Source organism: Chamaea fasciata, unplaced genomic scaffold (genome assembly GCF_029207755.1).
Source record: "Chamaea fasciata isolate MVZ Bird 193981 ecotype frontalis unplaced genomic scaffold, bChaFas1.0.hap1 SCAF_140, whole genome shotgun sequence".
In the NCBI taxonomy this organism is placed as follows: Eukaryota; Metazoa; Chordata; class Aves; order Passeriformes; family Sylviidae; genus Chamaea; species Chamaea fasciata.
The window spans coordinates 101,754-172,386 of NW_027094225.1; the positions used below are offsets into that span (position 1 = coordinate 101,754).

At 61.2% G+C, this 70,633-nt stretch overlaps 4 long non-coding RNA genes across 8 annotated transcripts; all 4 read right to left on the reverse strand.

Moving 5' to 3' along the window:
* Positions 1-18,894: 18,894 nt before the first annotated feature.
* Positions 18,895-20,106, reverse strand: LOC136304659 (uncharacterized). 2 transcript variants are annotated; one of them, XR_010724727.1, is made up of 3 exons: positions 19,810-20,106; positions 19,524-19,675; positions 18,895-18,953 (listed from the first exon to the last, which is right to left on the reverse strand). It is a non-coding gene; the product is annotated as an uncharacterized lncRNA (long non-coding RNA). The 2 variants fall into 2 exon arrangements; XR_010724726.1 differs by lacking the exon at positions 18,895-18,953 and adding an exon at positions 19,330-19,409.
* A 2,296-nt stretch (positions 20,107-22,402) lies between these two features.
* Positions 22,403-25,621, reverse strand: LOC136304656 (uncharacterized). Of its 2 annotated transcripts, XR_010724722.1 has the most exons (4): positions 25,454-25,616; positions 24,067-24,289; positions 23,840-23,905; positions 22,403-22,772 (listed from the first exon to the last, which is right to left on the reverse strand). It is a non-coding gene; the product is annotated as an uncharacterized lncRNA (long non-coding RNA). The 2 variants fall into 2 exon arrangements; XR_010724721.1 differs by lacking the exon at positions 22,403-22,772 and having other exon boundaries at positions 22,783-23,905; positions 25,454-25,621.
* Positions 25,622-54,699: 29,078 nt separating this feature from the next.
* LOC136304657 (uncharacterized) lies at positions 54,700-55,911 on the reverse strand. 2 transcript variants are annotated; one of them, XR_010724724.1, is made up of 3 exons: positions 55,615-55,911; positions 55,329-55,480; positions 54,700-54,758 (listed from the first exon to the last, which is right to left on the reverse strand). It is a non-coding gene; the product is annotated as an uncharacterized lncRNA (long non-coding RNA). The 2 variants fall into 2 exon arrangements; XR_010724723.1 differs by lacking the exon at positions 54,700-54,758 and adding an exon at positions 55,135-55,214.
* Positions 55,912-58,218: 2,307 nt separating this feature from the next.
* LOC136304652 (uncharacterized) lies at positions 58,219-61,614 on the reverse strand. 2 transcript variants are annotated; one of them, XR_010724719.1, is made up of 4 exons: positions 61,264-61,613; positions 59,878-60,100; positions 59,651-59,716; positions 58,219-58,583 (listed from the first exon to the last, which is right to left on the reverse strand). It is a non-coding gene; the product is annotated as an uncharacterized lncRNA (long non-coding RNA). The 2 variants fall into 2 exon arrangements; XR_010724718.1 differs by having other exon boundaries at positions 58,219-59,716; positions 61,264-61,614.
* Between the last annotated feature and the right edge of the window lie 9,019 nt (positions 61,615-70,633).

Consider the following 70,633-nt stretch of genomic DNA (forward strand, 5'->3'; position numbering starts at 1 on the left):
GCCAGGGCCCCACAGGGACAGCCAGGGCCCCCCAATGGACAGCAAGGGCACCTCCAGGGACACCTAAGGGACAGCCAGGGCACCCCAGGGACAACTACGGGACAGCCAGGGCACCCCTAGGGACACCTAAACAAAAGCCTGGGTACCCCAGGGACAGCCAGGGCACCCCAGGGACACCTAGGGGACAGCCAGGGCCCCCACAGGGACAGCCAGGGCCCCCCCAGGGACAGACAAGGTACCCCTAGGGACACATAAGGACAGCCAGGGCCCTGACAGGGACACCCAGGGCACCCCCAGGGACACCTAGGGGAAAGGCAGGGCACCCCCAGGGACACCAGGGCATCCCCAAGGACACCAAGGGGACAGCCAGGGCACCCCAGGGAAAGCCAGGGCACCCCAGGGACACCAAGGGGACAGCCAGGGCACCCCCAGGGACACCTAGGGGACAGCCAGGTCACCCGCAGGCACGCCTAGGGGACAGCCAGGGATCCCCAGGGACAGCCAGGGCACCACCAGGGACCGTTAGGGGACAGCCAGGGCACCCCAGGGACAGCCAGGGCACCCCCTGGGAAACCTAGGGGACAGTCAGGGCCTCCGCAGGGACACCCAGGGAGCCCCCAGGGACACCAAGGGGACAGCCACGGCGCCCCCAAGGACAACCAGCGCATTCCCAGGGACAGCTAGGGGACAGCCAGGGCACCCCCAGGGACACCTAAGAGACAGCCAGGGCAGCCCTGGGACACCTAGGGGACAGCCAGGGTACCCCAAGGGACACCTAAAGGACAGCCAGGGCACCCCAGGAACAGCCAGGGCACCCCCGGGGACACCCAGGGGACCCCAGGGACACCTAGGGGACAGCCAGGGCACCCACAGGGACACCCAGGGCACCCCCAGGGACACCTAGGGGACAGCCAGGGCACTCCCAAAGACACCTAGGGGACAGGCAGGGCACCCTTGGGACAGCCAGGGCTCCCCCAGGGACAACTAGGGGACAGCCAGGGACCCCCAGGGACACCTAGGGGACAGCCAGGGCACTCCCAGGGACACCTAGGGGACAGGCAGGGCACCCTAGGGACAGCCAGGGCTCCCCCAGGGACAACTAGAGGACAGCCAGGGAACCCCCAGGGACACCTAGGGGACAGTCAGGGCACTCCAGGGACACCTAGGGGACAGCCAGAGCACCCCAAGGAGAGCCAGGGCACCCCCAGGGACACCTCGGGGACAGGCAGGGCACCCCCAGGGACACCTAGGGGACAGCTAGGGCACCCCAGGGACACCCTGGGCACCCCCAGGGACACATAAGGGACAGCCAGGGCACCTCAAGGAGAGCCAGGGCACCCCCAGGGACATCTAAGGGACAGCCAGGGTACCCCAGGGACACCAAGGGGACAGCCAGGGCACCCGCAGGGACACCTAGGGGACAGCTAGGGCACCCCAGGGACAGCCAGGGCCCCCCCAGGGATAGCCAGGGCATCCCCGGGGACACCTAGGGGACAGCCAGGGCACCCCAGGGACACCCAGGGCACCCCCAGGGGCACCAAGAGGACAGCCAGGGCACCTCCAGGGACACCTATGGGACAGCCAGGGCACCCCCCGGGACACCAAGGGGACAGCCAGGGCACCTCCAGGGACACCTAGGGGACAGGCAGGTCACCTCCAGGGACACCAAGGGGACAGCCACGGCACCCCAGGGACGCCTAGGGGACAGCCAGGGCACCCCAGGGACACCCAGGGCACCCCCAGGGACAGCTAGGGGACAGCCAGGGCATCCCCAGGGACACCAGAGCACCCCCAGGGACACTTAGGGGACAGCCAGGGCCCTCCCAGGGACACCAGGGTACACCCAGGGCCCCCCCAGGGACAGACAAGGCACCCCTAGGGACACCTATGGGACAGCCAGGGACCCCCAGGGACAGCCAGGGCACCCCCAGGGACACCTAGGGGACAGCCAGGGCACCCCAGGGACGCCTTGGGGACAGCAAGGCACCCCAAGGACAACTAGGGGACAGCCAGGGCACCCCAGGGAAAGCCAGGGCACCCCAGGGACACCTAGGGGACAGCCAGGGCCCTCCCAGGGACACCAGGGTACACCCAGGGCCCCCCCAGGGACAGACAAGGCACCCCTTGGGACACCTATGGCACAGCCAGGGACCCCCAGGGACAGCCAGGGCACCCCCAGGGACACCTAGGGGACAGCCAGGGCACCCCAGGGACGCCTTGGGGACAGCAAGGCACCCCAAGGACACCTAGGGGACAGCCAGGGCACCCCAGGGAAAGCCAGGGCACCCCAGGGACACCTAGGGGACAGCCAGGGACCCCCAGGGACAGCCAGGGCACCCCCAGGGACTCCAGGGCATCCCCAGGGACACCTAGGGGACAGCCAGGGCACCCCAGGGACGCCTTGGGGACAGCAAGGCACCCCAAGGACACCTAGGGCACAGCCAGGGCACCCCAGGGAAAGCCAGGGCACCCCAGGGACACCTAGGGGACAGCCAGGGACCCCCAGGGACAGCCAGGGCACCCCCAGGGACTCCAGGGCATCCCCAGGGACACCTAGGGGACAGCCAGGGCACCCCCAGGTACAGCCAGGGGACAGCCAGGGCCCCCCCAGAGGTTGAAGGGGCCCCCCCGCTCCAAACCCAGCACGGATGCCTGCGTTGCGGCCCCCCAAAAACCCATGGTCGCCCCCCGAGCTGATATCGACCCCCCCACAGCATCATTGATCCCCACCCGAGTGTCACTGACCCCCCCAATGTCATTGATGCCCCCCCAATATTCCATTGATCCTTCCTCAGCGTCGCCGACCCCCCCCAAAATTCCATTGATCCCCTCCACTTGATCCCGCCCTTTTTCTCCCCTCACGTTTCCCGCCCTTTTTCTCCCCTCACGTTTCCCGCACTTTTTCGTGGGGAACGACCCCTGAGGGGTCCTGTGGAAGGATTCTGGAGGTCCGAGGGGTGAATTTGGGGTTTGGAGGGAGGTTTTGGGGGGTCCCAGGGATGGATTTGGGGGTTTTTGGGGGTCCAAGGGATGGATTTGGGGGTCCCGGGGTGGATCTGGGGTCCTGGGGAGGTTTTGGGGGGTCCCAGGGGTGGATTTGGGGTTCATGGGGAGGGGTTTTTGGGGGTTTTTTGGGGCCTCAGGGCTGAATTTGGGGTCCGGGGAGAGGTTTTGGGGGTTTTTTGGGGTCCCAGGGGTGAATTTGGGGTCCGGGGAGGGGTTTTTGGGGGTCCCTCACCTGCAGGGCGTCACGGGGAGGCCAGGGGGAGGGGGCAGCGGGGGGGGCCCAGCGCCCACCCCCCCTTGGGCTTCAGGAGGGCGTCGATGAGACCGAAACAGCTCGGGGGGGGGGGGGGGTCAAAAACGGGGGGGGGTCACGGGCTGGAACCCCCCAGTGCCCCCCAAACCACCCCCAGGGCCCCCCCGACCTCCAGGAGCCCGCAAAACCCTCCTCAGGTTCCTTTGATGCCTCAAATGGGCCGCCCAAACCTCCCGAAGATCCCCGAAAAACACCCACAGCAGCCCCTTGAGACTCCCCGCAGACCCCCCAAAACCCCCCAAACCCCTCCAGGACAACTCGGGACCCCCAGGACCCCCCAAAATCCGCCCCCCCCTCCCCCTGAGGCCTCATTTGACCCGCTCCACGTTGCGGACAGGCACCAGCTGATCAAGCCACAAGCACCAGCACCTGCGGGACTGGGATGGACTGGGAGCACTGGGAGGGTGATCAGAGGGAACTGGGATGGACGGGGAGTGGACTGGGACGAACTGGCAGGCGTGTGGGGGTCCATGGTTGGCACACGGTGCCTTACTGGTCTGTACTGGGATGGGTCTAATGGCCCCAGGGGAGGGGGTGTGGCCACACCGGTCCAGACTGGGAGGGGTGTCACCATGGCGCCGGAGGCAGAGTCGAGGATACGAGCGAGGCAGGGACACCTAGGGGACAGCCAGGGCACCCCCAGGGACACCTAATGGACAGCCAGGGCACCCCAGGGACAGCCAGGGCACCCCAGGGACACCTAGGGGACAGCCAGGGCACCCACAGGGACACCCAGGGCACCCCAGGGACACCTAGGGGACAGCCAGGGCCCCCCAGGGACACCTAGAAGACAGCCAGGGCCCCCACAGGGACAGCCAGGGCCCCCCAAGAGACAGACAAGGCACCCCCAGGGACACCTAGGGGACAGCCAGGGCCCCACAGGGACAGCCAGGGCCCCCCAATGGACAGCAAGGGAACCTCCAGGGACACCGAAGGGACAGCCAGGGCACCCCAGGGACAACTACGGGACAGCCAGGGCACCCCTAGGGACACCTAAAGGAAAGCCTGGGTACCCCAGGGACAGCCAGGGCACCCCCAGGGACACCTCGGGGACAGGCAGGGCACCCCCAGGGACACCTAGGGGACAGGCAGGGCACCCCAGGGACACCCTGGGCACCCCCAGGGACACATAAGGGACAGCCAGGGCACCCGAAGGAGAGCCAGGGCACCCCCAGGGACATCTAAGGGACAGCTAGGGTACCCGAGGGACACCAAGGGGACAGCCAGGGCACCTCCAGGGACACCTAGGGGACAGGCAGGTCACCCCCAGGGACACCAAGGGGACAGCCACGGCACCCCAGGGACACCTAGGGGACAGCCAGGGCACCCCAGGGACAGCCAGGGTACCCCCAGGGACCCCTAGGGGACAGCCTGGGCACCCCCAGGGACAGCCGGGGCACCCCTAGAGCACCTCAGGGACACCCAGGGCACCCCCAGGGACACGTAGGGGACAGCTAGGGCACACCAGGGACAGCCAGGGCACCCCCAGGGACACCTAGGGGACAGCCAGGGCACCCCGGGGAAACCCAGGGCACCCCCAGGGACAGCTAGGGGACAGCCAGGGCATCCCCAGGGACACCAGAGCACCCCCAGGGACACTTAGGGGACAGCCAGGGCCCCCCCAGGGACACCTAGGGGACAGCCAGGGACCCCCAGGGACAGCCAGGGCACCCCCAGGGACACCTAGGGGACAGCCAGGGCACCCCAGGGACGCCTTGGGGACAGCAAGGCACCCCAAGGACACCTAGGGGACAGCCAGGGCACCCCAGGGAAAGCCAGGGCACCCCAGGGACACCTAGGGGACAGCCAGGGACCCCCAGGGACAGCCAGGGCACCCCCAGGGACACCTAGGGGACAGCCAGGGCACCCCAGGGACGCCTTGGGGACAGCAAGGCACCCCAAGGACACCTAGGGGACAGCCAGGGCACCCCAGGGAAAGCCAGGGCACCCCAGGGACACCTAGGGGACAGCCAGGGACCCCCAGGGACAGCCAGGGCACCCCCAGGGACTCCAGGGCATCCCCAGGGACACCTAGGGGACAGGCAGGGCACCCCCAGGTACAGCCAGGGGACAGCCAGGGCCCCCCCAGAGGTTGAAGGGGCCCCCCCGCTCCAAACCCAGCACGGCTGCCTGCGTTGCGGCCCCCCAAAAACCCATGGCCACCCCCCGAGCTGATATCGACCCCCCCACAGCATCATTGATCCCCACCCGAGTGTCACTGACCCCCCCAATGTCATTGATGCCCCCCCAATATTCCATTGATCCTTCCTCAGCGTCGCTGACCCCCCCCAAAATTCCATTGATCCCCTCCACTTGATCCCGCCCTTTTTCTCCCCTCACGTTTCCCGCCCTTTTTCTCCCCTCACGTTTCCCGCACTTTTTCGTGGGGAACGACCCCTGAGGGGTCCTGTGGAAGGATTCTGGAGGTCCGAGGGGTGAATTTGGGGTTTGGAGGGAGGTTTTGGGGGGTCCCAGGGATGGATTTGGGGGTTTTTGGGGGTCCAAGGGATGGATTTGGGGGTCCCGGGGTGGATCTGGGGTCCTGGGGAGGTTTTGGGGGGTCCCAGGGGTGGATTTGGGGTTCATGGGGAGGGGTTTTTGGGGGTTTTTTTGGGGCCTCAGGGCTGAATTTGGGGTCCGGGGAGAGGTTTTGGGGGTTTTTTGGGGTCCCAGGGGTGAATTTGGGGTCCGGGGAGGGGTTTTTGGGGGTCCCTCACCTGCAGGGCGTCACGGGGAGGCCAGGGGGAGGGGGCAGCGGGGGGGGGCCCAGCGCCCACCCCCCCTTGGGCTTCAGGAGGGCGTCGATGAGACCGAAACAGCTCGGGGGGGGGGGGGGGTCAAAAACGGGGGGGGGGTCACGGGCTGGAACCCCCCAGTGCCCCCCAAACCACCCCCAGGGCCCCCCCGACCTCCAGGAGCCCGCAAAACCCTCCTCAGGTTCCTTTGATGCCTCAAATGGGCCGCCCAAACCTCCCGAAGATCCCCGAAAAACACCCACAGCAGCCCCTTGAGACTCCCCGCAGACCCCCCAAAACCCCCCAAACCCCTCCAGGACAACTCGGGACCCCCAGGACCCCCCAAAATCCGCCCCCCCCTCCCCCTGAGGCCTCATTTGACCCGCTCCACGTTGCGGACAGGCACCAGCTGATCAAGCCACAAGCACCAGCACCTGCGGGACTGGGATGGACTGGGAGCACTGGGAGGGTGATCAGAGGGAACTGGGATGGACGGGGAGTGGACTGGGACGAACTGGCAGGCGTGTGGGGGTCGATGGTGGGCACACGGTGCCTTACTGGTCTGTACTGGGATGGGTCTAATGGCCCCAGGGGAGGGGGTGTGGCCACACCGGTCCAGACTGGGAGGGGTGTCACCATGGCGCCGGAGGCGGAGTCGAGGATACGAGCGAGGCAGGGACACCTAGGGGACAGCCAGGGCACCCCCAGGGACACCTAATGGACAGCCAGGGCACCCCAGGGACAGCCAGGGCACCCCAGGGACACCTAGGGGACAGCCAGGGCACCCACAGGGACACCCAGGGCACCCCAGGGACACCTAGGGGACAGCCAGGGCCCCCCAGGGACACCTAGAAGACAGCCAGGGCCCCCACAGGGACAGCCAGGGCCCCCCAAGAGACAGACAAGGCACCCCCAGGGACACCTAGGGGACAGCCAGGGCCCCACAGGGACAGCCAGGGCCCCCCAATGGACAGCAAGGGAACCTCCAGGGACACCGAAGGGACAGCCAGGGCACCCCAGGGACAACTACGGGACAGCCAGGGCACCCCTAGGGACACCTAAAGGAAAGCCTGGGTACCCCAGGGACAGCCAGGGCACCCCCAGGGACACCTCGGGGACAGGCAGGGCACCCCCAGGGACACCTAGGGGACAGGCAGGGCACCCCAGGGACACCCTGGGCACCCCCAGGGACACATAAGGGACAGCCAGGGCACCCGAAGGAGAGCCAGGGCACCCCAGGGACATCTAAGGGACAGCCAGGGTACCCCAGGGACACCAAGGGGACAGCCAGGGCACCTCCAGGGACACCTAGGGGACAGGCAGGTCACCCCCAGGGACACCAAGGGGACAGCCACGGCACCCCAGGGACACCTAGGGGACAGCCAGGGCACCCCAGGGACAGCCAGGGTACCCCCAGGGACCCCTAGGGGACAGCCTGGGCACCCCCAGGGACAGCCGGGGCACCCCTAGAGCACCTCAGGGACACCCAGGGCACCCCCAGGGACACGTAGGGGACAGCTAGGGCACACCAGGGACAGCCAGGGCACCCCCAGGGACACCCAGGGCACCCCCAGGGACAGCTAGGGGACAGCCAGGGCATCCCCAGGGACACCAGAGCACCCCCAGGGACACTTAGGGGACAGCCAGGGCCCCCCCAGGGACAGACAAGGCACCCCTAGGGACACCTAGGGGACAGCCAGGGACCCCCAGGGACAGCCAGGGCACCCCCAGGGACACCTAGGGGACAGCCAGGGCACCCCAGGGACGCCTTGGGGACAGCAAGGCACCCCAAGGACACCTAGGGGACAGCCAGGGCACCCCAGGGAAAGCCAGGGCACCCCAGGGACACCTAGGGGACAGCCAGGGACCCCCAGGGACAGCCAGGGCACCCCCAGGGACTCCAGGGCATCCCCAGGGACACCTAGGGGACAGGCAGGGCACCCCCAGGTACAGCCAGGGGACAGCCAGGGCCCCCCCAGAGGTTGAAGGGGCCCCCCCCGCTCCAAACCCAGCACGGATGCCTGCGTTGCGGCCCCCCAAAAACCCATGGCCGCCCCTCGAGCTGATATCGACCCCCCCACAGCATCATTGATCCCCACCCGAGTGTCACTGACCCCCCCAATGTCATTGATGCCCCCCCAATATTCCATTGATCCTTCCTCAGCGTCGCTGACGCCCCCCAAAATTCCATTGATCCCCTCCACTTGATCCCGCCCTTTTTCTCCCCTCACGTTTCCCGCCCTTTTTCTCCCCTCACGTTTCCCGCACTTTTTCGTGGGGAACGACCCCTGAGGGGTCTTGTGGAAGGATTCTGGAGGTCCGAGGGGTGAATTTGGGGTTTGGAGGGAGGTTTTGGGGGGTCCCAGGGATGGATTTGGGGGTTTTTGGGGGTCCAAGGGATGGATTTGGGGGTCCCGGGGTGGATCTGGGGTCCTGGGGAGGTTTTGGGGGGTCCCAGGGGTGGATTTGGGGTTCATGGGGAGGGGTTTTTGGGGGTTTTTTGGGGCCTCAGGGCTGAATTTGGGGTCCGGGGAGAAGTTTTGGGGGTTTTTTTGGGGTCCCAGGGGTGAATTTGGGGTCCGGGGAGGGGTTTTTGGGGGTCCCTCACCTGCAGGGCGTCGCGGGGGTGGCAGGGGGAGGGGGCAGCGGGGGGGGCCCAGCGCCCACCCCCCCTTGGGCTTCAGGAGGGCGTCGATGAGACCGAAACAGCTCGGGGGGGGTGTCAAAAACGGGGGGGGTCACGGGCTGGAACCCCCCAGTGCCCCCCAAACCACCCCCAGGGCCCCCCCGACCTCCAGGAGCCCGCAAAACCCTCCTCAGGTTCCTTTGATGCCTCAAATGGGCCGCCCAAACCTCCCGAAGCCCCCCCAAAAACACCCACAGCAGCCCCTTGAGACTCCCCGCAGACCCCCCAAAACCCCCCAAACCCCTCCAGGACAACTCGGGACCCCCAGGACCCCCCAAAATCCGCCCACCCCTCCCCCTGAGGCCTCATTTGACCTGCTCCACGTTGCGGACAGGCACCAGCTGATCAAGCCACAAGCACCAGCACCTGCGGGACTGGGATGGACTGGGAGCACTGGGAGGGTGATCAGAGAGAACTGGGATGGACGGGGAGTGGACTGGGACGAACTGGCAGGCGTGTGGGGGTCGATGGTGGGCACACGGTGCCTTACTGGTCTGTACTGGGATGGGTCTAATGGCCCCAGGGGAGGGGGTGTGGCCACACCGGTCCAGACTGGGAGAGGTGTCACCATGGCGCCGGAGGCGGAGTCGAGGATACGAGCGAGGCAGGGACACCTAGGGGACAGCCAGGGCCCCCACAGGGACACTCAGGGCACCCCAGGGACACCTAGGGGACAGCCAGGGCACCCCAGGGACAGCCAGGGCACCCCAGGGACACCTAGGGGACAGCCAGGGCCCCCCAGGGACACCTAGAAGACAGCCAGGGCCCCCACAGGGACAGCCAGGGCCCCCCAATGGACAGCAAGGGCACCTCCAGGGACACCTAAGGGACAGCCAGGGCACCCCAGGGACAACTACGGGACAGCCAGGGCACCCCTAGGGACACCTAAACAAAAGCCTGGGTACCCCAGGGACAGCCAGGGCACCCCAGGGACACCTAGGGGACAGCCAGGGCCCCCACAGGGACAGCCAGGGCCCCCCCAGGGACACCTAATGGACAGCCAGGGCACCCCAGGGACAGCCAGGGCACCCCAGGGACACCTAGGGGACAGCCAGGGCACCCACAGGGACACCCAGGGCACCCCAGGGACACCTAGGGGACAGCCAGGGCCCCCCAGGGACACCTAGAAGACAGCCAGGGCCCCCACAGGGACAGCCAGGGCCCCCCAAGAGACAGACAAGGCACCCCCAGGGACACCTAGGGGACAGCCAGGGCCCCACAGGGACAGCCAGGGCCCCCCAATGGACAGCAAGGGAACCTCCAGGGACACCGAAGGGACAGCCAGGGCACCCCAGGGACAACTACGGGACAGCCAGGGCACCCCTAGGGACACCTAAAGGAAAGCCTGGGTACCCCAGGGACAGCCAGGGCACCCCCAGGGACACCTCGGGGACAGGCAGGGCACCCCCAGGGACACCTAGGGGACAGGCAGGGCACCCCAGGGACACCCTGGGCACCCCCAGGGACACATAAGGGACAGCCAGGGCACCCGAAGGAGAGCCAGGGCACCCCAGGGACATCTAAGGGACAGCCAGGGTACCCCAGGGACACCAAGGGGACAGCCAGGGCACCTCCAGGGACACCTAGGGGACAGGCAGGTCACCCCCAGGGACACCAAGGGGACAGCCACGGCACCCCAGGGACACCTAGGGGACAGCCAGGGCACCCCAGGGACAGCCAGGGTACCCCCAGGGACCCCTAGGGGACAGCCTGGGCACCCCCAGGGACAGCCGGGGCACCCCTAGAGCACCTCAGGGACACCCAGGGCACCCCCAGGGACACGTAGGGGACAGCTAGGGCACACCAGGGACAGCCAGGGCACCCCCAGGGACACCCAGGGCACCCCCAGGGACAGCTAGGGGACAGCCAGGGCATCCCCAGGGACACCAGAGCACCCCCAGGGACACTTAGGGGACAGCCAGGGCCCCCCCAGGGACAGACAAGGCACCCCTAGGGACACCTAGGGGACAGCCAGGGACCCCCAGGGACAGCCAGGGCACCCCCAGGGACACCTAGGGGACAGCCAGGGCACCCCAGGGACGCCTTGGGGACAGCAAGGCACCCCAAGGACACCTAGGGGACAGCCAGGGCACCCCAGGGAAAGCCAGGGCACCCCAGGGACACCTAGGGGACAGCCAGGGACCCCCAGGGACAGCCAGGGCACCCCCAGGGACTCCAGGGCATCCCCAGGGACACCTAGGGGACAGGCAGGGCACCCCCAGGTACAGCCAGGGGACAGCCAGGGCCCCCCCAGAGGTTGAAGGGGCCCCCCCGCTCCAAACCCAGCACGGATGCCTGCGTTGCGGCCCCCCAAAAACCCATGGCCGCCCCTCGAGCTGATATCGACCCCCCCACAGCATCATTGATCCCCACCCGAGTGTCACTGACCCCCCCAATGTCATTGATGCCCCCCCAATATTCCATTGATCCTTCCTCAGCGTCGCTGACGCCCCCCAAAATTCCATTGATCCCCTCCACTTGATCCCGCCCTTTTTCTCCCCTCACGTTTCCCGCCCTTTTTCTCCCCTCACGTTTCCCGCACTTTTTCGTGGGGAACGACCCCTGAGGGGTCTTGTGGAAGGATTCTGGAGGTCCGAGGGGTGAATTTGGGGTTTGGAGGGAGGTTTTGGGGGGTCCCAGGGATGGATTTGGGGGTTTTTGGGGGTCCAAGGGATGGATTTGGGGGTCCCGGGGTGGATCTGGGGTCCTGGGGAGGTTTTGGGGGGTCCCAGGGGTGGATTTGGGGTTCATGGGGAGGGGTTTTTGGGGGTTTTTTGGGGCCTCAGGGCTGAATTTGGGGTCCGGGGAGAAGTTTTGGGGGTTTTTTGGGGTCCCAGGGGTGAATTTGGGGTCCGGGGAGGGGTTTTTGGGGGTCCCTCACCTGCAGGGCGTCGCGGGGGTGGCAGGGGGAGGGGGCAGCGGGGGGGGCCCAGCGCCCACCCCCCCTTGGGCTTCAGGAGGGCGTCGATGAGACCGAAACAGCTCGGGGGGGGTGTCAAAAACGGGGGGGGTCACGGGCTGGAACCCCCCAGTGCCCCCCAAACCACCCCCAGGGCCCCCCCGACCTCCAGGAGCCCGCAAAACCCTCCTCAGGTTCCTTTGATGCCTCAAATGGGCCGCCCAAACCTCCCGAAGCCCCCCCAAAAACACCCACAGCAGCCCCTTGAGACTCCCCGCAGACCCCCCAAAACCCCCCAAACCCCTCCAGGACAACTCGGGACCCCCAGGACCCCCCAAAATCCGCCCACCCCTCCCCCTGAGGCCTCATTTGACCTGCTCCACGTTGCGGACAGGCACCAGCTGATCAAGCCACAAGCACCAGCACCTGCGGGACTGGGATGGACTGGGAGCACTGGGAGGGTGATCAGAGAGAACTGGGATGGACGGGGAGTGGACTGGGACGAACTGGCAGGCGTGTGGGGGTCGATGGTGGGCACACGGTGCCTTACTGGTCTGTACTGGGATGGGTCTAATGGCCCCAGGGGAGGGGGTGTGGCCACACCGGTCCAGACTGGGAGGGGTGTCACCATGGCGCCGGAGGCGGAGTCGAGGATACGAGCGAGGCAGGGACACCTAGGGGACAGCCAGGGCCCCCACAGGGACACTCAGGGCACCCCAGGGACACCTAGGGGACAGCCAGGGCACCCCAGGGACAGCCAGGGCACCCCAGGGACACCTAGGGGACAGCCAGGGCCCCCCAGGGACACCTAGAAGACAGCCAGGGCCCCCACAGGGACAGCCAGGGCCCCCCAATGGACAGCAAGGGCACCTCCAGGGACACCTAAGGGACAGCCAGGGCACCCCAGGGACAACTACGGGACAGCCAGGGCACCCCTAGGGACACCTAAACAAAAGCCTGGGTACCCCAGGGACAGCCAGGGCACCCCAGGGACACCTAGGGGACAGCCAGGGCCCCCACAGGGACAGCCAGGGCCCCCCCAGGGACAGACAAGGTACCCCTAGGGACACATAAGGACAGCCAGGGCCCTGACAGGGACACCCAGGGCACCCCCAGGGACACCTAGGGGACAGGCAGGGCACCCCCAGGGACACCAGGGCATCCCCAAGGACACCTAGGGGACAGCCAGGGCACCCCAGGGAAAGCCAGGGCACCCCAGGGACACCAAGGGGACAGCCAGGGCACCCCCAGGGACACCTAGGGGACAGCCAGGTCACCCGCAGGCACGCCTAGGGGACAGCCAGGGATCCCCAGGGACAGCCAGGGCACCACCAGGGACACCTAGGGGACAGACAGGGCACCCCAGGGGCAGCCAGGGCACCCCCAGGGACCGTTAGGGGACAGCCAGGGCTCCCCAGGGACAGCCAGGGCACCCCCTGGGACACCTAGGGGACAGTCAGGGCCTCCGCAGGGACACCCAGGGAGCCCCCAGGGACACCAAGGGGACAGCCACGGCGCCGCCAAGGACAGCCAGCGCATTCCCAGGGACACCTAAGAGACAGCCAGGGCAGCCCTGGGACACCTAGGGGACAGCCAGGGTACCCCAAGGGACACCTAAAGGACAGCCAGGGCACCCCAGGAACAGCCAGGGCACCCCCGGGGACACCCAGGGGACCCCAGGGACACCTAGGGGACAGCCAGGGCACCCCCAGGGACACCCAGGGCACCCCCAGGGACACCTAGGGGACAGCCAGGGCACTCCCAAAGACACCTAGGGGACAGGCAGGGCACCCTAGGGACAGCCAGGGCTCCCCCAGGGACAACTAGAGGACAGCCAGGGAACCCCCAGGGACACCTAGGGGACAGTCAGGGCACTCCAGGGACACCTAGGGGACAGCCAGAGCACCCCAAGGACAGCCAGGGCACCCCCAGGGACACCTCGGGGACAGGCAGGGCACCCCCAGGGACACCTAGGGGACAGCTAGGGCACCCCAGGGACACCCTGGGCACCCCCAGGGACACATAAGGGACAGCCAGGGCACCTCAAGGAGAGCCAGGGCACCCCCAGGGACATCTAAGGGACAGCCAGGGTACCCCAGGGACACCAAGGGGACAGCTAGGGCACCCCAGGGACAGCCAGGGCACCCCAGGGACACCCAGGGCACCCCCAGGGACACCAAGAGGACAGCCAGGGCACCTCCAGGGACACCTATGGGACAGCCAGGGCACCCCCCGGGACACCAAGGGGACAGCCAGGGCACCTCCAGGGACACCTAGGGGACAGGCAGGTCACCTCCAGGGACACCAAGGGGACAGCCACGGCACCCCAGGGACGCCTAGGGGACAGCCAGGGCACCCCAGGGACACCCAGGGCACCCCCAGGGACAGCTAGGGGACAGCCAGGGCATCCCCAGGGACATCAGAGCACCCCCAGGGACACTTAGGGGACAGCCAGGGCCCTCCCAGGGACACCAGGGTACACCCAGGGCCCCCCCAGGGACAGACAAGGCACCCCTAGGGACACCTATGGGACAGCCAGGGACCCCCAGGGACAGCCAGGGCACCCCCAGGGACACCTAGGGGACAGCCAGGGCACCCCAGGGACGCCTTGGGGACAGCAAGGCACCCCAAGGACACCTAGGGGACAGCCAGGGCACCCCAGGGAAAGCCAGGGCACCCCAGGGACACCTAGGGGACAGCCAGGGACCCCCAGGGACAGCCAGGGCACCCCCAGGGACTCCAGGGCATCCCCAGGGACACCTAGGGGACAGCCAGGGCACCCCCAGGTACAGCCAGGGGACAGCCAGGGCCCCCCCAGAGGTTGAAGGGGCCCCCCCGCTCCAAACCCAGCACGGCTGCCTGCGTTGCGGCCCCCCAAAAACCCATGGCCGCCCCTCGAGCTGATATCGACCCCCCCACAGCATCATTGATCCCCACCCGAGTGTCACTGACCCCCCCAATGTCATTGATGCCCCCCCAATATTCCATTGATCCTTCCTCAGCGTCGCCGACCCCCCCCAAAATTCCATTGATCCCCTCCACTTGATCCCGCCCTTTTTCTCCCCTCACGTTTCCCGCCCTTTTTCTCCCCTCACGTTTCCCGCACTTTTTCGTGGGGAACGACCCCTGAGGGGTCCTGTGGAAGGATTCTGGAGGTCCGAGGGGTGAATTTGGGGTTTGGAGGGAGGTTTTGGGGGGTCCCAGGGATGGATTTGGGGGTTTTTGGGGGTCCAAGGGATGGATTTGGGGGTCCCGGGGTGGATCTGGGGTCCTGGGGAGGTTTTGGGGGGTCCCAGGGGTGGATTTGGGGTTCATGGGGAGGGGTTTGAGGGTTTTTTTGGGGCCTCAGGGGTGAATTTGGGGTCCGGGGAGAGGTTTTGGGGGTTTTTTTGGGGTCCCAGGGTTGAATTTGGGGTCTGGGGAGGGGTTTTTGGGGGTCCCTCACCTGCAGGGCGTCGCGGGGGTGGCAGGGGGAGGGGGCAGCGGGGGGGGCCCAGCGCCCACCCCCCCTTGGGCTTCAGGAGGGCGTCGATGAGACCGAAACAGCTCGGGGGGGGGGGGGGGGGTCAAAAACGGGGGGGGGTCACGGGCTGGAACCCCCCAGTGCCCCCCAAACCACCCCCAGGGCCCCCCCGACCTCCAGGAGCCCGCAAAACCCTCCTCAGGTTCCTCTGATGCCTCAAATGGGCCGCCCAAACCTCCCGAAGATCCCCGAAAAACACCCACAGCAGCCCCTTGAGACTCCCCGCAGACCCCCCAAAACCCTCCAAACCCCTCGAGGACAACTCGGGACCCCCAGGACCCCCCAAATTCCGCCCCCCCCTCCCCCTGAGGCCTCATTTGACCCGCTCCACGTTGCGGACAGGCACCAGCTGATCAAGCCACAAGCACCAGCACCTGCGGGACTGGGATGGACTGGGAGCACTGGGAGGGTGATCAGAGAGAACTGGGATGGACGGGGAGTGGACTGGGACGAACTGGCAGGCGTGTGGGGGTCGATGGTGGGCACACGGTGCCTTACTGGTCTGTACTGGGATGGGTCTAATGGCCCCAGGGGAGGGGGTGTGGCCACACTGGTCCAGACTGGGAGGGGTGTCACCATGGCGCCGGAGGCGGAGTCGAGGATACGAGCGAGGCAGGGACACCTAGGGGACAGCCAGGGCACCCCCAGGGACACCTAAAGGACAGCCAGGGCACCCCAGGGACACCTAGGGGACCCAAGGGCACCCACAGGGACACTCAGGGCACCCCAGGGACACCTAGGGGACATCAAGGGCACCCCAGAGGCAGCCACGGCACCCCACAGATAGCCAGGGAACCCCCAGGGACACCTAAGGGACAGCCAGGGCACCCCCAGGGACACCTAAGGAACAGCCAGGGCACCCCCAGGGACACCTATGGGACAGCCAGGGCAGCCCTGGGACACCTATAGGAAAGCCTGGGCACCCCAGGGACAGCTAGGGAACCCCAGGGACACCTAGGGGACAGCCAGGGCCCCCCAGGGACACCTAGAAGACAGCCAGGGCACCACAGGAACAGCCAGGGCACCCCCGGGGACACCCAGGGGACCCCAGGGACACCTAGGGGACAGCCAGGGCACTCCCAGGGACACTTAGGGGACAGGCAGGGCACCCTAGGGTCAGCCAGGGCTCCCACAGGGACAACTAGGGGACAGCCAGGGAACCCCCAGGGACACCTAGGGGACAGTCAGGGCACTCCAGGGACACCTAGGGGACAGCCAGAGCACCCCAAGGACAGCCAGGGCACCCCCAGGGACACCTCGGGGACAGGCAGGGCACCCCCAGGGACACCTAGGGGACAGGCAGGGCACCCCCAGGGACACCTAGGGGACAGCAAGGCACCCCAGGGACACCCTGGGCACCCCCAGGGACACCTAGGGGACAGCCAGGGCACCCCAGGGACACCCAGGGCACCCCCAGGGACACCAAGGGGACAGCCAGGGCACCTCCAGGGACACCTATGCGACAGCCAGGGCACCCCCAGGGACACCAAGGGGACAGCCACGGCACCCCAGGGACACCTAGGGGACAGCCAGGGCACCCCAGGGACACCCAGGGCACCCCCAGGGACACCTAGGGGACAGCCAGGGCATCCCCAGGGACACCAGAGCACCCCCAGGGACACTTAGGGGACAGCCAGGGCCCTCTCAGGGACACCAGGGTACCCCCAGGGCCCCCCCAGGGACAGACAAGGCACCCCTAGGGACACCTAGGGGACAGCCAGGGCACCCCAGGGACGCCTTGAGGACAGCAAGGCACCCCAAGGACACCTAGGGGACAGCCAGGGCCCCCCAGGGACACCTAGGAAGACAGCCAGGGCCCCCCCTGGGACAGACAAGGTACCCCTAGGGGACAGTCAGGGCACGCCCAGGGACACCTAAAAGACAGCCAGGGCAGCCCTGGGACACCTAGGGGACAGCCAGGGCACCCCCAGGGACACCTAAGAGACAGCCAGGGCACCCCAGGGACAACTAGGGGACAGCCAGGGCACCCCCAGGGACACCTAGGGGACAGCCAGGGCATCCCAGGGACAGTCAGGTCCCCCCAAGGGACACCTAGTGGACAGCCCGTGGACCCCAAGGGACACTTAGGGGACAGCCAGGGCACTCCAGGGACACCTAGGGGACAGCCAGGGCAACCCCAGGGACAGCCAGAGCACCCCAGGGACACCTAGGGGACAGCCAGGGCGCCCCCCGGGCCACCTAGGGGAAAGCCAGGGCACCCAGAGCTCCAAGTGCTCTCCAAGGCAGGCTCAAAACCCTTACCAACGAATGGCTTTAATAAAGCAACTCACACAAAGTCACCAGCACCACACGGTTGGTCTGTAACGGCTGCAACAAAATATGCCCTCCTGGAAGCAGTTCAGCACTTACTGATCACTTCTTTGTTTTGGCATTTCCCAGCCAGGGCCTGCGGGGCCTCCTGCAGATGCAGGTCTTCGCTGACAAGGCTCCACTTGTGCAGCAGCAGCAGGATTAGGGGCAGGAGCAGGAGCAGCTCCCTGAAATTTTAGAAAATATTAGAAAAATACAGGCAAAAATCTCACCTCTGTCCTCCCCTAAGAACATCCCTAGGACATCATCCCAGTTTTTCCCAGCTAGGAGCTGCAAGGAATTCAGGCAGGGGAACTGACATCAGGGAACAGCTTTGTAAAGTCAAAGGCAGAAAGAGAAGATCCACCAGCAAAGGGCAGGAAAGGGGAAAGGTTTCTGAAAACATTTCTGCAGTCTAATTAATAATTATTTCTGCTTCCCCAGCGAGAAGAACACAAACTCACAGCCATTCAGGCCTGACAGTCCCCTGCAGCCAGAGCTCAGCACACATCCACAGAAGCAAGTCCAGCATCTGAAAGAAAGAAAAAAAAAAAAAAACAACAAAAAAACACAATCAAACCAGAAGGAAAAGGTGATTTCTTTGGCTTCAAAGTTATTTCAAGTTCTTAAAGCCCAACACAGCTGATAGGAGAAACAGAGTCAGGGCTCCTGGCAGACAGAGGGTGTTTTCCCCCCCAGGGGACTGCAGAGGAATTGTCTGGGACTTGGACTGTCCCTCGGGGTGACACCAGTTGCTGTGACTTTTATCATTCCATATGTTTGACTCCCAAAACTTCCCAGCCCAGGGGCTTGAGCTGACAGGGCAGCACAAAGATTGTTCTCTGTGTGGTGCCCAGATTTGGGGTTCACTGTCACCTTTGCTAGTTTAGATGAATTATACCCACGGCCCCGAATTCCCTGCTCAGTTCCTGCTGCAATAACCTCACAGTGCCTCACAGAGCATGGATATTCCCACGCAGAGCTGCTGCTTGAATGCCAGATGTGTCAGGAACCAGCAGAGCTTCCAAGGAAGCTCAGCAGGATGGGGACAGGATAGGTTTCTATTCCATAGATTTGGTTAATTCTAACCCTCATCCCCTGGGGGTCACCTGTCAGATTTCCCTGGAATTCAGCCACCCCCTGAGCTCGGGCTCCAGGTGATGTTTCAGAGCAGGAGAAGGCACTGGCCGGCCTGTGCTGAGGCAGCCCCTGTGCCCTCGGGAGGACACAGCTCCCTGCAGGAGCTCAGCTCCTTTCCGAGCCCCAGCAGCGGCCTCTGCAAGTGCCTTTCCCTCAGGCAAGGGATGCCCATCCCTGCCTTCAGCACACCTCCAGTGGGACCCACCTGCAAAAGCTTTCCATCACTTCTGCACTCCGGCCGGCTCCCTGGAAAAGTCCAGACTTCATCCAAACGAAACTCCATCCCACTCAAACCTTTGATTTTGAGGCATCTCCGAGGGCCGTTGCTCTGGATTTAATTTCTGTGAGGGAGGAGCACCTTGGCTTTAATGCTGCCGATGGGTGATGTCCTCAGGCTGAAAGGGAGGGGATTTGGGGTGGCCAGGACATCCCTGGCAACTGTGTGGGAGCTCCGGGAGGTGGGAATTGCTGTCTGAGCCCCTCTGCAGACAGCCCGAGCCGCCGTTCCCGGGCAATGCCAGCTGTTCCCTGGGGAGCTCTTGGGCTGTGGGTGCCTCTGTCCGGGCTGCAGCATCTCCCCGTGCCCGGTGGGAGCAGCCCCTGGCCGAGGAGCCGCGGCAGCCCCGGGGCCGTGTCCGTGCCAGCCCCGAGCCCGGCCCCGGGCCCTGCGTTTGGCCGCCGCTGCCACGGGCGGGGCCCCGCAGGCACAGCTCCTCCCTGCACATCATCCCAGGGCTGCTGGCCCCGCTGGGGCTGCCGGCCTCCTTCCTCCCTGCGCCTCCGGGCACCCGGGACACCTGCAGGAAACACCGAGGGACACTGCAGGCGGCACGGGGGGGCACCGAGGCCTCCGGCCAGAAAAGCAGCCCCGGCCTCAGCAGCTGCCATCAGTTTGGCCCGGCAACACTCACCTGCAGGAAACGCCCCTGTGCGGGTGGGACCGGCCCTGCCTCTCTCCAGAACTTTGGCCGTGGAAGAAGGGAAGCCTCAGGACTTGTCCTGCTCCTTTCCGCCCAGAAAGAGACTTTGTGTAAGTACTTTTACGGCAGCTGTTGAGTAAATCCTGGAAAGGACAGGAAATCAGCGTCACTGGAAGAGCTTTGTGCTGTCGTGACCTGCCAGCCAGTTCTGCCCTCGAGCCATTCCAGGGGCTGCTGTGTGAAGCAGCTTTGGCAGAGAAGGCGGCACTGCACTTACCTTAGTGGGGCCAAGCGTTGCCATCCTATGGAGGTCCATCCCCATAATGCAGAGATTGGTTCAGCTGCTTGGAGCAGAGTCCGGGTAATGCCAAGGTGCTGAGTTCGATTCTCAAACGGTCCGTCTGCTTGAGAGTCAGATTTTAGGATCCCTCTCAGCCTCAGTATATCCTGTGACCTGGAAATAAGAGGAAAATTCTCGGCTGAGTTTTAATAAAACAGCTTTTGCCATTGCAGGGTGTGAGCTGCACTCGGTGATTTTCGGCCGCGACGAGCCCCACGAGCATTCCGCCCTTCCTTGCCGCCATCTTGGTTGCGTCTGAGGCCACTTCCGGTCCCGCCGGCATCTTTTTTGCGGCACCGCTAAGGCCCCTGGCAGGTGTTTACACAGACGCCTGACTAAATCCACGAATCCGAACCCGGAGGCGGCGCGGATGAGCACATGGCCGGTGTCTGCACACCTGGAAACGCCGCGGAAAATTGCGCCCGGGCGGCGCTGTAGTCGGGGTTTTTGTGCAGGCATCTGCGTAAACGCCTACAGGGTCCTTATTTTTTCCCGCCCTTTTGGCCGCCCTTTTTGGAAGGTCGGGCGCCTCGCGCCTCGGCGCCATTTTGTGAGGGGCGACGCGTGACTTCCGCTTTTCCTTGCCGCCATCTTGGTTGCTCCTGAGGCCACTTCCGTCCCGGCCGCCATGTTCTTTGTGGCTCGGCATAGGCCTCCGCCAGGTGTTTACACAGACGCCTGACTAAATCCACGAATCCGAACGCAAGCGCGTCGCGACTGAGCACACGGCCCGTGTCGGCACACCTGGAAACGCCGCGGAAAATTGCGCCCGGGCAGCGCCGTAGTCGGGGTTTTTGTGCAGGCGTCTGGCTAAATGCCTATAGGGTCCTTATTTTTTCCCGCCCTTTTGGCCGCCTTTTTTGGAAGGTCGGGCGCCTCGCGCTTCGGCGCCATTTTGTGAGGGGCGACGTGTGACTTCCGCTTTCCCTTGCCGCCATCTTGGTTGCTCCTGAGGCCACTTCCGTCCCGGCCGCCATGTTCTTTGCGGCTCGGCATAGGCCTCCGCCAGGTGTTTACGCAGACGCCTGACTAAATCAACGAATCTGAACGCGGACGCGGCGCGACTGAGCACACGGCCCGTGTCCCCACACCTGGAAACGCCGCGGAAAATTGCCCCCGGGCGGCGCCGTAGTCGGGGTTTTGTGCAGGCAGCTGCATAAACACCTATAGGGTCCTTATTTTTCCCGCCCTTTTGGCCGCCCTTTTTAGAAGGTCAGGCGCCTCGCGTCTCGCCGCCATCTTGGTAGTGGAACCCACTAAAATGCCCCCTCGGCCGCTCACACAAGCGCCTGACTCAATGGACTGCCGCCCGCGGCGCCGCTGCGCCCCCATCCCGTGTCCGCACACCCGCAGACGCCGCGGAAAATCGCGCCCGGACGGCTCCGGGGTCCGGGTGGCGCGCGCAGGCAGCCGGCTGCCACGCGCCCGGGCTCCTTGCCTTTTTCCCTCCCTTTCGGCCCCGAGCTGCGGGCGGGCGGGCGGCAGCGCCGCCCCCGAGCTCACAATGCGGGGCTGCCACGCGCGTCGGGGACGGGCGGGGGGGGACAGCTGCACTACCGCTCTTTGCCCACAGGGTGGCAGCACTGCCGCACGGCTCCGGCGGGACGGTCATGGGGGACAGCTGCACTACCGCTCTTTGCCCACAGGGTGGCAGCACTGCCGCACGGCTCCGGCGGGACGGGCGGGAGGGACAGCTGCACTACCGCTCTTTGCCCACACGATGGCAGCATTGCCGCACAGATCAGGCGGGACGGGCGGGAGGGACAGCTGCACTACCGCTGTTTGCCCACACGGTGGCAGCATTGCCGCACAGATCGGGCGGGCCGGGCGGGGGGGAAGCTGCACTACCGCTCTCTGCCCACAGGGTGGCAGCACTGCCGCGCGGCGGCGCGGAGCGGAGCCATAAACGAACGTGCCCAGAAATGCCCTTCCGAACAGCCTCCGGAATAAATGGCCCAAAAGACCCCCGAGCACACCTGCGAGAACCCTGCCAGCAACCAGACCGAAACAAAAAAGCCTTTCGTTCAGGCTCTATTTCAATATTTTTTATCTTTGTGATTCTGATATTTACAGTAATCATTACAATTCAGCTTTTATATTATGTACATTATACATCATGTATTATGTTTATTATACTATTATATTTATTATATATATTAAGTATAGAAAGTTATATATAAAATAATTTATTATTTATTATGTAATGTTATAAATAATAATACATTTCATTGAAATATCATGATTATGTACATTATAGATGTTTATATTATGTATATTATATATACTTATAAAACGTGTAGTATGTAATAATATATTGTGTATTTATTATTTATTTTTCATATCCTATACTTTTTGTTATTTTTCTTTTTCATTATTTTTTAATTCGTTTGTTTATATTTTAAACGATATTTTACACTAGATGAATTCATTAACCTAACACATCAGAAACACAATTAATTTGAATTAAATGAGCCTGGTTTTCTAAGGGGTAAAGTTTTAATCTTTATTCAAATAATATGGGCATGTTTTCTCTTTCTCTATGGTTTTTTTTTGGTGGGTTGCGGGGGAGTTTAGTTTGTGGGTTTTCTTTTTTTGTTCGCTTTGTTTTGGAGTTCTTTGCTAATAAACAAGCAGGGTCGGAGAGTTCAAAATAAAACGTCTACTTTGTTTTTATTGCCCCCTCTGAAATACGCCTCGACAGCCTGGACAGCAGGCTGCTGCTGGTAACACTGTGCACGGGTAGGAGGAGACCTGGTCGGGGCTGGGAAGGAAAAAACGGCACCACGGTGGTCACAGCTTTCTCCCTTCAGGAGTTTTATGGAGCAGAAAATACAGAGCTTTTGCCAACTGCGCTCTCTATGACATCCCGACGTCCAGCGGGCACGGAGGTCATTTCTCATCTTTCTTGCCAACAGCCAAACCCCCAGGCGCCCGGGGGAAGAAAGAGTATGGGGAAAAAAAAAAAGGAACAAAGAAAACATGAAAAAATAAACCAAAACGACAGAAAATAATAAATAAAATTAAAATACCAAAAGAAAAAAATTTCAAAGTAACAAAAAAAGTGGAAAAAAAATTTAAACAAAAAATTAAAATAAAAAACTAAAAGTAGTTTTAACAAGTAAATAAATAGCTAAAGAAAAAAATATAAAAATTAAAAAACGGAAGAAAAAGTCTTTGAAAAACCACAAAACGCAACATGAGAAACCACAACAAAAGAGCATAAAAATACAAAAATAACAAAAAATAAAATACAAAATTAAATAAATGCAGCTTTCACCTCCTGCCACTGCCTAAAAAAGCGCCATGGCTTTCCTCAATTATGCAGCAATAAGGGAAACAAACCCAGTGCCCCCCAGAACAGAAGGTTTTCTAGACAATTCCCACTTTTGCTTGGAAACAAATTCTATTTTAGTGGGAAGCTCATTTTGGACAAACACCCAAATGTGCCAAGGTAGGAAAGAACCAGCCCCCTGTGTCCAAGGAACAGCAGCTAGGCCTGGATTCAGGTTTTAATGGCATTTATGTAATTAAAAATGCAGTAAATTGAACTTTACAAAGAGATGAATCATGGCAAAGAAATACTTCAACGTTTTCTTGGGAATTCACAGAATTTTGTGGAGATGGTGCTGGACAATTCCTGATTTACCAACATTAATTGGGTAAATTTCCTTGGAAATGTGCTCTACAAGGTGCAAAAATTCCAATTAGGATGGAAAATTGGAATAAATAAATATTCCCTTACTAAAATCAGAGAGAAAATCAGAGTTATTCCTTCAAATAAAAGGAAGGAATAACATCTAAATCCAAGCTTGCCTGGAAAACAAGCTCAGGAATTTCTAACATTGAAAACTTTTGCAAGAGTCATGAAGTTGGTGAAAGTTCATGGAATGATGATTTAAAATCTGCTTCCTCTGCTCTAATTTAAAGGGAAGTGGGAATTCAACAGGTCCAGTTACTCCTATCCAACCTTGGACTGGGATAAGGCCTTCCAGTGGCTTCACTTCCTACTGGCTCTCTCCTTTTTGCCCACAACCTGCAAGAGGAAAAGCAACAGGAATAAAGTCTCAAACAGGATGGCCTTGGTCCAGGCAGACTGAAATGCAGCTCCCAGGGAGGGAGGCCAGGCTGTGCCTCGGGGAGCTCCGGGAATCTGGGATTGCCCGTGGGATTCAAGGGCTGGAAAAGCACACCCACCTGCCAGGTTCAGTGCTGGGACAGAGCAAGGCCGGGGCTCGGGGGCAGCAGTCAGAGCTGGGACTGCAGGAGAACACCCCAAACCCGGGTTAAACATCCGGCATGACACGCAGCACGCTCCGGGAGAAACTCGGGTGGGAGAAGCCCCGGGATGCTCCACGTTCCTTGCCCTTGGCAGCTGTGCCAGGGCCTCCATCAGAATGCTGACCTCACCGTGCAGCTCCTACAAAATAGGAGAACTTATGGGAATCGCCCAGCAATCCCTGGACTTCCAGTTATTAAGAACCACAGCTGCAGCGAAAGGTGCCCAAACTCTACTGCAAACCAGCAGGTCTGAGGAGACGCAGGGATTTATTCCTGAGGGGACACAAGGATCCCTCAGCCAGCCAGGCTTTCTCCCAGGCTCTTCCCACTGCTCTCTGAGGACACAAACAGCAGTTTTTCCCTGGAGTTCCCCTTTCCAACAATGCCAAGACTCATGTTCTCCTCCAACCCCAGGTTCAGGAAGGAAAGTAGGAATATTATCACTGCACAGACTGTCCAGGAGGGTGTGACTGAGGCAGCAGCACCAGCTCCCACTCCACTGCTGCTCTGGATTCCTGAGCAGCTCCTTTCCATCCTGCCCTTCCCAGCACCATTCCCTGGGTGCCATGTCCACAGACACCTTCTCCATGCAGCTTAAAACCCACAGACACCAACAGAAAGGAGATCAAAAATCAATTCACATGCTGCTAGTCAGAGAGAATGGGAGAGGCCTAAAAATCTGCATTTATTTTAGAACACTAGAGCAATTTCTTCATGACCCTGACTATCAGTGATGGGCAGATAAACACCTTCTTTAACTTACTACCTGCAAAAACATCAAGTTTCAAGTTTAGTAAAGATAAAATTTTGCTGCAAAAATAAAAGAGGTGGGATGTCGGTGTTAGTGCTTTAACCTTCGGACATTAGCGGCTATTTGTAAAACAAATTCATTATTGAAGCAGCTAACTTGAAAATAAGGAGGTTTTACAATAAAGTTGACCAAAAAAGAGTCTCAAAATTAAGATATAGGTTGCACAAATATTTAAGAAAAAAAAAGTTGTCTTTCGTGCATATAACCTGCCAGCCTCTCATGTTTTCAGTCCTTACCATTTATTTTTACCAAGGTGATGACTAAAACCTTGTCAAAAGCTCAAAAAAAAAAAACAATCCAGGACAAGGCAGGTGTTTTCCCAAGTACCCCCAGTGTGGAGCTGTGTCAGCCACAAGTGTTTGCTCCCTCAGCCCAGCCCGGAGCAGGCTCCAGCTGCTGCCCAGGGGTTACCAAGGGACTCACCTGTTTCAAGCTGTAAATGCAGGTGGCCTGCACTGGAGTGCCAAAAAATGTGAAATATGTGACTCTCACCTTGAATAGCGATCGATCTTCTCAGGGGAGCCCCTCACCCAGGATGGGGGGATCTGCCACGGATTTCATCCCTCTGCATCTGAAAGAAAGTTGGGACAAAAGTCAGAGTGCTGCAGGATACCTTGACAGCTCCACACATCTTGTGGCAATCTAGGAATACCCTCTACAGTCTAACTACACCCCACATCACAAATTTCAAGCCCCCGGCACTATTACCCTATTACCCCCACACCCAGACTGAGCATCAAGGCAGAGCAGCTCCAGGCCAAACACACACCAACACCCCTGACACAGCACAGGACAAACGAGGGGACGCAACAGGGACAGAAAACTCTGGCAAGAAGAATGACCCTGAGGGTCCAGAGAACTCGGAATGAGATGACCGAGGTAAGATGGAAGGTGAGCTGGCCAGGCTCAGAGAACCCTGCAGGAACAAGATGCCATCGGGATGACTTATCCCAAGAAATGCAGAGATGGATGCCCGAGAACCCTACGGTCAGAATCCTCGACCTGTCTTTGCATTCTCACAAGACCTAACCCGCCGAATGGATCAGGGCGGTGCACGGCTGTCAATACAGCTCAGAACAAGACCTGAAAAGGCATCGGACTGGATGCTTGTGAAGAGAGATGGATTCTGATGAGTGTCCGAGCAGCTGAGACAAAGCCACCTGGCTGAGGAGCACAGAGATCAGAAATGCTAAGACTGATGCCAGAGGTTTTGACAGGCCCCTGAAGGGCTAAGGGAAAAGACAGCACACACAAGACACCCAAGACACAGAGTGCACAACAGACACAACACACACCAGGACTGCTCTGCCCTGCACACCTCGGCACTGTGATCCAGAATGAGACTCTCCCTGGATGAAACCTAAGGGGTCACAGCTTAGACATCCCTGTCTTCAAACCTGACTCAAAAAACCTTGCTAGTGACCCCACACTCTTCTTTCATGCCCTCTACGGCTCTGAGCTCTCCACTTATCTCTCAGATGTCTGGGGAGGTGCATCCACGCCAGGTCCCAAAGAAGGCTGCCTCTCCCTCGGGGAAATTCCTGCTGTGACCAGGCTGGTGTCTCCTCGTCAGCTACAATAAAGAGAACTAAACGTGACCCTGTGCTCTTAGCAGCACATCAGCCAGAAACCAGCAATTCTGCTACTCACAGTCTCCTAAGCTTGCCTGTGTCCTCGGCCCTGTGCTTCAGCTGCGCTCAGAGGCCAACGCCGGCGTCGCAGGGTCTGGTCTAAAAATAAAGACAAAGAACAGAGCTGTAACACGGCCACCATTTACACCTCCCCTGCAAATCAAAACAGTGACCGACCTTCTCAGGGGAGCCCCCTCACCCAGGATGGGGGGCTCTGCCACAGATTTCATCCACCTGCATCTGAAAGAAAGTCAGAACAACAGTCAGAGTGCTGCAGGATACCTTGACAGCTCCACATATCTTGTGGAAATCTAGGAATACCCTCGACAGCCCTGCTACACTCCACATCACAAATTTCAAGCCCCCAGCACTATTATCCTATTACCCCTACACCCAGACTGAGCATCAAGGCAGAGCAGCTCCTGGCCAAACACACACCAACACCCGTGACACAGCACAGGACAAACGAGGGGACACAACAGGGACAGAAAACTCTGGGCAAGAAGAATGACCCTGAGGGTCCAGAGAACTCGGAATGAGATGACCGAGGTGAGACTGAAGGTGAGCTGGCCAGGCTCAGAGAACCCTGCAGGAACAAGATGCCATCGGGATGACTTATCCCAAGAAATGCAGAGATGGATGCCCGAGAATCCTACGGTCAGAATCCTCTACCTGCCTTTGCATTCTCACAAGACCTAACCCGCCGGAATGGATCAGGGCGGTGCACGGCTGTCAGTACAGCTCAGAACAAGACCTGAAAAGGCATCGGACTGGACGCTTGTGAAGAGAGATGGATTCTGATGAGTGTCCGAGCAGCTGAGACAAAGGCACCTGGCTGAGGAGCACAGAGATCAGAAATGCTAAGACTGATGCCAGGGGTTTTGATAGGCCCCTCAAAGGACAAAAGGAAAAGACAAGACACCAAACAGACAGAGTGCACAACAGACAAGTGACACAACACACACCAGGACTGCTCTGCCCGGCACACCTCGGCACTCTGATCCAGAATGAGACTTTCTGTAGCCTAAGCGGTCACTTCTTGGACATCCCTGTCACCAAAAATGACTCAAAAAATCCCTCCCGGTGGCCCCTGATCCCACACCCCGCTTTCAAGCCCTCCCTGGCTCCGAGCCCTCCACTTATCTCTCGGACGTCTAGGGAGGTGAATCCACGCTGGGTGGCAAAGAAGGCCGCCTCTCCCTCAGGGAAATTCCTGCTGTTGCTGGGCTGTTGTCTCCTACACAGCTACAATAAAGAAAACCAAACATCAAAGCATAATCTTGGCAGCCCATCACCCAAAACCCGACAATTCTGCTACTCACTGTCTCCTAAGCTTGCCCGTGTCCTCGGCCCCGTGCTTCAGCTGCGCTCAGAGGCCAACGCCGGCGTCGCAGGGTCTGCCTGGGTAAAGAGCAGACAAGGTGACGTGGCAGCGCTGGAACTTGAGGGGACCATCCCTCCTTCTCCTCCCTGACTCACCTCAACTCCTCGCCCGTTATCCAAGACTACCTGGATGGGGCCTTCACAAGGAGAAGATCAAGGCTCCATCACAGACTCCTGGAATGCTCCCGAAGGGCTCACGGGTGAGGTGACCCGGGTCTGTCGTCCGGTTGGTGAGAGGGGAGCTCGGCCTCCTGCGAGTGGACTCCCTAAAACACACAATAACGGAGGCTTAGAGTTGCACCAGCGAGTGAGGCTTGAACAATAGCAACTGCTTCTGTCCACCCATCGCTGCTCACCTCGCCCACGTCAGCTTGACTGCTGAGATCCGGCTTTACCACCTAAAAATAAAGACAAAGAACAGAGCTGTAACACAGCCATCATTTACACCTCCCCTGCAAATCAAAACAGTGACTGACCTTCTCAGGGGAGCCCCTCACTCAGACTGGGGGGCTCTGCCACAGATTTCATCCCTCTGCATCTGAAAGAAAGTTTGGACAAAAGTCAGAGTGCTGCAGGATACCTTGACAGCTCCACACATCTTGTGGCAATCTAGGAATACCCTCTACAGTCTAACTACACCCCACATCACAAATTTCAAGCCCCCGGCACTATTACCCTCGTACCCCTACACCCAGACTGAGCATCAAGGCAGAGCAGCTCCCGGCCAAACACACACCAACACCCGTGACACAGCACAGGACAAACGAGGGGACGCAACAGGGACAGAAAACTCTGGGCAAGAAGAATGACCCTGAGGGTCCAGAGAACTCGGAATGAGATGACCGAGGTGAGAAGGAAGGTGAGCTGGCCAGGCTCAGAGAACCCTGCAGGAACAAGATGCCATCGGGATGACTTATCCCAAGAAATGCAGAGATGGATGCCCGAGAACCCTACGGTCAGAATCCTCAACCTGTCTTTGCATTCTCACAAGACCTAACCCGCCGGAATGGATCAGGGCGGTGCACGGCTGTCAGTACAGCTCAGAACAAGACCTGAAAAGGCATCGGACTGGATGCTTGTGAAGAGAGATGGATTCTGATGAGTGTCCGAGCAGCTGAGACAAAGGCACCTGGCTGAGGAGCACAGAGATCAGAAATGCTAAGACTGATGCCAGAGGTTTTGACAGGCGCCTGAAAAGACTAAAGGAAAAGACAAGACACCCAAAAGACACAAAGTGCACAACAGACACAACACACCCTGGGACTGCTCTGCCCTGCACACCTCAGCACTGTGATCCAGAATGAGACTTTCACTTAGTGTAGCCTAAGGGGTCACATCTGGGACATCCCCATCTCCAAACCCGACTCAAAAAATCCCTCCCGCTGACCCCTGCCCTGGCACCCCGCTTTCATCCTCTCCCTAGTTCCGAGCCCTCCACTTATCTCTCAGATGTCTGGGGAGGTGAATCCACGCTGGGTCCCAAAGAAGGCCGCCTATGCCTCTGGGAAATTCCTCCTGTCACTTGCCTGCTGTCTCCTAGTCAGCTACAATAAAGAAAACCAAACATCAAAGCATAATCTTAGCTGCACATCAGCCAAAAACCAGCAGCTCTGCTACTCACCGTCTCTTAAGCAGGACCGGGTCCTCGGGCCCCGTGTGTGCTTCAGCTGAGCTCGGAGGCTGACGCTCGCAGCGCCAAAGCCTTAGAGGCATTACTGGCACCGAGCCCACCCACCGTGGCCTCCATTAGGGCTGTGAGCATCCCCGGTTAGAGCAGGACAGGAACGCAGGGTGGACATCCCCGGTGAACCTCAACCCTGCGGACTCGGCCCCACCACTGTCACTTCCTGCCTGGCCCTAGCTTAGGGTTACTGCCTGCACCTCTCAGGACTTCTGGCATTGCCTTGCCATTAGGATTGCTGCCTGCACCTGCTCTCAGGGAAACAGTGTTGGAAGCAGCACTGTGAGGACCGGGATACCTGTACTCTGACTTGTATCCTAGGCTGTACCCCTGATTTTCACTGTGTGTTCTCTAGTCCTTCAGTCCTTTACCTCAGCCTCTGTGTGTATCACTGTAACCTCCCCCCTTCTGAACCCTGCTTCTTCAGAGCCCTAGACCTTGCAGCCGGGGACGCTCTGCACCATTAGGGTCCCAAGAGCTGTCCTGCGAGCAGGACAGGAGTATCCACAGTTGTTCCCTGCCTACCCTAAACGTGGCCCTGAGACAGGGCAGAGGCTGACAGAGCCGAACTCTTTGCGGTGGCAAAAGGCACGAAGCCTTACCAACCGCCGCCTCGAGAGGGAAATCAGGAGCACTTCCACCGGCTGCGGAGAGACAGGGAATCCCAGGGTGGGTGGGGCGGGAAACCCCCGTTATCCCCAGCCCTGCTGGATCCTGCTCCCCACTATCGCTTCCTGCCTGGCCCTAGCCTGACAGTGTCTGCACAGGTCAGAGCTTCTGGTGTGTTCCTGCACTAGGGCTGCTGCCTGCACCTGCTCTCAGGGGAAGTGTGCTGGTAGCAGTGCTGTGAGGGCCGCTACACCTGTACTCTGACTTGTATCCTAGCCTGTTCCCCTGGTTTTCACCGTGTGTCCTCTAGTCCTTGAGTCCTTTACCTCAGCCTCCCCCCTTCTAAACCCAACTTCTTTAGAGCCCTACACCTCGCAGCCAGGCCTTCTGGCATTGTCCTGCGTAAGGGCTCCTGCCTGTACCCGCACTCAGGGAAACGGGCATGTCTTTAGGGCTACTCCTTCGGGTTTGGGTCGGGCTGGTACACCTGTACTCTCAATTGGCACATCTTGGACATCCCTATCTCCAAACCTGACTCAAAAACCCCTCCTGACAAGTCCTGACCCAGCACTCCACTTTCATCCCCTCTGTGGCTCTGAACCCTCCACTTATCTCTTGGACGTCTGGGGATGAGAATCCATGTCGGGTGCCACAGAAGGCCGCCTCGCCCTCTGGGAATTTCCTGCTGTCACCGGGCTGCTGTCTCTTATTCGGCTACAAGAAATAAAACAAACATCGATGCATGATCTCAGCAGATCTGTTGGCCAATCGGTCAGGGCGTAAGACAAGTGGACCACCTCAAACACACAAACAATAACATAAGCTGAAGAGTTACACCGGAAACACCACTACACTTAACTGCATAAATACATAAATTTTCAAACAGACAACCCCAAAAAAATTCCAGCAAAAAAAGCCAACTCTTATCACCCCCAGTCAAACTACTGAAGATAATAAAAACAACCCCACGTCCAATCCCCTCAATAATACTCCAGAACATATACCCAGAGCGCCCCCAAAGTTAAAGACCTCCCGCTAGCCAAATAAAAAGGAAAAAGCCCATGTCTTGCAACCTATATTAATTCATTAACTTAAAGCTTTAAAAATAAACATTAAAGTTTAAACCTTTAGATAACACTAGCACACCATAGACGCCAATCCCATCACTACATGCCAAACCAAAACTTATTTCAACCTTTTGTGCTGCTGCTGCTCGGCACAAAGGTTTGTCCCTCAGCACCTCCTGAAGTAATGTTCCACGCCCAAGGCCTCCCCCAGCCCCTGTGAGATGAACTCACCATCCTTCCATGAGCCTCACCTGGGAGCCCAGCATAAACCCCTCTCCTCCCGCAGCTCCGTGCCAAACTGAGCTCGGGCTCCCCTCTTAAAGCAGTGCTGGCAGGACCCGCCCCCTCGTTATCCTTTACAGCTTACACCTGTCCCCTCATCAGTGTGACAGCTCTCACCTGGGGCTGCTCTGTCCCCTCATCAGTGTGACAGCTCTCACCTGGGGCTGCTCTGTCCCCTCAATCAGCCTGTGACAGCTCTCACCTGCAGCTGCTGCCAGTCCCTGCTGCTCATTTCCTGGACATTGCACTGTGTGCACTGACACGCTGGGGCACCGGGCTTTCCTTGCTGTGAATAAGGATCCCTCTTCTCCTGCACGTGCCCAAGGCTGAAACTGGGATTCCACCTCCTAAATTCCGTTTGTGTGAGGTTCACAATTCCTAAGGAAATTTCCCAGCAATCGTTACCCTTCATTTACATTTTCTCCTTTGGAATCATTACTACCTTGTCTTTCTGTGCAAGGGTTTCCAAACGTTCATTGGGAGTTCAGTAGCCGGGTTGGCTTGTTTATAACATAGCTGACAATCCCAGGCTCAATCCAAACACCCAGAGATACAGGGAAATATGGAGACAGTTTATAAATACTGCCCACCTCTGACCCTGAATTCTTCATCGCACATCCTCGGAGCAGATTTACTCCATCCTTTCTTCCCAGCAGCACCTCTCCAGCACAAATCTCACTTCTCACACCTGTTTCTTCCCACAAACCAAACAGAAATCTACTACAGGGCGAGGCGGGGAGGGGCAAGGCCGGTCTCGGCGCAGAGCCCCCGGGCCCTCAGGGCGGGCCGGGGGGACCGGAGCAGAGCCCGGGCCGGGTTGGAGCCGGAGCCGGTCTGAGGGCGGAGGCCCCGGGCCCTCAGCGCGGGCCGGGGGGCGGGGGCGGTTCCCGGGGCCCGCTGTCCAATCAGCACTGCCGATGCCTCAGCGAGCCCGCCAATCGCGGGGATTCAAAAGGGTGGCGGAAGTAGCTGCTGCTCTATGGGCTCGGTGAGGAACGCCCCGGTGGGGTCCCGGCGCCGTGCACTAGGGACCCGCCCCGCGCCCCTGAAGCCGCGCCCCCGGTACTGCCCGGCCCCGGCTGCCTCCGGCCCCGCCTCACAGAGCCCCGGCTCCGCCCCGGCCCCGCCCCGAGCCCACCCTGGCTCTTCCCCTGCTCCGCCCCGAGCCCACCCCGATCCCGCCCCGGCTCCGCCCCGAGCCCGCCCCGGCTCCGCCCCGAGCCCGCCCCGGCTCCGCCCCGAGCCCGCCCCGGCTCCGCCCCGAGCCCGCCCCGGCTCCGCCCCGAGCCCGCCCCGGCTCCGCCCCGGCTCCGCCCCGGCTCCGCCCCGAGCCTGCCCCGAGCCCGCCCCGAGCCCGCCCCGGCTCCGCCCCGAGCACGCCCCGGCTTGGGGGCGGGACCATCGCCCGCGACCCCGCCCCGCCCCTCGCAGCTGAGCCGAGCCGAGCCGAGCCGAGGTTGCTCGCGGCCCTGCGCGGAGCCAGGCGGGGCCGGGAATGGGAGCGGGCGTTCTGGTTCGGGTCCTGTCAGTGTCGGCTGCGGCTCCCGAGAGGTGCGGCCCCCCCCGGCGGGCGGGCTGTGGGTCTCGGGGCCAGAGGCCCAAGCTGGCGTTGCGGTCGGGATCGGGACCGGGATCGCTGCGGGCGGCAGGAGCCGCTCCTGCTCCGCCTGCAGCCGGAGCTGCGCTGGGGTCCTGCCGGGGCTCTGGGCACGGGAGGACGGCGGCGGCGATTTCCTCTGATAACCTCTGATATCGACCCCCCCACAGCATCATTGATCCCCACCCGAGTGTCACTGACCCCCCCAATGTCATTGATGCCCCCCCAATATTCCATTGATCTTCCCTCAGCGTCACTGACCCCCCCCAATATTCCACTGATCTCCCCACTTGATCCCGCCCTTTTTCTCCCCTCACGTTTCCCGCCCTTTTTCTCCCCTCACGTTTCCCGCCCTTTTTCTCCCCTCACGTTTGCCGCACTTTTTCGTGGGGAACGACCCCTGAGGGGTCCTGTGGAAGGATTCTGGAGGTCCGAGGGGTGAATTTGGGGTTTGGAGGGAGGTTTTGGGGGGTCCCAGGGATGGATTTGGGGGTTTTTAGGGGTCCAAGGGATGGATTTGGGGGTCCCGGTGTGGATCTGGGGTCCTGGGGAGGTTTTGGGGGGTCCCAAGGGTGGATTTGGGTTTCATGGGGAGGGGTTTGGGGGTTTTTTGGGGCCTCAGGGGTGAATTTGGGGTCCGGGGAGAGGTTTGGGGGGTTTTTTGGGGTCCCAGGGGTGAATTTGGGGTCTGGGGAGGGGTTTTTGGGGGTCCCTCACCTGCAGGGCGTCGCGGGGGTGGCAGGGGAGGGGGCAGCGGGGAGGGCCCAGCGCCCACCCCCCCTTGGGCTTCAGGAGGGCGTCGATGAGACCGAAACAGCTCGGAGGGGGGGTCAAAAACGGGGGGGGGTCACGGGCTGGAACCCCCCAGTGCCCCCCAAACCACCCCCAGGGCCCCCCCGACCTCCAGGAGCCCGCAAAACCCTCCTCAGGTTCCTTTGATGCCTCAAATGGGCTGCCCAAACCTCCTGAAGATCCCCCAAAAACACACAAAGCAGCCCCCAGGACTCCCCCCAGACCCCCCAAAACCCCCCAAACCCCTCCAGGACAACTCGGGACCCCCAGGACCCCCCAAAATCCACCCCCCCCCCTCCCCCTGAGGCCTCGTTTGACCCGCTCCACGTTGCGGACAGGCACCAGCTGATCAAGCCACAAGCACCAGCACCTGCGGGACTGGGATGGACTGGGAGCACTGGGAGGGTGATCAGAGAGAATTGGGATGGACGGGGAGTGGACTGGGATGAACTGGCAGGCGTGTGGGGGTCCATGGTTGGCACACGGTGCCTTACTGGTCTATACTGGGATGGGTCCAATGGCCCCAGGGGAGGGGGTGTGGCCACACTGGTCCAGACTGGGAGGGGTGTCACCATGGCGCCGGAGGCGGAGTCGAGGATACGAGCGAGACAGGGACACCTAGGGACAGCCAGGGCACCCTCAGGGACAGCCAGGGCACCCCCAGGGACACCCAGGGCACCCCCAGGGACACCTAGGGGACAGCCAGGGCACCCCAGGGACAGCCACGGCACCCCAGGGACACCTAGGGGACAGCCAGGGCACCCCAGGGACAGCCAGGGCGCCCCCAGGGACACATAGGGGACAGCCAGGGTACCCCCAGGGACACCTAGGGGACAGCCAGGGCACACCAGGGACAGCCAGGGCACCCCCAGGGACACCTAGGGGACAGCCAGGGACCCCCAGGGACAGCCAGGGCACCCCCAGGGACTCCAGGGCATCCCCAGGGACACCTAGGGGACAGCCACGGCCCCCCCAGAGGTTGAAGGGGCCCCCCCGCTCCAAACCCAGCACGGCTGCTTGCGTTGCGGCCCCCCAAAAACCCATGGCCGCCCCTCGAGCTGATATCGACCCCCCCACAGCATCATTGATCCCCACCCGAGTGTCACTGACCCCCCCAATGTCATTGATGCCCCCCCAATATTCCATTGATCCTTCCTCAGCGTCGCTGACCCCCCCCAAAATTCCATTGATCCCCTCCACTTGATCCCGCCCTTTTTCTCCCCTCACGTTTCCCGCCCTTTTTCTCCCCTCACGTTTCCCGCCCTTTTTCTCCCCTCACGTTTCCCGCACTTTTTCGTGGGGAACGACCCCTGAGGGGTCCTGTGGAAGGATTCTGGAGGTCCGAGGGATGAATTTGGGGTTTGAAGGGAGGTTTTGGGGGTCCCAGGGATGGATTTGGGGGTTTTTGGGGGTCCAAGGGATGGATTTGGGGGTCCCGGGGTGGATCTGGGGTCCTGGGGAGGTTTTGGGGGGTCCCAGGGGTGGATTTGGGGTTCATGGGGAGGGGTTTGGGAGTTTTTTGGGGCCTCAGGGGTGAATTTGGGGTCCGGGGAGAGGTTTTGGGGGTTTTTTTGGGGTCCCAGGGTTGAATTTGGGGTCTGGGGAGGGGTTTTTGGGGGTCCCTCACCTGCAGGGCGTCGCGGGGGTGGCAGGGGGAGGGGGCAGCGGGGGGGGCCCAGCGCCCACCCCCCCTTGGGCTTCAGGAGGGCGTCGATGAGACCGAAACAGCTCGGGGGGGGGGGGGGGTCAAAAACGGGGGGGGGTCACGGGCTGGAACCCCCCAGTGCCCCCCAAACCACCCCCAGGGCCCCCCCGACCTCCAGGAGCCCGCAAAACCCTCCTCAGGTTCCTTTGATGCCTCAAATGGGCCGCCCAAACCTCCCGAAGATCCCCGAAAAACACCCACAGCAGCCCCTTGAGACTCCCCGCAGACCCCCCAAACCCCTCGAGGACAACTCGGGACCCCCAGGACCCCCCAAAATCCGCCGCCCCCTCCCCCTGAGGCCTCATTTGACCCGCTCCACGTTGCGGACAGGCACCAGCTGATCAAGCCACAAGCACCAGCACCTGCGGGACTGGGATGGACTGGGAGCACTGGGAGGGTGATCAGAGAGAACTGGGATGGACGGGGAGTGGACTGGGACGAACTGGCAGGCGTGTGGGGGTCGATGGTGGGCACACGGTGCCTTACTGGTCTGTACTGGGATGGGTCTAATGGCCCCAGGGGAGGGGGTGTGGCCACACTGGTCCAGACTGGGAGGGGTGTCACCATGGCGCCGGAGGCGGAGTCGATGATACGAGCGAGGCAGGGACACCTAGGGGACAGCCAGGGCACCCCCAGGGACACCTAAAGGACAGCCAGGGCACCCCAGGGACACCTAGGGGACAGCCAGGGCACCCACAGGGACACTCAGGGCACCCCAGGGACACCTAGGGGACAACAAGGGCACCCCAGAGGCAGCCACGGCACCCCACAGATAGCCAGGGAACCCCCAGGGACACCTAAGGGACAGCCAGGGCACCCCCAGGGACACCTAAGGAACAGCCAGGGCACCCCCAGGGACACCTATGGGACAGCCAGGGCACCCGCAGGGACACCTAGGGGACAGCCAGGGCACCCCCAGGGACACCTATAGCAAAGCCTGGGCACCCCAGGGACAGCCAGGGAACCCCAGGGACACCTAGGGGACAGCCAGGGCCCCCCAGGGACACCTAGAAGACAGCCAGGGCACCACAGGAACAGCCAGGGCACCCCCGGGGACACCCAGGGGACCCCAGGGACACCTAGGGGACAGCCAGGGCACCCACAGGGACACCCAGGGCACCCCCAGGGACACCTAGGGGACAGCCAGGGCACTCCCAGGGACACCTAGGGGACAGGCAGGGCACCCTTGGGACAGCCAGGGCTCCCCCAGGGACAACTAGGGGACAGCCAGGGACCCCCAGGGACACCTAGGGGACAGCCAGGGCACTCCCAGGGACACCTAGGAGACAGGCAGGGCACCCTAGGGTCAGCCAGGGCTCCCCCAGGGACAACTAGGGGACAGCCAGGGCACCCCCAGGGACACCTCGGGGACAGGCAGGGCACCCCCAGGGACACCTAGGGGACAGGCAGGGCACCCCCAGGGACACCTAGGGGACAGGCAGGGCACCTCCAGGGACACCTAGGGCACAGCAAGGGACACATAAGGGACAGCCAGGGCACCCCCAGGGACATCTAAGGGACAGCCAGGGCACCCCAGGGACACCAAGGGGACAGCCAGGGCACCCCCAGGGACACCTAGGGGACAGCTAGTACACCCCAGGGACAGCCATGGCCCCCCCAGGGATAGCCAGGGCATCCCCGGGGACACCTAGGGGACAGCCAGGGCACCCCAGGGACACCCAGGGCACCCCCAGGGACACCAAGGGGACAGCCAGGGCACCTCCAGGGACACCTATGGGACAGCCAGGGTACCCCCAGGGACACCAAGGGGACAGCCAGGGCACCTCCAGGGACACCTAGGGGACAGGCAGGTCACCCCCAGGGACACCAAGGGGACAGCCACGGCACCCCAGGGACACCTAGGGGACAGCCAGGGCACCCCAGGGACAGCCAGGGTACCCCCAGGGACCCCTAGGGAACAGCCTGGGCACCCCCAGGGACAGCCGGGGCACCCCTAGAGCACCTCAGGGACACCCAGGGCACCCCCAGGGACACGTAGGGGACAGCTAGGGCACACCAGGGACAGCCAGGGCACCCCCAGGGACACCTAGGGGACAGCCAGGGCACCCCAGGGACACCCAGGGCACCCCCAGGGACAGCTAGGGGACAGCCAGGGCATCCCCAGGGACACCAGAGCACCCCCAGGGACACTTAGGGGACAGCCAGGGCACCCCCAGGGACAGACAAGGCACCCCTAGGGACACCTATGGGACAGCCAGGGACCCCCAGGGACGCCTTGGGGACAGCAAGGCACCCCAAGGACACCTAGGGGACAGCCAGGGCACCCCAGGGAAAGCCAGGGCACCCCAGGGACACCTAGGGGACAGCCAGGGACCCCCAGGGACAGCCAGGGCACCCCCAGGGACTCCAGGGCATCCCCAGGGACACCTAGGGGACAGCCAGGGCACCCCCAGGTACAGCCAGGGGACAGCCAGGGCCCCCCCAGAGGTTGACGGGGCCCCCCCGCTCCAAACCCAGCACGGCTGCTTGCGTTGCGGCCCCCCAAAAACCCATGGCCGCCCCTCGAGCTGATATCGACCCCCCCACAGCATCATTGATCCCCACCCGAGTGTCACTGACCCCCCCAATGTCATTGATGCCCCCCCAATATTCCATTGATCCTTCCTCAGCGTCGCTGACCCCCCCCAAAATTCCATTGATCCCCTCCACTTGATCCCGCCCTTTTTCTCCCCTCACGTTTCCCGCCCTTTTTCTCCCCTCACGTTTCCCGCACTTTTTCGTGGGGAACGACCCCTGAGGGGTCCTGTGGAAGGATTCTGGAGGTCCGAGGGATGAATTTGGGGTTTGAAGGGAGGTTTTGGGGGGTCCCAGGGATGGATTTGGGGGTTTTTGGGGGTCCAAGGGATGGATTTGGGGGTCCCGGGGTGGATCTGGGGTCCTGGGGAGGTTTTGGGGGGTCCCAGGGGTGGATTTGGGGTTCATGGGGAGGGGTTTGGGGGTTTTTTGGGGCCTCAGGGGTGAATTTGGGGTCCGGGGAGAGGTTTTGGGGGTTTTTTGGGGTCCCAGGGGTGAATTTGGGGTCTGGGGAGGGGTTTTTGGGGGTCCCTCACCTGCAGGGCGTCGCGGGGGTGGCAGGGGGAGGGGGCAGCGGGGGGGGCCCAGCGCCCACCCCCCCTTGGGCTTCAGGAGGGCGTCGATGAGACCGAAACAGCTCGGGGGGGGGGGGGGGGTGTCAAAAACGGGGGGGGGTCACGGGCTGGAACCCCCCAGTGCCCCCCAAACCACCCCCAGGGCCCCCCCGACCTCCAGGAGCCCGCAAAACCCTCCTCAGGTTCCTTTGATGCCTCAAATGGGCCGCCCAAACCTCCCGAAGATCCCCGAAAAACACCCACAGCAGCCCCTTGAGACTCCCCGCAGACCCCCCAAAACCCCCCAAACCCCTCGAGGACAACTCGGGACCCCCAGGACCCCCCAAAATCCGCCCCCCCCTCCCCCTGAGGCCTCATTTGACCCGCTCCACGTTGCGGACAGGCACCAGCTGATCAAGCCACAAGCACCAGCACCTGCGGGACTGGGATGGACTGGGAGCACTGGGAGGGTGATCAGAGAGAACTGGGATGGACGGGGAGTGGACTGGGACGAACTGGCAGGCGTGTGGGGGTCGATGGTGGGCACACGGTGCCTTACTGGTCTGTACTGGGATGGGTCTAATGGCCCCAGGGGAGGGGGTGTGGCCACACTGGTCCAGACTGGGAGGGGTGTCACCATGGCGCCGGAGGCGGAGTCGATGATACGAGCGAGGCAGGGACACCTAGGGGACAGCCAGGGCACCCCCAGGGACACCTAAAGGACAGCCAGGTCACCCCAGGGACACCTAGGGGACAGCCAGGGCACCCACAGGGACACTCAGGGCACCCCAGGGACACCTAGGGGACATCAAGGGCACCCCAGAGGCAGCCACGGCACCCCACAGATAGCCAGGGAACCCCCAGGGACACCTAAGGGACAGCCAGGGCACCCCCAGGGACACCTAAGGAACAGCCAGGGCACCCCCAGGGACACCTATGGGACAGCCAGGGCAGCCCTGGGACACCTAGGGGACAGCCAGGGCACCCCCAGGGACACCTATAGGAAAGCCAGGGCACCCCCGGGGACACCCAGGGAACCCCAGGGACACCTAGGGGACAGCCAGGGCCCCCCAGGGACACCTAGAAGACAGCCAGGGCACCCCCGGGGACACCCAGGGGACCCCAGGAACACCTAGGGGACAGCCAGGGCACCCACAGGGACACCCAGGGCACCCCCAGGGACACCTAGGGGACAGCCAGGGCACTCCCAGGGACACCTAGGGGACAGCCAGAGCACCCCAAGGACAGCCAGGGCACCCCCAGGGACACCTCGGGGACAGGCAAGGCACCCCCAGGGACACCTAGGGGACAGGCAGGGCACCCCCAGGGACACCTAGGGGACAGCAAGGCACCCCAGGGACACCCTGGGCACCCCCACGGACACATAAGGGACAGCCAGGGCACCCCAAGGAGAGCCAGGGCATCCCCGGGGACACCTAGGGGACAGCCAGGGCACCCCCAGGGACACCAAGGGGACAGCCAGGGCACCTCCAGGGACACCTATGGGACAGCCAGGGCACCCCCAGGGACACCAAGGGGACAGCCAGGGCACCTCCAGGGACACCTAGGGGACAGGCAGGTCACCCCCAGGGACACCAGGGTACACCCAGGGCCCCCCCAGGGACAGACAAGGCACCCCTAGGGACACCTATGGGACAGCCAGGGACCCCCAGGGACAGCCAGGGCACCCCCAGGGACACCTAGGGGACAGCCAGGGCACCCCCAGGGACACCTAGGGGACAGGCAGGGCACCCCCAGGGACACCAAGGGGACAGGCAGGGCACCCCCAGGGACACCCTGGGCACCCCCAGGGACACATAAGGGACAGCCAGGGCACCCCAAGGAGAGCCAGGGCATCCCCGGGGACACCTAGGGGACAGCCAGGGCACCCCCAGCGACACCCAGGGCACCCCCAGGGACACCAAGGGGACAGGCAGGGCACCTCCAGGGACACCTATGGGACAGCCAGGGCACCCCCAGGGACACCAAGGGGACAGCCAGGGCACCTCCAGGGACACCTAGGGGACAGGCAGGGCACCCCCAGGGACACCTAGGGGACAGGCAGGGCACCCCCAGGGACACCTAGGGGACAGCAAGGGACACATAACGGACAGCCAGGGCACCCCCAGGGACATCTAAGGGACAGCCAGGGTACCCCAGGGACACCAAGGGGACAGCCAGGGCACCCCCAGGGACACCTAGGGGACAGCTAGGGCACCCCAGGGACAGCCAGGGCCCCCCCAGGGATAGCCAGGGCATCCCCGGGGACACCTAGGGGACAGCCAGGGCACCCCAGGGACACCCAGGGCACCCCCAGGGACACCAAGGGGACAGCCAGGGCACCTCCAGGGACACCTATGGGACAGCCAGGGTACCCCCAGGGACACCAAGGGGACAGCCAGGGCACCTCCAGGGACACCTAGGGGACAGGCAGGTCACCCCCAGGGACACCAAGGGGACAGCCACGGCACCCCAGGGACACCTAGGGGACAGCCAGGGCACCCCAGAGACAGCCAGGGTACCCCCAGGGACCCCTAGGGAACAGCCTGGGCACCCACAGGGACAGCCGGGGCACCCCTAGAGCACCTCAGGGACACCCAGGGCACCCCCAGGGACACGTAGGGGACAGCTAGGGCACACCAGGGACAGCCAGGGCACCCCCAGGGACACCTAGGGGACAGCCAGGGCACCCCAGGGACACCCAGGGCACCCCCAGGGACACCTAGGGGACAGCCAGGGCATCCCCAGGGACACCAGAGCACCCCCAGGGACACTTAGGGGACAGCCAGGGCACCCCCAGGGACAGACAAGGCACCCCTAGGGACACCTATGGGACAGCCAGGGACCCCCAGGGACAGCCAGGGCACCCCCAGGGACACCTAGGGGACAGCCAGGGACCCCCAGGGACAGCCAGGGCACCCCCAAGGACACCTAGGGGACAGCCAGGGCACCCCAGGGAAAGCCAGGGCACCCCAGGGACACCTAGGGGACAGCCAGGGACCCCCAGGGACAGCCAGGGCACCCCCAGGGACTCCAGGGCATCCCCAGGGACACCTAGGGGACAGCCAGGGCCCCCCCAGAGGTTGAAGGGGCCCCCCCGCTCCAAACCCAGCACGGATGCCTGCGTTGCGGCCCCCCAAAAACCCATGGCCGCCCCTCGAGCTGATATCGACCCCCCCACAGCATCATTGATCCCCACCCGAGTGTCACTGACCCCCCCAATGTCATTGATGCTCCCCCAATATTCCATTGATCCTTCCTCAGCGTCGCTGACCCCCCCCAAAATTCCATTGATCCCCTCCACTTGATCCCACCCTTTTTCTCCCCTCACGTTTCCCGCCCTTTTTCTCCCCTCACGTTTCCCGCACTTTTTCGTGGGGAACGACCCCTGAGGGGTCCTGTGGAAGGATTCTGGAGGTCCGAGGGGTGAATTTGGGGTTTGAAGGGAGGTTTTGGGGGGTCCCAGGGATGGATTTGGGAGTTTTTGGGGGTCCAAGGGATGGATTTGGGGGTCCCGGGGTGGATCTGGGGTCCTGGGGAGGTTTTGGGGGGTCCCAGGGGTGGATTTGGGGTTCATGGGGAGGGGTTTGGGGGTTTTTTGGGGCCTCAGGGGTGAATTTGGGGTCCGGGGAGAGGTTTTGGGGGTTTTTTGGGGTCCCAGGGGTGAATTTGGGGTCTGGGGAGGGGTTTTTGGGGGTCCCTCACCTGCAGGGCGTCGCGGGGGTGGCAGGGGGAGGGGGCAGCGGGGGGGGCCCAGCGCCCACCCCCCCTTGGGCTTCAGGAGGGCGTCGATGAGACCGAAACAGCTCGGGGGGGGGGGTGTCAAAAACGGGGGAGGGTCACGGGCTGGAACCCCCCAGTGCCCCCCAAACCACCCCCAGGGCCCCCCCGACCTCCAGGAGCCCGCAAAACCCTCCTCAGGTTCCTTTGATGCCTCAAAATGGGCCGCCCAAACCTCCCGAAGATCCCCGAAAAACACCCACAGCAGCCCCTTGAGACTCCCCGCAGACCCCCCAAACCCCTCGAGGACAACTCGGGACCCCCAGGACCCCCCAAAATCCGCCGCCCCCTCCCCCTGAGGCCTCATTTGACCCGCTCCACGTTGCGGACAGGCACCAGCTGATCAAGCCACAAGCACCAGCACCTGCGGGACTGGGATGGACTGGGAGCACTGGGAGGGTGATCAGAGAGAACTGGGATGGACGGGGAGTGGACTGGGACGAACTGGCAGGCGTGTGGGGGTCGATGGTGGGCACACGGTGCCTTACTGGTCTGTACTGGGATGGGTCTAATGGCCCCAGGGGAGGGGGTGTGGCCACACTGGTCCAGACTGGGAGGGGTGTCACCATGGCGCCGGAGGCGGAGTCGAGGATACGAGCGAGGCAGGGACACCTAGGGGACAGCCAGGGCACCCCCAGGGACACCTAAAGGACAGCCAGGGCACCCCAGGGACACCTAGGGGACAGCCAGGGCACCCACAGGGACACTCAGGGCACCCCAGGGACACCTAGGGGACATCAAGGGCACCCCAGAGGCAGCCACGGCACCCCACAGATAGCCAGGGCACCCCCAGGGACACCTATGGGACAGCCAGGGCAGCCCTGGGACACCTAGGGGACAGCCAGGGCACCCCCAGGGACACCTATAGGAAAGCCTGGGCACCCCAGGGACAGCCAGGGAACCCCAGGGACACCTAGGGGACAGCCAGGGCCCCCCAGGGACACCTAGAAGACAGCCAGGGCACCACAGGAACAGCCAGGGCACCCCCGGGGACACCCAGGGGACCCCAGGGACACCTAGGGGACAGCCAGGGCACCCACAGGGACACCCAGGGCACCCCCAGGGACACCTAGGGGACAGCCAGGGCACTCCCAGGGACACCTAGGGGACAGGCAGGGCACCCTTGGGACAGCCAGGGCTCCCCCAGGGACAACTAGGGGACAGCCAGGGACCCCCAGGGACACCTAGGGGACAGCCAGGGCACTCCCAGGGACACCTGGGGGACAGGCAGGGCACCCTAGGGTCAGCCAGGGATCCCAAAGGGACAACTAGGGGACAGCCAGGGAACCCCCAGGGACACCTAGGGGACAGTCAGGGCACTCCAGGGACACCTAGGGGACAGCCAGAGCACCCCAAGGACAGCCAGGGCACCCCCAGGGACACCTCGGGGACAGGCAGGGCACCCCCAGGGACACCTAGGGGACAGGCAGGGCACCCCCAGGGACACCTAGGGGACAGCAAGGCACCCCAGGGACACCCTGGGCACCCCCAGGGACACATAAGGGACAGCCAGGGCACCCCCAGGGACATCTAAGGGACAGCCAGGGTACCCCAGGGACACCAAGGGGACAGCCAGGGCACCCCAGGGACACCCAGGGCACCCCCAGGGACACCAAGGGGACAGCCAGGGCACCTCCAGGGACACCTATTGACCAGCCAGGGCACCCCAAGGGACACCAAGGGGACAGCCAGGGCACCTCCAGGGACACCTAGGGGACAGGCAGGTCACCCCCAGGGACACCAAGGGGACAGCCACGGCACCCCAGGGACAGCCAGGGTACCCCCAGGGACAGCCGGGACACCCCTAGAGCACCTCAGGGACACCCAGGGCACCCCCAGGGACACGTAGGGGACAGCTAGGGCACACCAGGGACAGCCAGGGCACCCCCAGGGACACCAGAGCACCCCCAGGGACACTTAGGGGACAGCCAGGGCCCTCCCAGGGACACCAGGGTACACCCAGGGCCCCCCCAGGGACAGACAAGGCACCCCTAGGGACACCTATGGGACAGCCAGGGACCCCCAGGGACAGCCAGGGCACCCCCAGGGACACCTAGGGGACAGCCAGGGCACCCCAGGGACGCCTTGGGGACAGCAAGGCACCCCAAGGACACCTAGGGGACAGCTAGGGCACCCCAGGGAAAGCCAGGGCACCCCAGGGACACCTAGGGGACAGCCAGGGACCCCCAGGGACAGCCAGGGCACCCCCAGGGACTCTAGTGCATCCCCAGGGACACCTAGGGGACAGCAAGGGCACCCCCAGGTACAGCCAGGGGACAGCCAGGGCATCCCCAGGGACACCAGAGCACCCCCAGGGACACTTAGGGGACAGCCAGGGCCCTCCCAGGGACACCAGGGTACACCCAGGGCCCCCCCAGGGACAGACAAGGCACCCCTAGGGACACCTATGGGACAGCCAGGGACCCCCAGGGACAGCCAGGGCACCCCCAGGGACACCTAGGGGACAGCCAGGGCACCCCAGGGACGCCTTGGGGACAGCAAGGCACCCCAAGGACACCTAGGGGACAGCTAGGGCACCCCAGGGAAAGCCAGGGCACCCCAGGGACACCTAGGGGACAGCCAGGGACCCCCAGGGACAGCCAGGGCACCCCCAGGGACTCTAGTGCATCCCCAGGGACACCTAGGGGACAGCAAGGGCACCCCCAGGTACAGCCAGGGGACAGCCAGGGCCCCCCCAGAGGTTGAAGGGGCCCCCCCGCTCCAAACCCAGCACGGCTGCTTGCGTTGCGGCCCCCCAAAAACCCATGGCCGCCCCTCGAGCTGATATCGACCCCCCCACAGCATCATTGATCCCCACCCGAGTGTCACTGACCCCCCCAATGTCATTGATGCCCCCCCAATATTCCATTGATCCTTCCTCAGCGTCGCTGACGCCCCCCAAAATTCCATTGATCCCCTCCACTTGATCCCGCCCTTTTTCTCCCCTCACGTTTCCCGCCCTTTTTCTCCCCTCACGTTTCCCGCACTTTTTCGTGGGGAACGACCCCTGAGGGGTCCTGTGGAAGGATTCTGGAGGTCCTAGGGGTGAATTTGGGGTTTGAAGGGAGGTTTTGGGGGGTCCCAGGGATGGATTTGGGGGTTTTGGGGGGTCCAAGGGATGGATTTGGGGGTCCCGGGGTGGATCTGGGGTCCTGGGGAGGTTTTGGGGGGTCCCAGGGGTGGATTTGGGGTTCATAGGGAGGGGTTTGGGGGTTTTTTTGGGGCCTCAGGGGTGAATTTGGGGTCCGGGGAGAGGTTTTGGGGGTTTTTTGGGGTCCCAGGGGTGAATTTGGGGTCTGGGGAGGGGTTTTTGGGGGTCCCTCACCTGCAGGGCGTCGCGGGGGTGGCAGGGGGAGGGGGCAGCGGGGGGGGCCCAGCGCCCACCCCCCCTTGGGCTTCAGGAGGGCGTCGATGAGACCGAAACAGCTCGGGGGGGGTGGGGGGGGTCAAAAACGGGGGGGGGTCACGGGCTGGAACCCCCCAGTGCCCCCCAAACCACCCCCAGGGCCCCCGCGACCTCCAGGAGCCCGCAAAACCCTCCTCAGGTTCCTTTGATGCCTCAAATGGGCCGCCCAAACCTCCCGAAGATCCCCGAAAAACACCCACAGCAGCCCCTTGAGACTCCCCGCAGACCCCCCAAAACCCCCCAAACCCCTCGAGGACAACTCGGGACCCCCAGGACCCCCCAAAATCCGCCCCCCCCTCCCCCTGAGGCCTCGTTTGACCCGCTCCACGTTGCGGACAGGCACCAGCTGATCAAGCCACAAGCACCAGCACCTGCGGGACTGGGATGGACTGGGAGCACTGGGAGGGTGATCAGAGAGAACTGGGATGGACGGGGAGTGGACTGGGACGAACTGGCAGGCGTGTGGGGGTCGATGGTGGGCACACGGTGCCTTACTGGTCTGTACTGGGATGGGTCTAATGGCCCCAGGGGAGGGGGTGTGGCCACACTGGTCCAGACTGGGAGGGGTGTCACCATGGCGCCGGAGGCAGAGTCGAGGATACGAGCGAGGCAGGGACACCTAGGGGACAGCCAGGGCACCCCCGGGGACACCTAAAGGACAGCCAGGGCACCCCAGGGACACCTAGGGGACAGCCAGGGCACCCACAGGGACACTCAGGGCACCCCAGGGACACCTAGGGGACATCAAGGGCACCCCAGAGGCAGCCACGGCACCCCACAGATAGCCAGGGAACCCCCAGGGACACCTAAGGGACAGCCAGGGCACCCCCAGGGACACCTAAGGAACAGCCAGGGCACCCCCAGGGACACCTATGGGACAGCCAGGGCACCCGCAGGGACACCTAGAAGACAGCCAGGGCACCACAGGAACAGCCAGGGCACCCCCGGGGACACCCAGGGGACCCCAGGGACACCTAGGGGACAGCCAGGGCACCCACAGGGACACCCAGGGCACCCCCAGGTACACCTAGGGGACAGCCAGGGCACTCCCAGGGACACCTAGGGGACAGGCAGGGCACCCTTGGGACAGCCAGGGCTCCCCCAGGGACAACTAGGGGACAGCCAGGGACCCCCAGGGACACCTAGGTGACAGCCAGGGCACTCCCAGGGACACCTAGGGGACAGGCAGGGCACCCTAGGGTCAGCCAGGGCTCCCCCAGGGACAACTAGGGGACAGCCAGGGAACCCCCAGGGACACCTCGGGGACAGGCAGGGCACCCCCAGGGACACCTAGGGGACAGGCAGGGCACCCCCAGGGACACCTAGGGGACAGCAAGGCACCCCAGGGACACCCTGGGCACCCCCAGGGACACATAAGGGACAGCCAGGGCACCCCAAGGAGAGCCAGGGCACCCCCAGGGACATCTAAGGGACAGCCTGGGTACCCCAGCGACACCAAAAGGACAGCCAGGGCACCCCCAGGGACACCTAGGGGACAACTAGGGCACCCCAGGGACAGCCAGGGCCCCCCCAGGGATAGCCAGGGCATCCCCGGGGACACCTAGGGGACAGCCAGGGCACCCCAGGGACACCCAGGGCACCCCCAGGGACACCTATGGGACAGCCAGGGCACCCCCAGGGACACCAAGGGGACAGCCAGGGCACCTCCAGGGACACCTAGGGGACAGGCAGGTCACCCCCAGGGACACCAAGGGGACAGCCACGGCACCCCAGGGACACCTAGGGGACAGCCAGGGCACCCCAGGGACAGCCGGGGCACCCCCAGGGACAGCCGGGGCACCCCTAGAGCACCTCAGGGACACCCAGGGCACCCCCAGGGACACGTAGGGGACAGCTAGGGCACACCAGGGACAGCCAGGGCACCCCCAGGGACACCTAGGGGACAGCCAGGGCACCCCAGGGACACCCAGGGCACCCCCAGGGACACCTAGGGGACAGCCAGGGCATCCCCAGGGACACCAGAGCACCCCCAGGGACACTTAGGGGACAGCCAGGGCCCTCCCAGGGACACCAGGGTACACCCAGGGCCCCCCCAAGGACAGACAAGGAACCCCTAGGGACACCTATGGGACAGCCAGGGACCCCCAGGGACAGCCAGGGCACCCCCAGGGACACCTAGGGGACAGCCAGGGCACCCCAGGGACGCCTTGGGGAGAGCAAGGCACCCCAAGGACACCTAGGGGACAGCCAGGGACCCCCAGGGACAGCCAGGGCACCCCCAGGGACTCCAGGGCATCCCCAGGGACACCTAGGGGACAGGCAGGGCACCCCCAGGTACAGCCAGGGGACAGCCAGGGCCCCCCCAGAGGTTGAAGGGGCCCCCCCGCTCCAAACCCAGCACGGATGCCTGCGTTGCGGCCCCCCAAAAACCCATGGCCGCCCCCCGAGCTGATATCGACCCCCCCACAGCATCATTGATCCCCACCCGAGTGTCACTGACCCCCCCAATGTCATTGATGCCCCCCCAATATTCCATTGATCCTTCCTCAGCGTCGCTGACCCCCCCCAAAATTCCATTGATCCCCTCCACTTGATCCCGCCCTTTTTCTCCCCTCACGTTTCCCGCCCTTTTTCTCCCCTCACGTTTCCCGCACTTTTTCGTGGGGAACGACCCCTGAGGGGTCCTGTGGAAGGATTCTGGAGGTCCGAGGGGTGAATTTGGGGTTTGAAGGGAGGTTTTGGGGGGTCCCAGGGATGGATTTGGGAGTTTTTGGGGGTCCAAGGGATGGATTTGGGGGTCCCGGGGTGGATCTGGGGTCCTGGGGAGGTTTTGGGGGGTCCCAGGGGTGGATTTGGGGTTCATAGGGAGGGGTTTGGGGGTTTTTTGGGGCCTCAGGGGTGAATTTGGGGTCCGGGGAGAGGTTTTGGGGGTTTTTTTGGGGTCCCAGGGGTGAATTTGGGGTCTGGGGAGGGGTTTTTGGGGGTCCCTCACCTGCAGGGCGTCGCGGGGGTGGCAGGGGGAGGGGGCAGCGGGGGGGGCCCAGCGCCCACCCCCCCTTGGGCTTCAGGAGGGCGTCGATGAGACCGAAACAGCTCGGGGGGGGGGTGGGGGGGGGTCAAAAACGGGGGGGGGTCACGGGCTGGAACCCCCCAGTGCCCCCCAAACCACCCCCAGGGCCCCCGCGACCTCCAGGAGCCCGCAAAACCCTCCTCAGGTTCCTTTGATGCCTCAAATGGGCCGCCCAAACCTCCCGAAGATCCCCGAAAAACACCCACAGCAGCCCCTTGAGACTCCCCGCAGACCCCCCAAAACCCCCCAAACCCCTCGAGGACAACTCGGGACCCCCAGGACCCCCCAAAATCCGCCCCCCCCTCCCCCTGAGGCCTCATTTGACCCGCTCCACGTTGCGGACAGGCACCAGCTGATCAAGCCACAAGCACCAGCACCTGCGGGACTGGGATGGACTGGGAGCACTGGGAGGGTGATCAGAGAGAACTGGGATGGACGGGGAGTGGACTGGGACGAACTGGCAGGCGTGTGGGGGTCGATGGTGGGCACACGGTGCCTTACTGGTCTGTACTGGGATGGGTCTAATGGCCCCAGGGGAGGGGGTGTGGCCACACTGGTCCAGACTGGGAGGGGAGTCACCATGGCGCCGGAGGCGGAGTCGAGGATACGAGCGAGGCAGGGACACCTAGGGGACAGCCAGGGCACCCCCGGGGACACCTAAAGGACAGCCAGGGCACCCCAGGGACACCTAGGGGACCCAAGGGCACCCACAGGGACACTCAGGGCACCCCAGGGACACCTAGGGGACATCAAGGGCACCCCAGAGGCAGCCCCGGCACCCCACAGATAGCCAGGGAACCCCCAGGGACACCTAAGGGACAGCCAGGGCACCCCCAGGGACACCTAAGGAACAGCCAGGGCACCCCCAGGGACACCTATGGGACAGCCAGGGCAGCCCTGGGACACCTAGGGGACAGCCAGGGCACCCCCAGGGACACCTATAGGAAAGCCTGGGCCCCCCAGGGACACCTAGAAGACAGCCAGAGCACCACAGGAACAGCCAGGGCACCCCCGGGGACACCCAGGGACACCTAGGGGACAGCCAGGGCACCCACAGGGACACCCAGGGCACCCCCAGGGACACCTAGGGGACAGCCAGGGCACTCCCAGGGACACCTAGGGGACAGGCAGGGCACCCTTGGGACAGCCAGGGCTCCCCCAGGGACAACTAGGGGACAGCCAGGGACCCCCAGGGACACCTAGGTGACAGCCAGGGCACTCCCAGGGACACCTAGGGGACAGGCAGGGCACCCTAGGGTCAGCCAGGGCTCCCCCAGGGACAACTAGGGGACAGCCAGGGAACCCCCAGGGACACCTAGGGGACAGTCAGGGCACTCCAGGGACACCTAGGGGACAGCCAGAGCACCCCAAGGACAGCCAGGGCACCCCCAGGGACACCAAGGGGACAGCCAGGGCACCCCCAGGGACACCTAGGGGACAGGCAGGGCACCCCCAGGGACACCTAGGGGACAGCAAGGCACCCCAGGGACACCCTGGGCACCCCCAGGGACACATAAGGGACAGCCAGGGCACCCCAAGGGACATCTAAGGGACAACTAGGGCACCCCAGGGACAGCCAGGGCCCCCCCAGGGATAGCCAGGGCATCCCCGGGGACACCTAGGGGACAGCCAGGGCACCCCAGGGACACCCAGGGCACCCCCAGGGACACCAAGGAGACAGCCAGGGCACCTCCAGGGACACCTATGGGACAGCCAGGGCACCCCCAGGGACACCAAGGGGACAGCCAGGGCACCTCCAGGGACACCTAGGGGACAGGCAGGTCACCCCCAGGGACACCAAGGGGACAGCCACGGCACCCCAGGGACACCTAGGGGACAGCCAGGGCACCCCAGGGACAGCCAGGGCACCCCCAGGGACAGCCGGGGCACCCCTAGAGCACCTCAGGGACACCCAGGGCACCCCCAGGGACACGTAGGGGACAGCTAGGGCACACCAGGGACAGCCAGGGCACCCCCAGGGACACCTAGGGGACAGCCAGGGCACCCCCAGGGACAGCTAGGGGACAGCCAGGGCATCCCCAGGGACACCAGAGCACCCCCAGGGACAGCTAGGGGACAGCCAGGGCCCTCCCAGGGACACCAGGGTACACCCAGGGCCCCCCCAAGGACAGACAAGGAACCCCTAGGGACCCCTATGGGACAGCCAGGGACCCCCAGGGACAGCCAGGGCACCCCAGGGACGCCTTGGGGACAGCCAGGGCACCCCCAGGGAGACCGAGGGGACAGCCAGGGCACCCCAGGGATAGCCAGGGCACCCACAGGGCCAGAAAGGGCACCCTCAGGGCGCCCCAGGGCCACCCAGGGCACCCACAGGGACACCAAGGGGACCGCCAGGGTACCCCCAGGGACAACTAGGGGACAGCCAGGGCACTTCAGGGACAGCCAGGGCACCCCCCGGGACAGCCAGGGCACCCCCAGGGCACCCCAAAGACACCCAGGGCACCCCCAGGGACACCAAGGGGACAGCCAGGGCACCCAAGGGACACCCAGGGCACCCCCAGAGACACCTAGGGGACAGCCAGGACACCCGCAGGGAAACCTAGGGGACAGCCAGGGCACTCCCAGGGACACCTAGGGGACAGGCAGGGCACCCTAGGGACAGCCAGGGCTCCCCCAGGGACAACTAAGGGACAGCCAGGGCACCCCCAGGGACACCTAGGGGACAGTCAGGGCCCCACAGGGACAGCCAGGGCCCCCCAATGGACAGCAAGGGCACCTCCAGGGACACCTAAGGGACAGCCAGGGCACCCCTAGGGACACCTAAAGGAAAGCCTGGGTACCCCAGGGACAGCCAGGGCACCCCCAGGGACACCTCGGGGACAGGCAGGGCACCCCCAGGGACACCTAGGGGACAAGCAGGGCACCCCCAGGGACACCTAGGGGACAGCAAGGCACCCCAGGGACACCCTGGGCACCCCCAGGGACATCTAAGGGACAGCCAGGGTACCCCAGGGACACCAAGGGGACAGCCAGGGCACCCCCAGGGACACCTAGGGGACAGCTAGGGCACCCCAGGGACAGCCAGGGTCCCCCCAGGGATAGCCAGGGCATCCCCGGGGACACCTAGGGGACAGCCAGGGCACCCCAGGGACACCCAGGGCACCCCCAGGGACACCAAGGGGACAGCCAGGGCACCTCCAGGGACACCTAGGGGACAGCCAGGGTACCCCCAGGGACACCAAGGGGACAGCCAGGGCACCTCCAGGGACACCTAGGGGACAGGCAGGTCACCCCCAGGGACACCTAGGGGACAGCCACGGCACCCCAGGGACACCTAGGGGACAGCCAGGGCACCCCAGGGACAGCCAGGGTACCCCCAGGGACCCCTAGGGGACAGCCTGGGCACCCCCAGGGACAGCCGGGGCACCCCTAGAGCACCTCAGGGACACCCAGGGCACCCCCAGGGACACGTAGGGGACAGCTAGGGCACACCAGGGACAGCCAGGGCACCCCCAGGGACACCTAGGGGACAGCCAGGGCACCCCAGGGACACCCAGGGCACACCAGGGACACCTAGGGGACAGCCAGGGCATCCCCAGGGACACCAGAGCACCCCCAGGGACACTTAGGGGACAGCCAGGGCCCCCCCAGGGACAGACAAGGCACCCCTAGGGACACCTATGGGACAGCCAGGGACCCCCAGGGACAGCCAGGGCACCCCCAGGGACACCTAGGGGACAGCCAGGGCACCCCAGGGACGCCTTGGGGACAGCAAGGCACCCCAAGGACACCTAGGGGACAGCCAGGGCCCCCCAGGGATACCTAGGAAGACAGCCAGGGCCCCCCCTGGGACAGACAAGTTACCCCTAGGGGACAGTCAGGGCACGCCCAGGGACACCTAAAAGACAGCCAGGGCAGCCCTGGGACACCTAGGGGACAGCCAGGGCACCCCCAGGGACACCTAAGAGACAGCCAGGGCACCCCAGGGACAACTAGGGGACAGCCAGGGCACCCCCAGGGACAGTCAGGTCCCCCCAAGGGACACCTAGTGGACAGCCCGTGGACCCCAAGGGACACCTAGGGGACAGCCAGGGCACTCCAGGGACACCTAGGGGACAGCCAGGGCAACCCCAGGGTCAGCCAGAGCACCCCAGGGACACCTAGGGGACAGCCAGGGCGCCCCCCGGGCCACCTAGGGGAAAGCCAGGGCACCCAGAGCTCCAAGTGCTCTCCAAGGCAGGCTCAAAACCCTTACCAACGATTGGCTTTAATAAAGCAACTCACACAAAGTCACCAGCACCACACGGTTGGTCTGTAACGGCTGCAACAAAATATGCCCTCCTGGAAGCAGTTCAGCACTTACTGATCACTTCTTTGTTTTGGCACTTCCCAGCCAGGGCCTGCGGGGCCTCCTGCAGATGCAGGTCTTCGCTGACAAGGCTCCACTTGTGCAGCAGCAGCAGGATTAGGGGCAGGAGCAGGAGCAGCTCCCTGAAATTTTAGAAAATATTAGAAAAATACAGGCAAAAATCTCACCTCTGTCCTCCCCTAAGAACATCCCTAGGACATCATCCCAGTTTTTCCCAGCTAGGAGCTGCAAGGAATTCAGGCAGGGGAACTGACATCAGGGAACAGCTTTGTAAAGTCAAAGGCAGAAAGAGAAGATCCACCAGCAAAGGGCAGGAAAGGGGAAAGGTTTCTGAAAACATTTCTGCAATCTAATTAATAATTATTTCTGCTTCCCCAGCGAGAAGAACACAAACTCACAGCCATTCAGGCCTGACAGTCCCCTGCAGCCAGAGCTCAGCACACATCCACAGAAGCAAGTCCAGCATCTGAAAGAAAAAAAAAAAAAAAAAACAACAAAAAAACACAATCAAACCAGAAGGAAAAGGTGATTTCTTTGGCTTCAAAGTTATTTCAAGTTCTTAAAGCCCAACACAGCTGATAGGAGAAACAGAGTCAGGGCTCCTGGCAGACAGAGGGTGTTTTCCCCCCCAGGGGACTGCAGAGGAATTGTCTGGGACTTGGACTGTCCCTCGGGGTGACACCAGTTGCTGTGACTTTTATCATTCCATATGTTTGACTCCCAAAACTTCCCAGCCCAGGGGCTTGAGCTGACAGGGCAGCACAAAGATTGTTCTCTGTGTGGTGCCCAGATTTGGGGTTCACTGTCACCTTTGCTAGTTTAGATGAATTATACCCACGGCCCCGAATTCCCTGCTCAGTTCCTGCTGCAATAACCTCACAGTGCCTCACGGAGCATGGATATTCCCACGCAGAGCTGCTGCTTGAATGCCAGATGTGTCAGGAACCAGCAGAGCTTCCAAGGAAGCTCAGCAGGATGGGGACAGGATAGGTTTCTATTCCATAGATTTGGTTAATTCTAACCCTCATCCCCTGGGGGTCACCTGTCAGATTTCCCTGGAATTCAGCCACCCCCTGAGCTCGGGCTCCAGGTGATGTTTCAGAGCAGGAGAAGGCACTGGCCGGCCTGTGCTGAGGCAGCCCCTGTGCCCTCGGGAGGACACAGCTCCCTGCAGGAGCTCAGCTCCTTTCCGAGCCCCAGCAGCGGCCTCTGCAAGTGCCTTTCCCTCAGGCAAGGGATGCCCATCCCTGCCTTCAGCACACCTCCAGTGGGACCCACCTGCAAAAGCTTTCCATCACTTCTGCACTCCGGCCGGCTCCCTGGAAAAGTCCAGACTTCATCCAAACGAAACTCCATCCCACTCAAACCTTTGATTTTGAGGCATCTCCGAGGGCCGTTGCTCTGGATTTAATTTCTGTGAGGGAGGAGCGCCTTGGCTTTAATGCTGCCGATGGGTGATGTCCTCAGGCTGAAAGGGAGGGGATTTGGGGTGGCCAGGACATCCCTGGCAACTGTGTGGGAGCTCCGGGAGGTGGGAATTGCTGTCTGAGCCCCTCTGCAGACAGCCCGAGCCGCCGTTCCCGGGCAATGCCAGCTGTTCCCTGGGGAGCTCTTGGGCTGTGGGTGCCTCTGTCCGGGCTGCAGCATCTCCCCGTGCCCGGTGGGAGCAGCCCCTGGCCGAGGAGCCGCGGCAGCCCCGGGGCCGTGTCCGTGCCAGCCCCGAGCCCGGCCCCGGGCCCTGCGTTTGGCCGCCGCTGCCACGGGCGGGGCCCCGCAGGCACAGCTCCTCCCTGCACATCATCCCAGGGCTGCTGGCCCCGCTGGGGCTGCCGGCCTCCTTCCTCCCTGCGCCTCCGGGCACCCGGGACACCTGCAGGAAACACCGAGGGACACTGCAGGCGGCACGGGGGGGCACCGAGGCCTCCGGCCAGAAAAGCAGCCCCGGCCTCAGCAGCTGCCATCAGTTTGGCCCGGCAACACTCACCTGCAGGAAACGCCCCTGTGCGGGTGGGACCGGCCCTGCCTCTCTCCAGAACTTTGGCCGTGGAAGAAGGGAAGCCTCAGGACTTGTCCTGCTCCTTTCCGCCCAGAAAGAGACTTTGTGTAAGTACTTTTACGGCAGCTGTTGAGTAAATCCTGGAAAGGACAGGAAATCAGCGTCACTGGAAGAGCTTTGTGCTGTCGTGACCTGCCAGCCAGTTCTGCCCTCGAGCCATTCCAGGGGCTGCTGTGTGAAGCAGCTTTGGCAGAGAAGGCGGCACTGCACTTACCTTAGTGGGGCCAAGCGTTGCCATCCTATGGAGGTCCATCCCCATAATGCAGAGATTGGTTCAGCTGCTTGGAGCAGAGTCCGGGTAATGCCAAGGTGCTGAGTTCGATTCTCAAACGGTCCGTCTGCTTGAGAGTCAGATTTTAGGATCCCTCTCAGCCTCAGTATATCCTGTGACCTGGAAATAAGAGGAAAATTCTCGGCTGAGTTTTAATAAAACAGCTTTTGCCATTGCAGGGTGTGAGCTGCACTCGGTGATTTTCGGCCGCGACGAGCCCCACGAGCATTCCGCCCTTCCTTGCCGCCATCATGGTTGCGTCTGAGGCCACTTCCGGTCCCGCCGGCATCTTTTTTGCGGCACCGCTAAGGCCCCCGGCAGGTGTTTACACAGACGCCTGACTAAATCCACGAATCCGAACCCGGAGGCGGCGCGGATGAGCACATGGCCGGTGTCTGCACACCTGGAAACGCCGCGGAAAATTGCGCCCGGGCGGCGCTGTAGTCGGGGTTTTTGTGCAGGCATCTGCGTAAACGCCTACAGGGTCCTTATTTTTTCCCGCCCTTTTGGCCGCCCTTTTTGGAAGGTCGGGCGCCTCGCGCCTCGGCGCCATTTTGTGAGGGGCGACGCGTGACTTCCGCTTTTCCTTGCCGCCATCTTGGTTGCTCCTGAGGCCACTTCCGTCCCGGCCGCCATGTTCTTTGTGGCTCGGCATAGGCCTCCGCCAGGTGTTTACACAGACGCCTGACTAAATCCACGAATCCGAACGCAAGCGCGTCGCGACTGAGCACACGGCCCGTGTCGGCACACCTGGAAACGCCGCGGAAAATTGCGCCCGGGCAGCGCCGTAGTCGGGGTTTTTGTGCAGGCGTCTGGCTAAATGCCTATAGGGTCCTTATTTTTTCCCGCCCTTTTGGCCGCCTTTTTTGGAAGGTCGGGCGCCTCGCGCTTCGGCGCCATTTTGTGAGGGGCGACGTGTGACTTCCGCTTTCCCTTGCCGCCATCTTGGTTGCTCCTGAGGCCACTTCCGTCCCGGCCGCCATGTTCTTTGCGGCTCGGCATAGGCCTCCGCCAGGTGTTTACGCAGACGCCTGACTAAATCAACGAATCTGAACGCGGACGCGGCGCGACTGAGCACACGGCCCGTGTCCCCACACCTGGAAACGCCGCGGAAAATTGCCCCCGGGCGGCGCCGTAGTCGGGGTTTTGTGCAGGCAGCTGCATAAACACCTATAGGGTCCTTATTTTTCCCGCCCTTTTGGCCGCCCTTTTTAGAAGGTCAGGCGCCTCGCGTCTCGCCGCCATCTTGGTAGTGGAACCCACTAAAATGCCCCCTCGGCCGCTCACACAAGCGCCTGACTCAATGGACTGCCGCCCGCGGCGCCGCTGCGCCCCCATCCCGTGTCCGCACACCCGCAGACGCCGCGGAAAATCGCGCCCGGACGGCTCCGGGGTCCGGGTGGCGCGCGCAGGCAGCCGGCTGCCACGCGCCCGGGCTCCTTGCCTTTTTCCCTCCCTTTCGGCCCCGAGCTGCGGGCGGGCGGGCGGCAGCGCCGCCCCCGAGCTCACAATGCGGGGCTGCCACGCGCGTCGGGGACGGGCGGGGGGGGACAGCTGCACTACCGCTCTTTGCCCACAGGGTGGCAGCACTGCCGCACGGCTCCGGCGGGACGGTCATGGGGGACAGCTGCACTACCGCTCTTTGCCCACAGGGTGGCAGCACTGCCGCACGGCTCCGGCGGGACGGGCGGGAGGGACAGCTGCACTACCGCTCTTTGCCCACACGATGGCAGCATTGCCGCACAGATCAGGCGGGACGGGCGGGAGGGACAGCTGCACTACCGCTGTTTGCCCACACGGTGGCAGCATTGCCGCACAGATCGGGCGGGCCGGGCGGGGGGGGAAGCTGCACTACCGCTCTCTGCCCACAGGGTGGCAGCACTGCCGCGCGGCGGCGCGGAGCGGAGCCATAAACGAACGTGCCCAGAAATGCCCTTCCGAACAGCCTCCGGAATAAATGGCCCAAAAGACCCCCGAGCACACCTGCGAGAACCCTGCCAGCAACCAGACCGAAACAAAAAAGCCTTTCGTTCAGGCTCTATTTCAATATTTTTTATCTTTGTGATTCTGATATTTACAGTAATCATTACAATTCAGCTTTTATATTATGTACATTATACATCATGTATTATGTTTATTATACTATTATATTTATTATATATATTAAGTATAGAAAGTTATATATAAAATAATTTATTATTTATTATGTAATGTTATAAATAATAATACATTTCATTGAAATATCATGATTATGTACATTATAGATGTTTATATTATGTATATTATATATACTTATAAAACGTGTAGTATGTAATAATATATTGTGTATTTATTATTTATATTATTTTTCATATCCTATACTTTTTGTTATTTTTCTTTTTCATTATTTTTTAATTCGTTTGTTTATATTTTAAACGATATTTTACACTAGATGAATTCATTAACCTAACACATCAGAAACACAATTAATTTGAATTAAATGAGCCTGGTTTTCTAAGGGGTAAAGTTTTAATCTTTATTCAAATAATATGGGCATGTTTTCTCTTTCTCTATGGTTTTTTTTTGGTGGGTTGCGGGGGAGTTTAGTTTGTGGGTTTTCTTTTTTTGTTCGCTTTGTTTTGGAGTTCTTTGCTAATAAACAAGCAGGGTCGGAGAGTTCAAAATAAAACGTCTACTTTGTTTTTATTGCCCCCTCTGAAATACGCCTCGACAGCCTGGACAGCAGGCTGCTGCTGGTAACACTGTGCACGGGTAGGAGGAGACCTGGTCGGGGCTGGGAAGGAAAAAACGGCACCACGGTGGTCACAGCTTTCTCCCTTCAGGAGTTTTATGGAGCAGAAAATACAGAGCTTTTGCCAACTGCGCTCTCTATGACATCCCGACGTCCAGCGGGCACGGAGGTCATTTCTCATCTTTCTTGCCAACAGCCAAACCCCCAGGCGCCCGGGGGAAGAAAGAGTATGGGGAAAAAAAAAAAGGAACAAAGAAAACATGAAAAAATAAACCAAAACGACAGAAAATAATAAATAAAATTAAAATACCAAAAGAAAAAAATTTCAAAGTAACAAAAAAAGTGGAAAAAAAATTTAAACAAAAAATTAAAATAAAAAACTAAAAGTAGTTTTAACAAGTAAATAAATAGCTAAAGAAAAAAATATAAAAATTAAAAAACGGAAGAAAAAGTCTTTGAAAAACCACAAAACGCAACATGAGAAACCACAACAAAAGAGCATAAAAATACAAAAATAACAAAAAATAAAATACAAAATTAAATAAATGCAGCTTTCACCTCCTGCCACTGCCTAAAAAAGCGCCATGGCTTTCCTCAATTATGCAGCAATAAGGGAAACAAACCCAGTGCCCCCCAGAACAGAAGGTTTTCTAGACAATTCCCACTTTTGCTTGGAAACAAATTCTATTTTAGTGGGAAGCTCATTTTGGACAAACACCCAAATGTGCCAAGGTAGGAAAGAACCAGCCCCCTGTGTCCAAGGAACAGCAGCTAGGCCTGGATTCAGGTTTTAATGGCATTTATGTAATTAAAAATGCAGTAAATTGAACTTTACAAAGAGATGAATCATGGCAAAGAAATACTTCAACGTTTTCTTGGGAATTCACAGAATTTTGTGGAGATGGTGCTGGACAATTCCTGATTTACCAACATTAATTGGGTAAATTTCCTTGGAAATGTGCTCTACAAGGTGCAAAAATTCCAATTAGGATGGAAAATTGGAATAAATAAATATTCCCTTACTAAAATCAGAGAGAAAATCAGAGTTATTCCTTCAAATAAAAGGAAGGAATAACATCTAAATCCAAGCTTGCCTGGAAAACAAGCTCAGGAATTTCTAACATTGAAAACTTTTGCAAGAGTCATGAAGTTGGTGAAAGTTCATGGAATGATGATTTAAAATCTGCTTCCTCTGCTCTAATTTAAAGGGAAGTGGGAATTCGACAGGTCCAGTTACTCCTATCCAACCTTGGACTGGGATAAGACCTTCCAGTGGCTTCACTTCCTACTGGCTCTCTCCTTTTTGCCCACAACCTGCAAGAGGAAAAGCAACAGGAATAAAGTCTCAAACAGGATGGCCTTGGTCCAGGCAGACTGAAATGCAGCTCCCAGGGAGGGAGGCCAGGCTGTGCCTCGGGGAGCTCCGGGAATCTGGGATTGCCCGTGGGATTAAAGGGCTGGAAAAGCACACCCACCTGCCAGGTTCAGTGCTGGGACAGAGCAAGGCCGGGGCTCGGGGGCAGCAGTCAGAGCTGGGACTGCAGGAGAACACCCCAAACCCGGGTTAAACATCCAGCACGACACGCAGCACGCTCCGGGAGAAACTCGGGTGGGAGAAGCCCCGGGATGCTCCACGTTCCTTGCCCTTGGCAGCTGTGCCAGGGCCTCCATCAGAATGCTGACCTCACCGTGCAGCTCCTACAAAATAGGAGAACTTATGGGAATCGCCCAGCAATCCCTGGACTTCCAGTTATTAAGAACCACAGCTGCAGCGAAAGGTGCCCAAACTCTACTGCAAACCAGCAGGTCTGAGGAGACGCAGGGATTTATTCCTGAGGGGACACAAGGATCCCTCAGCCAGCCAGGCTTTCTCCCAGGCTCTTCCCACTGCTCTCTGAGGACACAAACAGCAGTTTTTCCCTGGAGTTCCCCTTTCCAACAATGCCAAGACTCATGTTCTCCTCCAACCCCAGGTTCAGGAAGGAAAGTAGGAATATTATCACTGCACAGACTGTCCAGGAGGGTGTGACTGAGGCAGCAGCACCAGCTCCCACTCCACTGCTGCTCTGGATTCCTGAGCAGCTCCTTTCCATCCTGCCCTTCCCAGCACCATTCCCTGGGTGCCATGTCCACAGACACCTTCTCCATGCAGCTTAAAACCCACAGACACCAACAGAAAGGAGATCAAAAATCAATTCACATGCTGCTAGTCAGAGAGAATGGGAGAGGCCTAAAAATCTGCATTTATTTTAGAACACTAGAGCAATTTCTTCATGACCCTGACTATCAGTGATGGGCAGATAAACACCTTCTTTAACTTACTACCTGCAAAAACATCAAGTTTCAAGTTTAGTAAAGATAAAATTTTGCTGCAAAAATAAAAGAGGTGGGATGTCGGTGTTAGTGCTTTAACCTTCGGACATTAGCGGCTATTTGTAAAACAAATTCATTATTGAAGCAGCTAACTTGAAAATAAGGGGGTTTTACAATAAAGTTGACCAAAAAAGAGTCTCAAAATTAAGATATAGGTTGCACAAATATTTAAGAAAAAAAAAGTTGTCTTTCGTGCATATAACCTGCCAGCCTCTCATGTTTTCAGTCCTTACCATTTATTTTTACCAAGGTGATGACTAAAACCTTGTCAAAAGCTCAAAAAAAAAAACAATCCAGGACAAGGCAGGTGTTTTCCCAAGTACCCCCAGTGTGGAGCTGTGTCAGCCACAAGTGTTTGCTCCCTCAGCCCAGCCCGGAGCAGGCTCCAGCTGCTGCCCAGGGGTTACCAAGGGACTCACCTGTTTCAAGCTGTAAATGCAGGTGGCCTGCACTGGAGTGCCAAAAAATGTGAAATATGTGACTCTCACCTTGAATAGCGATCGATCTTCTCAGGGGAGCCCCTCACCCAGGATGGGGGGCTCTGCCACGGATTTCATCCCTCTGCATCTGAAAGAAAGTTGGGACAAAAGTCAGAGTGCTGCAGGATACCTTGACAGCTCCACACATCTTGTGGCAATCTAGGAATACCCTCTACAGTCTAACTACACCCCACATCACAAATTTCATGCCCCCGGCACTATTACCCTCGTACCCCCACAGCCAGACTGAGCATCAAGGCAGAGCAGCTCCAGGCCAAACACACACCAACACCCGTGACACAGCACAGGACAAACGAGGGGACGCAACAGGGACAGAAAACTCTGGCAAGAAGAATGACCCTGAGGGTCCAGAGAACTCGGAATGAGATGACCGAGGTAAGATGGAAGGTGAGCTGGCCAGGCTCAGAGAACCCTGCAGGAACAAGATGCCATCGGGATGACTTATCCCAAGAAATGCAGAGATGGATGCCCGAGAACCCTACGGTCAGAATCCTCGACCTGTCTTTGCATTCTCACAAGACCTAACCCGCCGAATGGATCAGGGCGGTGCACGGCTGTCAATACAGCTCAGAACAAGACCTGAAAAGGCATCGGACTGGATGCTTGTGAAGAGAGATGGATTCTGATGAGTGTCCGAGCAGCTGAGACAAAGGCACCTGGCTGAGGAGCACAGAGATCAGAAATGCTAAGACTGATGCCAGAGGTTTTGACAGGCCCCTGAAGGGCTAAGGGAAAAGACAGCACACACAAGACACCCAAGACACAGAGTGCACAACAGACACAACACACACCAGGACTGCTCTGCCCTGCACACCTCGGCACTGTGATCCAGAATGAGACTCTCCCTGGATGAAACCTAAGGGGTCACAGCTTAGACATCCCTGTCTTCAAACCTGACTCAAAAAACCTTGCTAGTGACCCCACACTCTTCTTTCATGCCCTCTACGGCTCTGAGCTCTCCACTTATCTCTCAGATGTCTGGGGAGGTGCATCCACGCCGGGTCCCAAAGAAGGCTGCCTCTCCCTCGGGGAAATTCCTGCTGTGACCAGGCTGGTGTCTCCTCGTCAGCTACAATAAAGAGAACTAAACGTGACCCTGTGCTCTTAGCAGCACATCAGCCAGAAACCAGCAATTCTGCTACTCACAGTCTCCTAAGCTTGCCTGTGTCCTCGGCCCTGTGCTTCAGCTGCGCTCAGAGGCCAAAGCCGGCGTCGCAGGGTCTGGTCTAAAAATAAAGACAAAGAACAGAGCTGTAACATGGCCACCATTTACACCTCCCCTGCAAATCAAAACAGTGACCGACCTTCTCAGGGGAGCCCCCTCACCCAGGATGGGGGGCTCTGCCACAGATTTCATCCACCTGCATCTGAAAGAAAGTCAGAACAACAGTCAGAGTGCTGCAGGATACCTTGACAGCTCCACATATCTTGTGGAAATCTAGGAATACCCTCGACAGCCCTGCTACACTCCACATCACAAATTTCAAGCCCCCAGCACTATTATCCTATTACCCCTACACCCAGACTGAGCATCAAGGCAGAGCAGCTCCCGGCCAAACACACACCAACACCCGTGACACAGCACAGGACAAACGAGGGGACACAACAGGGACAGAAAACTCTGGGCAAGAAGAATGACCCTGAGGGTCCAGAGAACTCGGAATGAGATGACCGAGGTGAGACTGAAGGTGAGCTGGCCAGGCTCAGAGAACCCTGCAGGAACAAGATGCCATCGGGATGACTTATCCCAAGAAATGCAGAGATGGATGCCCGAGAACCCTACGGTCAGAATCCTCTACCTGCCTTTGCATTCTCACAAGACCTAACCCGCCGGAATGGATCAGGGCGGTGCACGGCTGTCAGTACAGCTCAGAACAAGACCTGAAAAGGCATCGGACTGGACGCTTGTGAAGAGAGATGGATTCTGATGAGTGTCCGAGCAGCTGAGACAAAGGCACCTGGCTGAGGAGCACAGAGATCAGAAATGCTAAGACTGATGCCAGGGGTTTTGATAGGCCCCTCAAAGGACAAAAGGAAAAGACAAGACACCAAACAGACAGAGTGCACAACAGACAAGTGACACAACACACACCAGGACTGCTCTGCCCGGCACACCTCGGCACTCTGATCCAGAATGAGACTTTCTGTAGCCTAAGCGGTCACTTCTTGGACATCCCTGTCACCAAAAATGACTCAAAAAATCCCTCCCGGTGGCCCCTGATCCCACACCCCGCTTTCAAGCCCTCCCTGGCTCCGAGCCCTCCACTTATCTCTCGGACGTCTAGGGAGGTGAATCCACGCTGGGTGGCAAAGAAGGCCGCCTCTCCCTCAGGGAAATTCCTGCTGTTGCTGGGCTGTTGTCTCCTACACAGCTACAATAAAGAAAACCAAACATCAAAGCATAATCTTGGCAGCCCATCACCCAAAACCTGACAATTCTGCTACTCACTGTCTCCGAAGCTTGCCTGTGTCCTCGGCCCCGTGCTTCAGCTGCGCTCAGAGGCCAACGCCGGCGTCGCAGGGTCTGCCTGGGTAAAGAGCAGACAAGGTGACGTGGCAGCGCTGGAACTTGAGGGGACCATCCCTCCTTCTCCTCCCTGACTCACCTCAACTCCTCGCCCGTTATCCAAGACTACCTGGATGGGGCCTTCACAAGGAGAAGATCAAGGCTCCATCACAGACTCCTGGAATGCTCCCGGAGGGCTCACGGGTGAGGTGACCCGGGTCTGTCGTCCGGTTGGTGAGAGGGGAGCTCGGCCTCCTGCGAGTGGACTCCCTAAAACGCACAATAACGGAGGCTTAGAGTTGCACCAGCGAGTGAGGCTTGAACAATAGCAACTGCTTCTGTCCACCCATCACTGCTCACCTCGCCCACGTCAGCTTGACTGCTGAGATCCGGCTTTACCACCTAAAAATAAAGACAAAGAACAGAGATATAACACAGCCATCATTTACACCTCCCCTGCAAATCAAAACAGTGACTGACCTTCTCAGGGGAGCCCCTCACCCAGACTGGGGGGCTCTGCCACAGATTTCATCCCTCTGCATCTGAAAGAAAGTTCGGACAAAAGTCAGAGTGCTGCAGGATACCTTGACAGCTCCACACATCTTGTGGCAATCTAGGAATACCCTCTACAGTCTAACTACACCCCACATCACAAATTTCAAGCCCCCGGCACTATTACCCTCGTACCCCTACACCCAGACTGAGCATCAAGGCAGAGCAGCTCCCGGCCAAACACACACCAACACCCGTGACACAGCACAGGACAAACGAGGGGACGCAACAGGGACAGAAAACTCTGGGCAAGAAGAATGACCCTGAGGGTCCAGAGAACTCGGAATGAGATGACCGAGGTGAGAAGGAAGGTGAGCTGGCCAGGCTCAGAGAACCCTGCAGGAACAAGATGCCATCGGGATGACTTATCCCAAGAAATGCAGAGATGGATGCCCGAGAACCCTACGGTCAGAATCCTCAACCTGTCTTTGCATTCTCACAAGACCTAACCCGCCGGAATGGATCAGGGCGGTGCACGGCTGTCAGTACAGCTCAGAACAAGACCTGAAAAGGCATCGGACTGGATGCTTGTGAAGAGAGATGGATTCTGATGAGTGTCCGAGCAGCTGAGACAAAGGCACCTGGCTGAGGAGCACAGAGATCAGAAATGCTAAGACTGATGCCAGAGGTTTTGACAGGCGCCTGAAAAGACTAAAGGAAAAGACAAGACACCCAAAAGACACAAAGTGCACAACAGACACAACACACCCTGGGACTGCTCTGCCCTGCACACCTCAGCACTGTGATCCAGAATGAGACTTTCACTTAGTGTAGTCTAAGGGGTCACATCTGGGACATCCCCATCTCCAAACCCGACTCAAAAAATCCCTCCCGCTGACCCCTGCCCTGGCACCCCGCTTTCATCCTCTCCCTAGTTCCGAGCCCTCCACTTATCTCTCAGATGTCTGGGGAGGTGAATCCACGCTGGGTCCCAAAGAAGGCCGCCTATGCCTCTGGGAAATTCCTCCTGTCACTTGCCTGCTGTCTCCTAGTCAGCTACAATAAAGAAAACCAAACATCAAAGCATAATCTTAGCTGCACATCAGCCAAAAACCAGCAGCTCTGCTACTCACCGTCTCTTAAGCAGGACCGGGTCCTCGGGCCCCGTGTGTGCTTCAGCTGAGCTCGGAGGCTGACGCTCGCAGCGCCAAAGCCTTAGAGGCATTACTGGCACCGAGCCCACCCACCGTGGCCTCCATTAGGGCTGTGAGCATCCCCGGTTAGAGCAGGACAGGAACGCAGGGTGGACATCCCCGGTGAACCTCAACCCTGCGGACTCGGCCCCACCACTGTCACTTCCTGCCTGGCCCTAGCTTAGGGTTACTGCCTGCACCTCTCAGGACTTCTGGCATTGCCTTGCCATTAGGATTGCTGCCTGCACCTGCTCTCAGGGAAACAGTGTTGGAAGCAGCACTGTGAGGACCGGGATACCTGTACTCTGACTTGTATCCTAGGCTGTACCCCTGATTTTCACTGTGTGTTCTCTAGTCCTTCAGTCCTTTACCTCAGCCTCTGTGTGTATCACTGTAACCTCCCCCCTTCTGAACCCTGCTTCTTCAGAGCCCTAGACCTTGCAGCCGGGGACGCTCTGCACCATTAGGGTCCCAAGAGCTGTCCTGCGAGCAGGACAGGAGTATCCACAGTTGTTCCCTGCCTACCCTAAACGTGGCCCTGAGACAGGGCAGAGGCTGACAGAGCCGAACTCTTTGCGGTGGCAAAAGGCACGAAGCCTTACCAACCGCCGCCTCGAGAGGGAAATCAGGAGCACTTCCACCGGCTGCGGAGAGACAGGGAATCCCAGGGTGGGTGGGGCGGGAAACCCCCGTTATCCCCAGCCCTGCTGGATCCTGCTCCCCACTATCGCTTCCTGCCTGGCCCTAGCCTGACAGTGTCTGCACAGGTCAGAGCTTCTGGTGTGTTCCTGCACTAGGGCTGCTGCCTGCACCTGCTCTCAGGGGAAGTGTGCTGGTAGCAGTGCTGTGAGGGCCGCTACACCTGTACTCTGACTTGTATCCTAGCCTGTTCCCCTGGTTTTCACCGTGTGTCCTCTAGTCCTTGAGTCCTTTACCTCAGCCTCCCCCCTTCTAAACCCAACTTCTTTAGAGCCCTACACCTCGCAGCCAGGCCTTCTGGCATTGTCCTGCGTAAGGGCTCCTGCCTGTACCCGCACTCAGGGAAACGGGCATGTCTTTAGGGCTACTCCTTCGGGTTTGGGTCGGGCTGGTACACCTGTACTCTCAATTGGCACATCTTGGACATCCCTATCTCCAAACCTGACTCAAAAACCCCTCCTGACAAGTCCTGACCCAGCACTCCACTTTCATCCCCTCTGTGGCTCTGAACCCTCCACTTATCTCTTGGACGTCTGGGGATGAGAATCCATGTCGGGTGCCACAGAAGGCCGCCTCGCCCTCTGGGAATTTCCTGCTGTCACCGGGCTGCTGTCTCTTATTCGGCTACAAGAAATAAAACAAACATCGATGCATGATCTCAGCAGATCTGTTGGCCAATCGGTCAGGGCGTAAGACAAGTGGACCACCTCAAACACACAAACAATAACATAAGCTGAAGAGTTACACCGGAAACACCACTACACTTAACTGCATAAATACATAAATTTTCAAACAGACAACCCCAAAAAAATTCCAGCAAAAAAAGCCAACTCTTATCACCCCCAGTCAAACTACTGAAGATAATAAAAACAACCCCACGTCCAATCCCCTCAATAATACTCCAGAACATATACCCAGAGCGCCCCCAAAGTTAAAGACCTCCCGCTAGCCAAATAAAAAGGAAAAAGCCCATGTCTTGCAACCTATATTAATTCATTAACTTAAAGCTTTAAAAATAAACATTAAAGTTTAAACCTTTAGATAACACTAGCACACCATAGACGCCAATCCCATCACTACATGCCAAACCAAAACTTATTTCAACCTTTTGTGCTGCTGCTGCTCGGCACAAAGGTTTGTCCCTCAGCACCTCCTGAAGTAATGTTCCACGCCCAAGGCCTCCCCCAGCCCCTGTGAGATGAACTCACCATCCTTCCATGAGCCTCACCTGGGAGCCCAGCATAAACCCCTCTCCTCCCGCAGCTCCGTGCCAAACTGAGCTCGGGCTCCCCTCTTAAAGCAGTGCTGGCAGGACCCGCCCCCTCGTTATCCTTTACAGCTTACACCTGTCCCCTCATCAGTGTGACAGCTCTCACCTGGGGCTGCTCTGTCCCCTCATCAGTGTGACAGCTCTCACCTGGGGCTGCTCTGTCCCCTCAATCAGCCTGTGACAGCTCTCACCTGCAGCTGCTGCCAGTCCCTGCTGCTCATTTCCTGGACATTGCACTGTGTGCACTGACACGCTGGGGCACCGGGCTTTCCTTGCTGTGAATAAGGATCCCTCTTCTCCTGCACGTGCCCAAGGCTGAAACTGGGATTCCACCTCCTAAATTCCGTTTGTGTGAGGTTCACAATTCCTAAGGAAATTTCCCAGCAATCGTTACCCTTCATTTACATTTTCTCCTTTGGAATCATTACTACCTTGTCTTTCTGTGCAAGGGTTTCCAAACGTTCATTGGGAGTTCAGTAGCCGGGTTGGCTTGTTTATAACATAGCTGACAATCCCAGGCTCAATCCAAACACCCAGAGATACAGGGAAATATGGAGACAGTTTATAAATACTGCCCACCTCTGACCCTGAATTCTTCATCGCACATCCTCGGAGCAGATTTACTCCATCCTTTCTTCCCAGCAGCACCTCTCCAGCACAAATCTCACTTCTCACACCTGTTTCTTCCCACAAACCAAACAGAAATCTACTACAGGGCGAGGCGGGGAGGGGCAAGGCCGGTCTCGGCGCAGAGCCCCCGGGCCCTCAGGGCGGGCCGGGGGGACCGGAGCAGAGCCCGGGCCGGGTTGGAGCCGGAGCCGGTCTGAGGGCGGAGGCCCCGGGCCCTCAGCGCGGGCCGGGGGGCGGGGGCGGTTCCCGGGGCCCGCTGTCCAATCAGCACTGCCGATGCCTCAGCGAGCCCGCCAATCGCGGGGATTCAAAAGGGTGGCGGAAGTAGCTGCTGCTCTATGGGCTCGGTGAGGAACGCCCCGGTGGGGTCCCGGCGCCGTGCACTAGGGACCCGCCCCGCGCCCCTGAAGCCGCGCCCCCGGTACTGCCCGGCCCCGGCTGCCTCCGGCCCCGCCTCACAGAGCCCCGGCTCCGCCCCGGCCCCGCCCCGAGCCCACCCTGGCTCTTCCCCTGCTCCGCCCCGAGCCCACCCCGATCCCGCCCCGGCTCCGCCCCGAGCCCGCCCCGGCTCCGCCCCGAGCCCGCCCCGGCTCCGCCCCGAGCCCGCCCCGGCTCCGCCCCGGCTCCGCCCCGGCTCCGCCCCGAGCCCGCCCCGGCTCCGCCCCGGCTCCGCCCCGGCTCCGCCCCGAGCCTGCCCCGAGCCCGCCCCGAGCCCGCCCCGGCTCCGCCCCGAGCACGCCCCGGCTTGGGGGCGGGACCATCGCCCGCGACCCCGCCCCGCCCCTCGCAGCTGAGCCGAGCCGAGCCGAGCCGAGGTTGCTCGCGGCCCTGCGCGGAGCCAGGCGGGGCCGGGAATGGGAGCGGGCGTTCTGGTTCGGGTCCTGTCAGTGTCGGCTGCGGCTCCCGAGAGGTGCGGCCCCCCCCGGCGGGCGGGCTGTGGGTCTCGGGGCCAGAGGCCCAAGCTGGCGTTGCGGTCGGGATCGGGACCGGGATCGCTGCGGGCGGCAGGAGCCGCTCCTGCTCCGCCTGCAGCCGGAGCTGCGCTGGGGTCCTGCCGGGGCTCTGGGCACGGGAGGACGGCGGCGGCGATTTCCTCTGATAACCTCTGATATCGACCCCCCCACAGCATCATTGATCCCCACCCGAGTGTCACTGACCCCCCCAATGTCATTGATGCCCCCCCAATATTCCATTGATCTTCCCTCAGCGTCACTGACCCCCCCCAATATTCCACTGATCTCCCCACTTGATCCCGCCCTTTTTCTCCCCTCACGTTTCCCGCCCTTTTTCTCCCCTCACGTTTCCCGCCCTTTTTCTCCCCTCACGTTTGCCGCACTTTTTCGTGGGGAACGACCCCTGAGGGGTCCTGTGGAAGGATTCTGGAGGTCCGAGGGGTGAATTTGGGGTTTGGAGGGAGGTTTTGGGGGGTCCCAGGGATGGATTTGGGGGTTTTTAGGGGTCCAAGGGATGGATTTGGGGGTCCCGGTGTGGATCTGGGGTCCTGGGGAGGTTTTGGGGGGTCCCAAGGGTGGATTTGGGTTTCATGGGGAGGGGTTTGGGGGTTTTTTGGGGCCTCAGGGGTGAATTTGGGGTCCGGGGAGAGGTTTGGGGGGTTTTTTGGGGTCCCAGGGGTGAATTTGGGGTCTGGGGAGGGGTTTTTGGGGGTCCCTCACCTGCAGGGCGTCGCGGGGGTGGCAGGGGAGGGGGCAGCGGGGAGGGCCCAGCGCCCACCCCCCCTTGGGCTTCAGGAGGGCGTCGATGAGACCGAAACAGCTCGGAGGGGGGGTCAAAAACGGGGGGGGGTCACGGGCTGGAACCCCCCAGTGCCCCCCAAACCACCCCCAGGGCCCCCCCGACCTCCAGGAGCCCGCAAAACCCTCCTCAGGTTCCTTTGATGCCTCAAATGGGCTGCCCAAACCTCCTGAAGATCCCCCAAAAACACACAAAGCAGCCCCCAGGACTCCCCCCAGACCCCCCAAAACCCCCCAAACCCCTCCAGGACAACTCGGGACCCCCAGGACCCCCCAAAATCCGCCCACCCCCTCCCCCTGAGGCCTCGTTTGACCCGCTCCACGTTGCGGACAGGCACCAGCTGATCAAGCCACAAGCACCAGCACCTGCGGGACTGGGATGGACTGGGAGCACTGGGAGGGTGATCAGAGAGAATTGGGATGGACGGGGAGTGGACTGGGATGAACTGGCAGGCGTGTGGGGGTCCATGGTTGGCACACGGTGCCTTACTGGTCTATACTGGGATGGGTCCAATGGCCCCAGGGGAGGGGGTGTGGCCACACTGGTCCAGACTGGGAGGGGTGTCACCATGGCGCCGGAGGCGGAGTCGAGGATACGAGCGAGACAGGGACACCTAGGGGACAGCCAGGGCACCCTCAGGGACAGCCAGGGCACCCCCAGGGACACCCAGGGCACCCCCAGGGACACCTAGGGGACAGCAAGGGCACCCCAGGGACAGCCACGGCACCCCAGGGACACCTAGGGGACAGCCAGGGCACCCCAGGGACAGCCAGGGCGCCCCCAGGGACACATAGGGGACAGCCAGGGTACCCCCAG